This window comes from Takifugu flavidus, chromosome 17 (assembly GCF_003711565.1).
Source record: "Takifugu flavidus isolate HTHZ2018 chromosome 17, ASM371156v2, whole genome shotgun sequence".
In the NCBI taxonomy this organism is placed as follows: Eukaryota; Metazoa; Chordata; class Actinopteri; order Tetraodontiformes; family Tetraodontidae; genus Takifugu; species Takifugu flavidus.
This window is the reverse complement of record NC_079536.1, coordinates 7,593,739-7,649,772: the sequence shown is the minus strand read 5'-3', so window position 1 is coordinate 7,649,772 and position 56,034 is coordinate 7,593,739. Positions and strand designations below refer to the sequence as shown.

At 42.0% G+C, this 56,034-nt stretch overlaps 3 long non-coding RNA genes across 3 annotated transcripts; all 3 read left to right on the top strand.

The window, feature by feature from the left end:
* The first annotated feature begins 476 nt into the window (after positions 1–476).
* Positions 477–26,939, top strand: LOC130514047 (uncharacterized). Its single transcript, XR_008946891.1, has 3 exons — positions 477–685; positions 10,008–10,071; positions 23,832–26,939. It is a non-coding gene; the product is annotated as an uncharacterized LOC130514047 (long non-coding RNA).
* A 4,514-nt stretch (positions 26,940–31,453) lies between these two features.
* Positions 31,454–41,696, top strand: LOC130514113 (uncharacterized). The gene is made up of 2 exons (XR_008946918.1): positions 31,454–38,832; positions 41,214–41,696. It is a non-coding gene; the product is annotated as an uncharacterized LOC130514113 (long non-coding RNA).
* Positions 41,697–51,328: 9,632 nt separating this feature from the next.
* LOC130514051 (uncharacterized) lies at positions 51,329–55,803 on the top strand. The gene is made up of 2 exons (XR_008946892.1): positions 51,329–52,291; positions 52,382–55,803. It is a non-coding gene; the product is annotated as an uncharacterized LOC130514051 (long non-coding RNA).
* The last annotated feature ends 231 nt before the right edge of the window (positions 55,804–56,034 follow it).

Below are 56,034 nucleotides of genomic sequence, written 5' to 3'. Positions count from 1 at the left end.
GTGCACCTGTCAGGGAGGATGGATCCTCGTGTTGAGGTAGCCATGCAGATCACCTCCGGTCTTGCGTAAGATATGACAAGTACGCACAACTTGGGTTGCTGGTTCAATGCTGGTCAAATGCCTCATTGCCCTTTCCAAATAAACCCTGGTAATATCTTCTCTCTTTTTCTCTTGCCTCCTTTCTCTCTCTCTCCCTCCTTCTCTCGCTCTCTTCACACACACACACACACACACACACACACACACACACACACACACACAACACACACACACACACACACACACAGATGCACACACACACATCAGAAGCACTGAAATGCACCCCAGGGCCAAATCGCACAGAACAACCCCTCTGAGCCAGAGAAAAAAGCTGGAATCCGTTTGCCCTGATATTTCACCAGCACCAGCCAGGAGCAAGGGGGAGAGGGAAAGACAGAGAGGGAGAGAGAGAGGGAGAGAGAGAGGGAGAGAGACTGGGGCAGAGAAAAGGGATAGATAGAAAAACGACAGACCAGGGCTCTATTTATTGGGGGTGCGAGTAGTGTGCTGTAGGCTGTGGGATGGTCGGGAGAGTGCAAGGTGTTGCTGTTAGGTGTGGCTGGGTTTACAGAAGGGGAAGAGTATGCATAGATAGCATGGTAGAGGGAGGAAAAAGAGGGAGATGGAAGGATTGGTCATGCGCAAGGTAAGAGAGAGGCTTTGTTTGATTGTATGTGGGGGGGGGGGGGGGGTTGGTTAGGTGGGGATGGTGGGATGGAAGGGAGGGGGCCGAAACTGTCGTCTGTAGGGCTTATTATTATTGCAGGCAATCTTTGTCTGTGTTTGTGTGTATGTGTTGTGGGAAGAGAGACAGTTAGAGAGAGGGAGTGAGAGAGAGAGAGAGCGAGAGGGAGAGAGAGAGTGATGAGGAGATATGAGATTCAGCTGCGGGGTCATTATTTTCTCCTGACGCATGTCACGAGGTTAAAAGTAGGTTTGGAGCCTCAGACTTTCATCATGTGGGCTCATTGTCATATTTAACAAGACTCTGTGATGCAGGTGGGGCCACCTCCCAGCTCTGACTGGGGTGTCTTCCTCCACCACTGCTGATCATTTTGATTTGACTGAGAGGGGGTCTGTCCTCAAGTGCAAGACGCCAGCGCACATGCAAGCACCAGTGAGGCCTCAGTGGTGAAAATCTCTACCTCCACCAATGTGAGAAGACAGGAAGTGCACGGGCACGCTCCTTTTTAAAGGCAATTGAAATGAGGCTGCTTGAATATGTTGGATGGTTTCGGTAGGTTTCGGTGTTTACCCGCGCCGACACGCCATTTAATCCCAGCCACCGCGTGACATGCACAGAGGTGCAAACATGGTTGTTTCCTGTAGCAGATGTTTTACCTATTTTTGCTTCATTTTCATCTAGTCAGTGTTAATAATGAGTTTATTAGAAAATGTGTACCCTGTGAGGTCGAACCCACTTCTGTTGTTGTCAGATTTTGCCTTTGTGCTGAGCAGCGGTCTAACATTTTTTTTTTCTCAGTGTATTGTCACAGCCACACACCCCACTATTTTTCAAGCTATATTCAATATTGAAAGTTCTTTCTTTTATTAAGCCATCAACTGTATGTGTCCAAGAAGTTAATTATATATATATATATATAAAAAAGCAAATAAGATCTTCACGGAGAAATAAATCAGACCGTGGAGAGAAACACAGGAAAATTAGATTCCACTGAAGTCTTTCTAAGAAGTCTTTTATATTTTTTGGATTTTAAATAAATTTAAAACACAGCATTTGGCTCGAGTAAATTTCATCCATAATTCTTTTGTTAACGCGGGAGGGAAGTAATATGGAAAATGGCAGAAACACTGACAAAATAGAGGATTTTAGGTGGGAGCAATGCTATGCTGGCCAGAGTGGGAGAGGGGAGCATTTGTGGCAATTTCACCAAATTTAATAGGAGGACAGTTAATGGGCCTTTTTTATCGGCCACAGGCATCAATCAGAAGGTGTCAGGCGGCTGCTGAATCTGGGTTGTGGTCCTCTTCACAGATGACTGATTAGCAAGCCAAAATCACCAGATCCATCTTCCGACGGTCACTTTTATTACAGTCATTTTTAAAGTGACAGCGAGCTGCTGCGTCTCACAACGCTGGCCACCGCAGATGTGTTTGCATCTTCTCGCGCTCCCTCCATTCCCATCCTCCTCTTATTTTGTCACTCACTCTCTAGTTGTTTCCCCTGTGCCTCCCCTGCACCGTCTCCCCTCTCCTCCCTTTAACTACTTTTGTCTGAGTTTTTTTCTGCCTGTGTTCTCCCTCACTTGGCTGGGCAGGTTGAGGGGAGCAGGGTCATGGAGGTGTGAAGACAGACAGGGAAAAGAGGAGAAAATAAGACCCCCCCCCTCTATTGTCTGCAGGGTGTGTGCAGAATCCCCATATTGTTCGTTCTCCAGTGATGGCGAGAAATTCGGTTGCACTGTCCGTCCTGCTGTCTCACACTGGAGAATCATTCTTCTTCCCCAGTGCGAGATGAATGTAAATGAAAGTTTCAGCTCAGAGCGCGTTGGTCCCATTTGCGTGGGTCTAGTCGTACATTTTCAGAAGGCATCATTAAAGTTGAAGGCCAGATTTATTTTTTATTTTTTTAAAAAAGTGTCTTTAAGGGGTCCAGGATGTAATAATATGTTGCTTGGAAAGGGTTGTCAGGAGAATGACTTGGGGTAGAATTTTGTTTTGGAGCTTGTCAGTCAGATTTTCCATCGCTTCCTGCCTTAGCTTACTCTCGGGGTGTGTTCAAAATAAATCACAGCATCAAATAATCATCACGCGATCATTGAAAATGGCAGCCGAGCTATGTTTACCCAGTGGTTTTGCATACATGTGTTTGTGTTTGCGTGTTTTTTTTTTGGTTTTTTTTAGCAAGTGTGTACGAGGCCATACTCTAAAGAGCACTCCTGTGTCTTGGCAGCATATATGCTAATCACAGCTGACATCAATCTCAAAAACATCAGCCAAAGTAACATGTGTCTAAGATTACATTTACAATGTTCTGAGCAAAGAGGGGCAGCACACACACACACACACACACAACACACACACACACACACACACACACACACACACACACACACACACACACACACACACATATATACACAGAAGGAAAGTGGGTCAGGTGAAACAAGCAAACGTATTTCAGAGACAGCCTGCCATGTGCGATGTCCTCAAAAAACAACTGATTGAACAGCTTGTCGAAACATTAAGGCTCAATTTTTTTTAAAGGTCTGGAGTCCTCTTAAACACAGTAAGAATTGTTCCACCACATAAAAGTGCCCTTTGTTTTTCCTCTAAACACTGAAAGCTTTAAAAGAAGACTAATACTGAATGATCATAAGGCCGTGAGGCTTTGCAGCACTTGTGGAGGGAACGCAGCCTGTTTCCCCAGCCTGTCATGTGCACTGAAGGTAACCGAGGTTACATTTTACTGTGAAACATCTGAGCGTTGGAGTGAATCAGGTGGGTGTAAAATATGAGTTCTACTAAAAACCATTGAATGGGAACTTTAGATTTATTTGTGCGCGTGTGAATGTGTGTTGTGGGCGGGGGGCCAAAAGACATATGGACACAGGAAATCATGCTAATGGTGCTACCAGCTGTGACTTGCAAAGCGAACACGTGCGACTGTAGATGTACTGTGCTGTGACCCAGGCTTTTCACTGCAAACAAATAGCAGCGCTGTTTGAATTTTGGCCTCCTTACATTGCTTTGACCCTTTGACTGAACATTTGTCTGGCTGTGTGTGAGTGTGTATGTGTGTGTGTGTTTCTGTTAGGTACTATTGGGATTTGAACAGAAGCCACTAACTTTTTTGGACTTGTTTCTCAGTTATGATGTGAATAATTTAGGGCTTTTAAACAGTCACAAATTGTGATCAGATTAATCATGGTGCCAAGAACAGCAATGACAGAAGACAGTATCTGCACACTTAGCATGTACTTTATTTAAAGCAGATACAATGTCCAGATTAAAATAGTAATACTCTTGAATCTTGAGATACAATTAACAGAACCTTCCTAAAGCCTTTATGTCCATTATGATATTTTTTTGTGATGACCATAACAGTCAATTAATCAGATGTAGATTTACGGAGGCCCAAATGTTAACTGTCAAATTTTTTGGTGCAAGCTGGACAGGCCACATGTCCCGGAAGAGGACATTAATGTTTGCTTTGTGTTTACCTACTGTGTTGGTGGCTCAGAATTCTGCTGAGGGGGTCTGAATCTTTCTTACAGGGTCCATCTTAGAGCACCAAATCCCATCAATAAGTCAAATTTTGCATGTGCTGCACATGCCTTGGTTGCATTAATATTCTTCATCAAATTTCATCAAATTTATGACTTTCATTAATGTGTTAGTTTGAACAGCCCTAATACAAACATGTAAACATATTTATTTGGGTTTTTGACAACATTTGGGTCATACTGGATAAATAATGCTGAAAGTCAATGTTAAGAGAGCAAAGATAGTTTCTTAAGCATTAGGCATCAACAGTAATTTGTAGACATAAACAGTAATGAATGAGATGAGAAGGCAGTGAATCAAGTTTTTTTTTTCCAGTATTTTTACAGGAGAAATATTTGATGACATGTGCTAACTAGCGTGAAATTCCCTCTAGATTAAATGTCCGTGGAGTTCTGTTCCCGTTCAGAAAATACAATTTTTGAGCAATTGTTAAACCGCAGTTAGAGTCTACCCCTCAGCAAGGGAATGTATAGGAAAGAAACACACACAAGTACACACACAAGTACACGCACACACACACACATACACACACACACACACACACACACACACACATACAAACACACACGCACACATTCACATGTCATTCAGTAAAGTTCTATACAGACCTGATTCTTTGCATGCACACACAAGAAACATTTGTGAATATGTGTCCATATAATCATAAAACAGACTTACTCACATGCTGGAGACACACCAGGGGCTAAATCTAAAGCTGGAGACGCGGAGTGTGTTTGACTGATTATGAACAAATAGCAGGGAGAGAAAGAGCGAGTGTATTCACACTGCCACCTCCATTCTCTCTCTTGCTCTCTCTCTCTTTCTCAGACACACACACACACACACACACGCACACACACACACACACAAACAAGCACACACACACACACACACACCTGCCTCTTGATGGTCAGCGTTTGTGCTGATTATCAGAAGTTAAAAATAACACATTTTCAATATATTGGATGGTGGCAGCATTTGTTACTGATCTTCTGAAAGGGGAAATGATGATGGTGGAAGACTTTTAACACAGTCGATTAGGAAAATCAGGACAAGGATAAAATTCCACTTTAAGCCAGCATGGATTTCTTTGTGAAGTATATTTCTGTGTTTTTTTGAAGCTCAATAAACAGCAAACATGTGGTCCATGTCTAGACAATCGTGTGATGAGCCACCAGGATCGTTTCTGTGCATCCTGTGATGCAGTCGACATTTTCTGATGCTCAAATTCAAGATTCAGGGATGATAAGAAAGAATGAGCCATGATTTCATGCATAAAGTAAATTTTGAAAGCCTTTTTACAGGAGTAACCATTGCCAGTCATCAATTCTCCCTCAAAGAGGCAGATTCCGCTCATTATTGGACCTTGTGAAACACATAAAGTCAAAATAATGTAATTACACATTACATCACACTTTATAGAACTTTAATACCAAAAAGTATATAAAAATTTACATTTACATCAAAAGCAAAGTATTGAACAGATTTAAGCACCATCCAAGTGTACCAAAATTGTACCTTCGTGGTGTCTCCATCTTTCTTACGCAGCAGTTTCCTGCTGTTCTCAGGGGAAAGTTTGGACAGAATTTTAGAGGTCAGACTGAGGTGAGTTGAAACCAAGTTAAACTGGGCAGCTTTACAGGCTTTAGTTAAAGATATTCTAAATTCTGCTCAGCCAAGAGAAAACTTCCATTCAACAGCATGTTGAGAGTACAAGTCTCCCTCACCACAGTTATGCGCTTTCATTACATTAGGAGCACAAAAAGTCCTTTAACATCTTAACTGACTCATTTTAAAAGGTGGTGGTGGGGGGGGGGGGGGGGGGGGGGGGGTCCAGGAGGGAAGGCCATGTAACATGTTACAAGGATGGCGTTACCAGCGTTATCACACCGTGCACTGTTTTTTATTTCCACTTCATATTCTTTAATGAAAGGTTCTGTTGTCTGCTGCCTGACTGACTTTAATGAGAACCATTCCATTGTGGCAAAGGTTGGTTTTTAAAAACTGAACTCTGTGTTCTTCCGACCTGTGGGCGCGTTTGGGTCGGGGGAGTGGGCGTGGTCTCACAAGGCCTGTGCTGAAGACCTTTTGGGGGATCGCGATGGACATGATGTGCACCAAAGCACGCCTGAGTCACCCGCATAAATTCGTGCATGATGCTCTAATCCCTTATGCTCAACACTCCAGAATACCTTATCTGCTGGGAGGAGAGTTCAGAAGGTGTGACTATGAAAGAGGAGGAGGGAAAACAATATTTAGACGAGGAAGAGGAGGGATGAGAGGACGAGATAAAGGATTTTTGTTCTAAGGATGTGACAGCGTTTAACTTGCTCTCACGATTTTTCAACACAGTTTTGTTTTGAGGCGGGAAGTCCATGCCTGTGTGTGTATGTGTGTGAGAGAGATATCGACAAACTCAGCCTTTGATCTGTGAAGAGGAGGTGATGGTATCTTAAGAGATGGTTGTGCACAAATTGTGTAGCTTTAACCACTGGAAACAATTGTGTACTGGGTAATGTGTGTGTGTGTGTGTGTCTGTGTGTGTGTACTGAAAGCATTTCCTCAGAATAGCCGGTGAGTTGGACTACCTGCTGGCATGAGCTAAGCTTTAGATCAATAACGAGTGCGAGCGCATGTGTATACGTGTATATGAAAGTGTTTGTCGTGTGTGTGTGTGTGTGCGTGTGTGTGTGTGTGGGTATGGCTGCGCGTATATGTGTGCTGAGGTATCACAGTTATTAGACCACTTGCTATTTTTGGCTCTCTTAGTGCAACTTCGAGGTATTAAAGCAATCCATCTGAATGGTGGTAAATTTCGATCAACTGACAATTTTGTAAGTGAAACTAACAAGTGTTTGTAATTTTTTGATAAAATTATATCTGGGCTGGAACAAATTAGACATTAGAAATGACATTTAGGTCAATAATACAGTTTAGGAAACAGATCGGATCGAAACCAGGTGCCCAGTCTCACATATACGGCGGAGTTGCCATGGTGCCTGTGTTTCTTTGCATCTTGCTGTCACAGAAGTGGTGTGTGTGGGTGTGTGTGCGTGTGTTTGTGTGTGTGTAAAGCGCTGAAGGGCATGGCTTCCCAGCTTTTCCTTGGGGGTGACATGTCCATTACGCTTTAACAGGAGGGACGGCTGGCGTCTGAGCCTGATTCAGCCTAAAAACAAGCTCCGACAGTCTCGTTTATCTGCATGCTGTCCTGAAACCACTGGATTTTTCAGTTTTATTTGACAAAAATCAGTCCTCAACATGTATGTGAATTTCCACAGCAAACAGTCATTTCATAGGTGTCTTAGTGTGCCGAGGTCCCAGGAAACCTTCAACCTATTGGCCTTTACTTTGCAGCTCGTTGCTGCCAAGCTTAGCCTCGGGCGAATAAAATGCACAATCATGTTATATGGAATATATTATAAAGTGTTCGGGGTTTGATCAGATAGGGCAGCTGGGAGAAAGCTGCGAGCACAGTCAGGCCAATGATGAGGTCTGATCTATTTGTGCTGGTTAGCGGGATCTGATAACGGCTCCAAATAATCCAGGCGAGATTCAGACGGACAGAGTTGGATCAGACTGAGTTATAAATAAATTGCTCTGTAATCTTTAAATTATGCAAGTTGTGGAGCATAGTGTTAATGAGAGCTTTTGGGATGTACTGGCGAGGTCATTGTCTCTTGTACTAACAAGCTACTTATTTGGCTATGTCATATTTTGCTACGTGTAATATTTAAAATTTAAAAAGTATAAATTTTAAAAACAAGAGGCAAATGTCAGAGAGTATAGAGATGCTACCTCAGGATCATAATATGTCTAAAACCTGTTTACTTATTCTGTTGCTAGAAAATAAGGTTTTAAAGGAAACAATAAAAACCCAAAAGATCTATAGAACCATAGCGATGAGTCCAACTACAGTTAGCTTTCGCTCTGACTGAAACAGATGGCAGAACCAAAATAATTATCAATTACACCCCTTCAAAAGTGGTTAAGTGCAATACAAAGACGTTCACGACATCGCTGATGAGACTGTATGAAGAAAAGGTACTTAAATTTGGGCCATATTTGCAATTTTTCCCAGTACATTTAGACTGAAACTGACAACTAAGCAGGCAAAATATGAAATTAGAATCTAGCTCAACAATACTGTAAATAGGCACAATCCTAATCAAAAGTAAAGTTGTTTTTTTTTATTACTAGATAAACATTAAACGTGAGCTGTCCATATAAACAAGCAGAGTTTGGAAGCTTAATTTCTTATGCAGGCAGCAGCTTGGTGTCAGTAATGAGGATGTTGATTTTGGTTGTGATTATAGAATGGCTGGTTGATATTACTCAGCTGTGTCCCTGTGACCCTCCTGCTGGGTAACATGGACGCCAACTGCCAACATGTGAACTGGAATTACTCCCCATCCAATTAGTCACACAGCTCACATTCAGATCAGAGAATGTCCCGCGCAACAAGACATCAAATTCAGACTTCCTGGATTAACACGCCGCAGTTGCTCGTGAGGAAAAAGTGCAATTTGGCAACGGGGGTCAAAGGCACATCTGCTATGTGAATTATTCCTTCAAATTTTTTGATAGATGCAGAAAAAGCAATGTCTTTACAATTAAATTTCACTTTATTCCACAACTAACAAACAGGCTCAGGGTACTCCGACACACGGCAGCCTTTAACTATGCACATTGTATTTGTCTGTCCAAGATCTACAAACTTCTGTGATGCTAACATTCAATCACTGCACTCTTGTAAGCACACTGGATTTCAAGATACACTCAAAAAAATAGGCAGCAGAAACATCCCATACTCCCTCAAACACTTTAGCAAAAATGCTAAAATCTGAGCACTCCCATTATACATAATTTAAGGGAATCTATATTCATAGAAGTGCCGGGCATGTTGTGCTCAATGAGGTAAAACGCCCCTGTGTGGCTAATGGAATGGCCTGAGTTGCGTGATTGAGTGAAATGTGCTGGAAAGATTGGGAGGATTTTTAGTGCAGATAAATAAAGAGAAGATTCTGCTTTTTTTGTTTTTTACTGGGCGTCAGCATTAATGCAGCATCTCCCCAGGTGATCAGCAAATTCAGATCGGGAAAAGATGGAGAGATGAAGTGGCAGGCTAACAAAGAGGGAAGGAGTGGGTGAGAGGGAGGACGCTTTAAGAAATAGCCCGCCTTGATCCTACTCAACGTGCACAAGGGCCACACTATAGCATCTCATATATCATCATAATGTTGCCATTGGAAGGTTCAAAGGAAGGCAAGAAAAAGGGAGTGAAAAAATTGGTCCCTGAAAATTCAAAGTCAAAATAAGAGAGGGACATTTGGAAGCTCCAACAGTAGATGACTTGAGAAGGCCAAGCCTGTCACAAGGCATACACACACACACTTCTTACCTTCCATAATTTTATGTCAAATGCGACCGGGCAGCCTTTTCTTCTCACCTCCTCCACCCCACATCTATTACCTTTGGAAAGATGCAAAGTGAACATTTCAATTGGATTGCAATGGCCAGTTAGCGCTGCTTTGATCCCCACTCTGCTCTTTGAGAGCTCCATTGTTCCTGATTTACTGGCTTGATTTGCCTGCCTGTGGATAATGGCCACAGAGTCACAGTCTGGGCTTCTCCCATCAACCCATTTTCTCCTTCTCACAGGTCTGAAGCTCAAAACATCTACTGTATGATTCACGGTGATATATACCCTTATGTTACAGAGTCCCTGGTCCTCCGTCGAGCAGCGGCCTGAAATACGCAGCCATCAGTGCAGCACTGACTCAGGTATTCAATCCTAGTTTACATCTACCACATGCGTGCAAATTCCCCAGATGCCCCACACTGTTGTCTGAACAGGGGCCAGTAATACTAAGAAGTGGCAGATACAATTTTGTTTTGCCAGACGGTCCTCCGTGTCATCAATCACACCGCGACGTGATAAATCTGCGCGTGGGCCAGTTTCTTCTTCATCTTTAGGTCTATTCGAGTTTGGTGTTAGCATTGGGCAGCTCCTTGCAACAAAAAGTTGGCCTTCACGATTCCTTTGAAATGATACAGAGAAATCAGGAAGCAAATCAATGTTGCTTGGAAATGCTACTGAAAGACATATATTAATTTCAGTAAATATTAAGGCAGTAAGAAACTTCAGCAGGAGAAGAAAACTGTTCTATTTCAAAGCAATAATGTTTGAAAGTCGAGACAGGTATCAGATATATTATTGTAAATTGAATACTCTTAATATTAAACTCAAGTATGTGTAACAGTATCACATTATCAGAAGTAAGAAGATGGAAATTCCTCATATTTCACAATATTGTGTAGTTTTAAAGCCCATATCAGCCTCTATAGTTACTTTTATGAATTTCAGGCAAGTGCTTTCTTCTTGAATGTGCATTTACAACGATGACTTTTAAAGAAAGAATGGGGATTGAATGAGATTCAATCCCCATTCTTTATTGTATTGTTATTCATATATAATTGTACTTGAATTTATAGAAACCAAAGTAAAAAAAAACAAGTAGCAATTGCTGTTATTATGATTAAAATCCAGTCCTATTCAAATTTTGAACAGAGGTTTTAAAAAGACTTCTTGATCACGAGGTCCGATCTCTTCTGAAAATGCCTCTGATCATCGATCAACTCATTTACCCGTCTGTTTGTCTGTCTGAATCTACAAATCAGTGAATTCGGAGGGCCCTGCAAAAACGCCTCGCCACAGAAAACCCGGAGAAAATTTGCTCAAGTGTCTGGTCTCCTCCCAGATACAAATGAACAATTTGTTTTCCATTTCTTTCGAAACCTTCATCTGAGCCGTCTCTGCTTTGAAGTGGGGAATGGGAAGGGGTGGAGAGTGGAGGGCGGAGGGCTGGGGCGGTGGGGTGGGCACAGATTGTATGATACCGTGTTTGTCTTCAAAGAGTTCCGACTTGCTTACAAATGCACGGGCGCGCGCACCTTCAAGGTGAAACAGATAAATCTGCCGGAAACCCTTTTTTATGGCAATAATGAGGAGGATTTTTGAAGAAAGATGCAAAATTGTTAAAGACCACGAGGCAAAAGGCACACAAATTGAAGTTTGTCAACGAGTTGATGATATTTTTAGGTGCAAAGTAACATCCTTGCAGAATATCGGAGAAGTTAAGCTCAATGCAGATATCCAGTCTTCATGTATGTTTGCTCTTTACTCCTCACCACAGTTGGTCATCTTCAATAAATGTCACATATTTCAAAGTGCCACAGATTTATTTTTTATTAGTGGCAGCAAACGCTTGATTGCAGTCCAGACAGAAACGTCTTTTTCAGACTCAACACAAACAAACCACAAGGGGGTGAAAAAAGACAGAAAAACAGAGAAAAAAATGGAAAAAGCTCATCAGTTGTCCATCTGGCCGACGACATCCTTTGTAGCCTCTCTGTCATTTCTTTCTCATCTGTTAAGATGGATAGAATCTCCTCCTGTGTAGCTCTTCCTCCCCAGGATGACTGCTCCACTGAAGTCCCCGGAGACACCTTTTTTCCCTCTGTCTCTCTCAACGTCCTTTCTGTGGCTGCTATTTTCTCCAAACTTTATGAATTAGTTACAAGCCTCTTTTTTCTTCATCCCTTTCCTCACCTCCTCTCTCGCTTTGTCATCTCAGTCCAGGCGCAAATTCAACACCTGCCTCTAGACAAACTTTCCATCTCTCTGTCCATCGCTGGACAAGAAAATAGAAGGTAAAACTATAGGAGAAAAATTAGACAGTATATATAGGGATATATATATATGTGTGTGTGTGTGTGTGTGTGTGTGTGTGTGTGTGTATACATATATCCTATATACTTATATAAAGAAAGTTACAACTATAAAAAGTTGCAGCTCTTGCATCGGTAAATGAATTGCAGCTGTGGATAGAAAGGCCTCATGTCATCCACACCCCCCTCCTCACTTGAACTCTCTCCAAGATTGGATAGACACATGGGGTAGTGTAGTGTGTGCATGTACGACTCTGTCTATGTGCCACATTTATGTGTCCCACTCCTCTGTGACCGCTTTCCTGAACCCGAACCCTTTCGCGCACGCGCACGGGAGGTGGGGATGGTGAGCTGTGGCGAACGATGGGACAGTTTTACAGTTCGCCCGGCTGAATGTTAAACTTATATTTAATGTATGACATTTCACACAAATCATCCGACCACAGACATGACCCTGGGGTATTCCGCAGATTGCTTTTTCAGTGCCTCAGCAACTGTGGAATTATTCGTCCCAGAGAGAGCGAGGGGAGAGAGGGGGGAAAAAGCCTTTGAGTTTGGTGAAATGATCGCCCTCTCACTGCTCTGGCTATCCCAGACTGTTCTCCTCTCCCTCTCTCTCCCTCTCTCTCTCTCTCATATCATGATCGCAGAGCTGTGCCAAATTGAAAACATCTTGGCAGTCTGGAGGCTGTATGAAATAACCATATATTATGTGTAGTATAACACCCGATTGGATAGCAAAACAATTATGCTGTTTTTGCAGTCTCAAAAGATTCCTGTGCCCCCTCCTTAGGGCTCAGTACTTTTCATTTCTATGTTAAAAAAAAAAAAATCAGCGAGTGTGGAAAATTATCTCAGATTTGTAAATTACAGTTGGATTTTTAACCCCACGCCTCCTCCCAGCATCCCGTCCGATATGAGCAAATCTACAACAGTTTACTGGGGCGGATACACCCCGGCATGTCCATCTGTATGTGGATTATGGAAAACGCTGTAAATATCTCATTTAATTCCCGCTATGTGAATTTTTTCCCTTTCTTTTTCAAACATGCTGTGGAAAGAGTTGCAACCACAATCAGAGTTCATGAAGGCAGGGAAGGTCTTAGTCCATATCCCCAAAATGCTGCAGCACTCAAAACAAACACATCCCCCTCTCAGTATTTGCTGTCCTAGCTTTTCAAAATGCAGAAAACTATACTGAGAGGGCTCAACGTTTTCGTTGTCCGCTAAGCTGTGCAAAACAGCGTGTTTACACTGATGGGTTCCGTAGTTGGGTCATCCATTTTATCTGAGGGGACATTTTTCAACATTTGGCTTCAGATATGAGTCACGCCGTTGTCCACTACATCAGCATCAGTCTAGCGTCCCAAGGTCAAACAGAGGGTGGCATGTTTATGAAGCCCGCCACTTGTCACGCAAAATACCCACAAAGATATTCCACATTTTCGTTTGTTCGCCATACAAATAGATTCTACTGTGCATCGATTTTAGTCGTGAAACAGTTTGTAAATAGCAGAGATAAGAGGATTTGAATCTAGGCATCATGGCCAATTAAGAAGAATCAGTTGGTACAGCTACAACACCATCACTAGTGTAAACATCTCAGGACAGAGCGAGACCACGCCCACTGCATCGTCCATTTAAACACTCGCTTGAGCAAGTACCAAATGGAAAAAGCCCAAAAAATGCAGCTTAGAGTTAACGACACGCGTGTGCGTCTTTGCCTTGTTGCTAATAAATAATGGAGATAAAAAGATTTGGAACTCTATTGTGGCTAATTATGAGGGATCATTTAATTCAGCTGACAATGTCTGTGCAGCAAACAAATGAGAGGAAGACACACGAAAACCCCCAAAAACCTCACACAGGGCATCCGTCCCGCTGAAAGCACAAACACACACACACACACACACACACACACACCACACACACACACACACACACACACACACACACACACACACACACACACACACAAATGCAGTCATAACCCTGGCTGAACAGCATAATTATCAGTTTCCCCTCAGGGCTTTAGGAAACCTGTTCCTAATTGGAACCCAGTTGGGACCATGCATGGATTAAAATACATGAGGCTTCTGCAACAGGGGAAACACTCATGCCCACACGTGCACACTGAGGCCTACACACAAATTTAAGAAGACCCCAAAGAGCAGCATCTGAACCCCAAATATATAGTTATGCTAAATCTGGTATGATCTCCATTGTTTCACCACATGTGGGTCAAAAGCGTGACAGCACAATTCTCCGAAGCACAATTACCTCACCATTTCCCCCCCTGTTTTGTGTTCTGTTTTTCTTTATTTTTCTTCCGTTTCCCTGACTTAAGCTGTTGTTTAATGGACAGCAGCGTGACAGAAAGGAGTTTGGTATCAGATTGAAGCCGGTTGCCCTTTTTGCCAATTTGCGAGCAGCCTCCTCTGTACTTGTAAGATGGCCAATTAGCTGACCGTCTGACAGAGGCTCTCTGACCGTAGCTATTAAAACACACGCTTGTAGGCGCGTGCACGCATGCACACACGTGCATACACATACAGTAGAGCGCTGCCTCCGACTGTCCATCTCTATCTTCTGTGTCTGCGTGGAGTGTGCCTAGACCTCACCCCTCACCTTCTACGCACAATTAGGGAGACACACACACACACAGACTTGTGCAAACACACACCTTCATTTTCCTCTCCAAACGATGCTGTGCTTCCTGACCCCTTTCGGTCCACCTCCCACCCCCGCCTGGTTTTCCCCTCCGACCTGAACCTCCACATTTCACCTTCTCCAAAACCTCTCCTCCTCCATCTTCAACCCTCATCCTTCGTAATCCCCACCTCATTTACTCTTTCCTCTCTCCAACCTCCATCTCCTTTCAAACTTTCTTCTCTTGTCCTCGTCCTTTCATCTTCCTCTCATTTAAGCTCATCGTTACTGCACATTAGGACTATAATGTCACACTTTTCTCCTCTTTAGCCACGCTGTTTAGTAATGTTTGTCCTCTTTTTCTCATCTTACTATTTTGGCAAATTTAAATTAATTCAGTTTAATTCTGTTATTGGCACCAGGTTCCAAAATGTGGCAAACTGTTCTGAAATATGCAAAAATACATTTTAATATATAAAAATACATTTTAACATATCAAAACATAGTAAATGTTTTGCACATCCACACATTGTTAATGGAAAGCAGTCACCTAGCAAACGTGTTTTTTCATTCTTTAATGCAAAAGCTGTATTTAAAATCCTATTTGCAAGACAACCCCTTGTATTTTCCCTTTTGTAAACTGGAGGATTGTCAAAAAAAAAGAAATGCATATTTGACTGTGGCAAATTTCTGTGACTTGATAAACTACGTATAAACCCCTACGTATACGAACACACAAACACAGATGCACACGAGGGACCTTTCCCCTTCAATCTCAACCTTTATGCACCTCTCCCATGTCCACAACCCCCCTACCTCAGGCCCAAGCCCACACCCCACCTCCTCTCCCTCCCACCCCCACGTCTTTGTTGTCCATCAGAGTGGTGTGTTTTAAGCCTCAGCTCCATCCTCATCACTCGTCTCCCTCCATGGTCAAGTTCAAGGCTCCTCCAGAAACACAGAGGGATTTTTGGTTTTTTGTTTGCAGCAGGTTGCGGATGAGGTCAATAGTTCCTGAGGACTATAAATGCTCAAGACATGGACACCTGCATGCTTTACACCACACAGCCACATTCACCAATCGCCGCTACATTTGGATACAGTTTTGTAATGTAAAAATACAGAAAAAAATAACTGTGGGGTGCCAAAAATTTCAGAGGCATGCATTTTGATTAAATAATAAGAAAAAATGAATGAATAAAGTGACACCTACACACTCGTCCCGGTGCACCTGCTTCCTCAAGGTCTGTCGGCTGCAGTCAAAATGGTGGACACAATAACACTGGGTTTAGCTTTGATTCCTAATATGGAGGAAACAATTTTTTTTCCACGGGGCCACTGATATTTGGAGACGGAATTCAACCTGTCTGCCTTTCATTCTCTCTCCCCCTCACACACACACACACACACACACACACACACACACACACACACATACACCACACACACATACACACACACCACACACACACACACCACACCCGTCTCACTCCCTCTCTGTGTTTCTCTTTCTTGATATGTCTGGACATTACTGTGTTTGTCAGCTTTAAAAGAAACACGAGTGGAGTAGAAAGAGAGGCACGAATGAAAAATAAAAGATTTTGAAAATAAAATAAAAGAGGTGACCTGGACGTTAAAAACCGAAATAAAACACAGGTTTAAGTTTTTGTCACATGCAGCATCAAATCTGAATAAATAAAAAGGTAATTTAAAAGGTATGCCTTTAAAATATAATCCCAGTATGTGTTTTTCCATAAAATGGCCTCCCTTTTTTGCTATTATTAGAAAATAATACTGGCAGGGGGAAAAAAGTTCTGCTCTGCTAAGATTTATTTGCATTGTAAATGAAATCTGCACTCTATCTGCAATTATTTCTAATTAATTTTCACCTAATTCTTCAGAGACTATTTCAGCCCCATAATTTACACAAAGGAACTTCCTGCCTTGGTTTTCATAGCAATGATAATTATAAAGTTAAGAGGGTTTGCTAATTTAAAAATGCTATCTGCATGACATCAAATATACATCTTTGATCTCTCCCTGTCCCTGATGGGTAAATGTCTTTAATTATATTCAGGAAAAATTAACTTTCTTGGAATAATTAACAGAGACTCTTCTTTTGGTTTGTAAATGATAAGCTTAATTAATTCCAGGGACAAACAAAGTTTCACAGTATACACATATTATTACACAAACAGGAGGAAAATTCATCAATTACATATCAAAACCACCCTCACTTGGGCTTCCCAATACAATTGCTTTTATGCCGTATTTGCAAATGTGTGCAATAGATCTGCTATCCCCCCTCTCTCATACACACACGCACGCACGCACGCACACACACACACAGGACTTGCACTTAGAGCATTTTTTAAAATCTCTGTATACCATAAACCATAATCCTTACACAATGTCAAAATTGCACAAAGCACACATGACCCACATGTGTTCTTCACGATCATGTGGGACCTTCTCCATATCTCATTATATTCCCCTATAGCATATCAGCCTCTCCCTGGGTGAATGTGGACACATACAGAGGGAAAGAAAAAGAGTCAGATGATTCATATTATCTTTATCACCTGGCTACAGGAGCCGGCTCTCCTCCCCTCTTTCCTCCTCCCCATTATGTAAAACTATGGATTACGTTTGGTATGCGCATGAATCCGCACATTCAGTGGGGTGTGTTCGCATGTGTGTGTAGTTTGGGCCACTATAGCGTGCGTTTGAGAGAATGGCAGAACTTGAGGTGCATATACATCCATGCATGCATCCATGCACCCCCCCCCCCCCCCCCCCACACACACACACACACACCTCTCTCTCTCTCTCCCTCCATCTATCATGCATCCATAGGTCCATCAGCTTCGGGAATGAGGTGTGGAGAGAGAGAAAGAGAGAGAGGAAGGGGCAAAGGATACATGGGGAGGAAGAGAAATAAATTTTTCCCCCCCAACACATGCACTTTAAAAATGCACATACATTTCCATACATTGAAAATACACTGAAGTGCACACACCCTTGCTGATCTATCCCCAATATGCTCCCCCGCCTTACCCCACCACACACACACACACACACACACACACACACACACACACACACACACACACACACACACACACACAAACACCACAGCACTAAATGCAGCCAAGATGAATGTGTGTGTCCCACTCAGCAGGTGTAGGTGAAAATCTACCCCTTGCCATATTTATCTTCATAAGAACAGAAGGTGCGTTTGTCTGGATATGTACTGGATGCGTGTCTTGGGTTTCAGCATGTTTGATTTTGAGTTTTTGCTGTCTGTGTGTATGAGTGTGTGTGCATGCGTGCGTGCGTGTGCGTGCATCTATTTACCTCAACTCAGGTGAAGAAGTAACTAACTCCTGGAAAGCAGAAAGAAAAATTAAAATAGTTTCTTTATTCTTATGTACTGTAAAGAGTGTTAGCACCCAAACGAAACGAGGAGCCCCGCGTCCAAAAAAAGAAGCTATTCCATCAGGTTGTTTGACCCTTTTTTCTTTCAATATAAAAATAAATGCATTGACATACTGCTCAGATTCAAATAGTTTACAGTATATTTGCCATCCGTCAGGTTGCAAGGCTTTCCGATGCCAAATACAACCGGCACAACCTTTCAATAAAAGCAGCCCGAACACCCGGCCCTTGTAGATAATAACGGCCTGTCGCAAGAGAGGAGAAAGAAACCCGAGTGTGGTATTATTAAGCAGACTGGTTTGTTCTGGGGAAGTGTTTTTGGCTTTTAAAAAGTTCCATTTTGCACTCCCCGGGCGCTGCATATGAGGTACCCCAGGGAGGCGTATGCGTGCATGTGTGTATAAAATATTCTGACTGAGCTGTCTAACAGCTCATAGAGCAGGAAGATGTGTCCTGTCTCCTGCATTCAAATGTGAGTGGGTTTTTGGGGAGCAAAAGTAAACAGATATGCTTGCTTGAACACACATGCGAGGATGCGTGTGTGTGCACACACCTGCTGTACAGACATATGTGCATGTATGAATATGAACGTATGAACACTCGCATGCAGATATGAGACGTGTGTTTCTATTGTCCTCCCGTATTTACACCAAAATGTCTCCTCGGCTCGACTGTGCAGTCAAATGTGATGACATCACCCGGATATTATTTTTAGCATCAATTTAAAAAATGTGGGTTTTCAAAAAGATGTCATACAAGACACCAGAAAGCACATGGCGGAGAACGGTCCTTTCTCTAGCTGCAAGGCTACTGTTTTATATGGCAGCGTTCACGTCTGCAGGCCTACGTTCTCGATCCCCTCCTTAAGCTTTTTAATGCTTTTCCATATCACACCTGCAGTATATGGTGTGTAATAAGATAGCCCAAGACAATGAACTGTCCAGTTGCCAAGGGTGTTAGCTGACAGCAGGTTATGGAGGAGGAAGAAGAGAGAAAGAGAGAGAGAGAGAGAGAGAGAGAGGTCGCATGAAGGGTAAGATGAGGCCCTTCAAACAAAATATGACCCTTGAAAAGCCTTGCCGAATGTGCGATCCCAATCCTCCCTGCTACCATATTTCCTTCTGCTCTTCCCCCTCCCACTCACACCATTGTCCCTCCTTCCCTCTTGCCTCTCCGGATCCGTTTGCGCACAGATGTGTTGTCTGTCACGACCGCGATGATAAATTAGCGCGGGTGTTGCTGTTGAAATAGGAGCCTGTGTCTGCAGTGTAGAGGCCGATCTGGTGGACAATGCCATGCTTGAACGGCCGACAGCTCAGCTGTGGCCTGGTCTGCGGAATAACTTCGGATGAGCTTGCGTCCACGACTTACTCTGCCTTCAGTATCAATCTGAGAGGCTATTAAAGAGCAAGTCTAAATGTATTCCAGCCAATGAGTTAGTAATAGTTTTTTTGGGGGGGTTGTTTTCTTTGCTTTCCTGAAAACAGCATCGAAAAACAAGATAAAAACAGGTTTCTCAGGTAAAAAACTGAGAACATTAACTTTTAAAACAGCATATATGCAGAAAATAACTGAGATGAGAGAGGGTCGCGTACAACTTTGTAGGCTTCACAGTTTGTAAGGAAGTGAAGGAACATTTCAGATGAGCATGTTTTCATGCTCAACAGTATACGATCACAATCATATAGTTGTCTCCTCACCTGGAGCGCTGCAAAAATTGGTTTTCAAGTATGTGTGTCTGCTGAGGAGGGCTGCATCTATGTGTGTCTGCTTTTTTTCTCATCTTTTTTGAGAGTGATTCCTTTACCTGCAGGCTTTCGTTTTTGTGCGTCTGCTTGTGTGTGTGTGTGTGTGTGTGTAGACATGTGTTTCTCATGAAGGTCCATGCCGAGCAAATTAATTCTCAGAAGTTGCGTGGCGGGGGCTCTCCTTCCCTTTGAAATGGGGCATACTGCTCCCTGTAATCAATAAGTCAAGCCATCTCGGCTGCATGTTGCAACCCCCCTGGCACACAGATGAAGGAGCCCAATTTACTCATCATAAATTCTGATTCCCACAATAAATATGAGAGGAGGTCCCACGGTATTAGAATATCTGGAATCTCAGGGGCGTTTGAAATGCTGGCTGCCCCTCGCCCTTGACGTGGAGTTGCTTTGTTGGTTAGAATATGCGTTTTTGTACTGAATAATAATGATCTCAGGTCAGGAATATTTAGTTGTGATGTAAGATAAAAGTCGGAAAGGCGCTCTATTGATAAAATAAAATGTAAATAAATAATGCAGGCACTTCTTGAGCGTACAACAAAATCAGGAAAAAAACGATTACAATCTTTTTTTATGCTTTTGACAAAATTCTGTCTTTTCCAAACCTTACTTTTTTCTAATGAACTTCGACAGGCACCTCCAGACAAATGGTGACGTGTGCAAGTAAAAGCATGTGACATTGGGAACACGCTAATCTAATGGACAAGGGCTGTCTCTCCTGTTTAAGGCCCCTTTGCTCACTAGGGTCTGCGTGCATGACAAGTGACCTGGGGAGGGTAGAATGTGGCAACAGCACGACACACCTATAGAGGGCAGGGTGGTGTGTGGGGTGGTGGCGAGAGGGCTGCTGAAGCCGTTTCCTCAACGGGAGGAAGGTAAGAATGGAAGATGTAGGAGAAAGTTTGAGAACACACGGAGAGAGAACGGCTTGAGAACAGCTATGTGCGTTCATTCGCACCTGTTTACAAGCACACACACATCTGTATGTGCATGTTATCATTAGCATGCACCAATAGGAACTCAGGCAACTTGTCATCCCTAACAGCAGTGGCGTTCTATCTATCTTCTGTCTGCCAAGGACTTGGAGTTCCATGGATACGTGACATTTACGAGGCTCCCATGAGTCCCGGTACATGTTGCCCCAACGACGGATACAGCTTCAGCGCTGTGACAACAACAAACACTACAGTTACATCCAAATCTGAGCGGCCTGCTATCTATGCACAGAGAGCAACATTTAAACAAAAGATTTCTTCAGCTGATAAAAGAGGATCGCAGGATGAGAAGGAGGAGGAGAACGAGACTGAACAAAAGCCAACCGAAAAGAGAAAGTAGCTTTCTGTGCTGATCAATAAAGCAGTCTTCATTTATAAGGCAGTGTTAAGAGCCCTAATTCCTGGCTTGTTAGCTACATGTGAGTAGAGCTGTGCGGGGTGCTAATCCATAAATCACCGCTTAGTAGTTCATCAACGAGTGCATGGGATCGAATGCCTCCAATTAAGATTCCTAAATGCCTGGCTAATTATGCTCAAAGTGCAGACCTCTGCCTCTCTCACACGATCACACGCGGTTGGAGGCAACACACATACATGGAGAAGGAACATAAAAGCAGCCGCACGTTAATGACGGAACACACAGTCTGATTGGGAAAGCAGTTTAGCAGCAGAGTCACATCTTTAGCACTTACAATCAAATGCATTTCAAGATCTGCGGCCAATAGCACCGATGGAGGGTGTTAATCGGGGAGTATTTCAAGATGAAACATCATGGGAAAACAGTTAGGTGAAAATGTTATCAAAATGTCAAATGCAATTAAATGAACTCACCTTCAGAGGGTTATTCATGAGGCCTTACAACATTATAAGGCCTATTTGTTACATTTTATGAAATAAAACTCTTACACAATTCAGCAAATGTATTTTCTTTTATATAAAACCCTGAAGTGTGCATTTGGAGGAGAAAAGGACTTGTGAAGAATAGGAAGAGATAGCATCTGCTTCTGGGCCCCCTGCCTCGGCCACAGGTCTGAAGAGCAGAGCGAATTGTGTCTGAAAGGGGATGATACCCATCGGAATGTTAATGGCCCTGAATATTTCAGAGGTAGGATCATCATATGGCAGAAGGAGGACGGATGGGTTTCCCGAAAGCGTTTAGCGGTCGGAGCTCCTCTCTGTTATTGTAAACCTGGAGTTGAAGATGATTTCAATGCACGGCTAACAAGGTCCAGTTGCTGTCTGGTTGTCTCCCTCTCTACATCTTCCCTCCTGTCTGACCCTGTAAGCTTTCTGGAATTTTGAGGCGAGTCGAGACGGATCCCTTTGTTTTCCCCAACATTTGAGGCTCATTTCCTTTTATTTAGCTTTGAATCAACGGAGCCACCAAACACAGCTCAGGACAGAAATGTGGTTGTTGCGCTCCTGCGTCTGAATAAATCTCCTCGTGTGCAGCTCCTTGTAACAGGAGCCAACTTTACTGCAAAACCCTCTCAAAAGCAATAAACACAGGTAACTCCTCATGACTCCTTTACAATATTTGTCACGGTGAAATATCAACAGGGATTACACACATGGTAAATCCGGTTACCATGACATCAATGGGTTGTATGGCTTTATTATGCACGCAAGCAAGAAAATAGGAGCGATTGCTGCAACACTTCTCATAAACATCTGGGAACCACTATAGGACCCTAATTTCAGTCAGAAGGACTTTGTGTTAGACCTTGAAAAATGAAAGAGGATGCACTTTTTTTGTTTGAAAGACCCTGATCAGAAGGGAAGGGAGTCTAAAATTAAAAGAATTATTGCATGCTCCCAGATGTGCACAAGGAGGATGACCTGGGAAAGACGGCGGTGTCCCCCATCAATCATTGCCATATGCTTCTAGAGAAATGGATCCTGCAGGACACTTCATATTCCTCTTTCTGATTAGTTCATTTGAGAGATGAAGACGGCGGGGGAAATGAATGGTGGCGCGTTCCGAGATGGACGGCGTAACCCGAGAACAGAGAGGGTTCAATGTCAAAAATTAAGGCCCTCTATTTAAGACTTCATGGAACCCCCTCATACACACACACACACACACACACACACACACACACACACACACACACACACACACACACACACCTTTCCCTCCCTTTTCCCCTTGCACCATCTTTTCTTTTCTGAGGTTGGTGTCAGGGAGCGATAGAGTGAAGGGAGTGCGTTCTTAACTCTGATCAAAGGAGGGAGAGAGGAAAGATTTCCTAATGACTGGCATTCACCCTCCTTTCTTAATCCATCTCTACTCTTACCCTCCGTGGTCTCCCGTCTCTCCCCTCTCCCCTCCACGTTCTCTCTCAGGGCATTGGTAATTATCGGTGAGGTCTTAGTGACTGCAAATGAAATTACCATTTAAGAGAGAGGGAGAAAGAGACATCCCCTTTACCATAGGAGAGGGCTTAAGTGAGCCAGCTTGGATTTCAGCTATTGATTTTTAAACTGCTGCATCAGAGAGTGTAATGCTTTCATAATTTCAAATAAACTGTCTGGTTACCAAGTACTAATGAGAGAAAACCTGAGAGCCCACTGGACGGACTGGGAGACCTGTGGGGGTTAAAGTTATGTGTTGACACCTCTGCTGCGAAATTAATGTTAATGTCCGACAGACATCGTCATTATTGTGCCAGTCGTTTCGCAGCAGCTGCTAATTTTTGAAGGTTTCAAATGGTAATAATGAGAGAAAGATGTAAAAGTGAGGTGTTAAATACTGGAAATATTTTCCATTATCAATATATAATTTTCAGGTTTTTTAGCTAAATATAAACATGTGAGGTCAACAAACCTGCAAAATTAATGACAGATTCCTAAAAGATTCCAAAAAAATCATCAATGGTGCTAGTCGACACACAACAGACGAAAAAGATTTTTTTGAATAAGACTGCATAAACCTAAATTTTCTCTGTTTTTCTCTGTCTCACCACAGAATGTCGACCGCAGGCCATCGGAGGCAGCTTAGAAATCTCTTACATCTGGAAGAGCCATAATTCACAGGATTTGGCCTAACAGCCATGACAGGCATTGGGGCGGCCAGGAACAACTGTGTCCTGTGTTAACTCTGTGTGTGTGTGTGTGTGTGTCTGTGTGTGAGAGAGAGAGAGATACAGAGTGACAATGTGCGTGTAAATACTTGGAACTCTTTATTTATGTTGTCGGGACTCGACTGTTGAAAGTGTCTCATTAGGACCTAAAATCTAAATAACTTGTTCCAAAATTGTAGACATATTAATGAAAGAGCGAGAGATATTTACATCATAATTTCGCAATACTGACAACTGTTCTTACACAATCTAAAGACAAACATTACATACCGGTTGCTATGGCTGCGCTTGGGGTGGACCTTTATTGTTTGTTTGTTTTAATAGAAAACACTGAACTATTAACAGTGACTAAGTAACCTAATCTTTATAGAATCATTCAGTTCAATCGTGTTTTATCTAGCCAACGTGCAATCACAGAAAAACAAAGAAAACTGTCAAAAACAGTGTGAATCACACTGTAGTCCACTACACAAATAAAGTGAGGATTATTCAACAGTCAAACACTCTATAAGGGGCTGTACAGTACAGTGTGTTACGCAACAAAGTTTGGGATCTATACGCTCAACACAGTCCCGCTAAACAGAGAAATGAATTTTCAATGTAATATTTACTGCTTTTCACATGTTTCTGAGCATATGAAGGCAACAAACAGACTTGTAGCACCGTCCATGTGTTCCTGGCGTGCCAGAGGCTCCCTGTGTCTACCCTAAATATTACAGCCAGACAGTAGCTATCACTTCCAAGCCTGAAATCCCACATTCCACATTCCTGATTCCAGCAGCTCGCCTGCTAAGCTGGGCACCACATGAAGAGCCATTGTTAGAGAGAGAGAGAGGTCATGTATCTCTCTGTCTGCCTGTTTCTGTCTTTCTCTCTCAGTCCTCCTGTTTCTTTCCTTCTCTCTCACCCACTGCCTGTTTTCCTTTATCTCTTTTACTTCCTGTGCTGGGCTTTGTTGCCCACTCTCCCACACACTTTTTCTTGCATTTGATTGTATATTTCTCTCTATACCTCGGCCCAATTCCTGTCTCCCACTGATGCTGTTAGTCTGCAGCTCTCCTCCTCTCTTCAAGGCTCTTACTTTGCCTCTTTTCCTTTTGTCTCTCTTCCTCTCTCCCTGCGAGTCTCCAGATATTCATGTAGAGATTTTCTCACATGTTAGATATAGATTTACGACCCCAGCCAGATCCCTGTGGCCACTAAATTTGATACCATTCACTAAGCCACATTGTTTTTCTGTGTGTGTTTGGGCTCGTCTGTTGTGTGTGACTGTGGGTAAGTATGTACGGGGGTGTGTGTTCATGCATTACAAGGTGGAGGTGGGTGACTTTTAAAGGGTTAGCTTGGGTACGGTGGGCGCAGAGGAGGAATTTACAGTTTATTGAAGCAGAGCAGCATGAGTTGTGTGTGTGTGTGTGTGTGTGTGTGTGTGTGTATGTGTGTGTGCGCGCGCAAGTGAGAGTGCCTGTGGGTACCAGGTGACCAGGCTAACCTCTTGCCTGGTGTTTTGGATTTAGCCTTTGGATAGCGTCAAGAAATAAAAATGGAATCCTTTTTCAATTACAAATCAGAAAGTAAGGGAACAAAAGCAGGAGGCCAAGAAAAGATGTGTTTTGTGATTTAATGCTGCCAGGCCTTTTTCCTAACGGGAAAATTCTTCAAATTCATCTTTGAATTTCAATGATGTGCTCTTTTAAAGAGTAGAAAAAGATGAAAAGCTTAATGTCACAATAAGAATTTGGGATATTTAAGGGACTGTAAATACTTCCTTTAATAAAATCATTGTAGACAAACACCAATGAACCACCCAAGAACAGAAATAGGAACACAGGCGAACACCTGTAGAAGAAAGTCATTGTGCTTTTGTGCCTGTTATTAATCCTGACAGGAGTCGGCGTAAAGGTGCATATTTTATTGGCCGATGATTGTAGCTGTGTATTCATATCTCTGAGCTCGAATCCTCCCATCCGTCAACAAATTCCACAAGTTGTCACGGATGGGCCATTTTTAAAATGGCATTGTTGAGCGGAGAGGATTGTAATATTGCTGTTTGCCTGCACGATGCGAGCTGGTATTCTCCTTTTTGATGTTTGGCTAGAAGGAAATGGAGAAAATAAAAGCCTCCCAGGATAAAGGTGCGTTCTTGCACTTTTGAATGTGTGTACGCGTGTTCGCTCAAACTGTTTATCCGTCAGTCAAGCAGAGCGCGTGCAAATTGTTTGCGCTAGTGCACGGGCGCAGGTATTCTTTTGTGTGTGCATGCGCATCGTCATCTAAAAGCCGTATCTGGTTTCAGATCAAATGATGTATGAAGAAGAGAAATGACAGAGAGAGAAAGTGATAGCTCTTTAATGTTGCCTATCTACCCTCAAATCCAAATATAAGACCAAGAACACGTGGAATAGGCAAGAGTGTTTTAGGGGAGAAAGGAGCGACATGAAACGCGTATGTAGAAAAGCTCTGAACATGACGTCGGCTTTGTAGCGGAAGGGGGGGGAAGTGTCACACCAAACAGGAAGTAAGAGGGTAAATTGGATGGAAAGAAAAGAGGAGGCAAGAATGCGAGATGAAACGATGGCGCCCATTTTATTGTTTGTTTCTGCATGCTATGGTACAGTAACCTTTTTTTGCTTTTTAAGTCGTTCAAAGCTTTTTTTTTAATCCAAGTCAAATTTTGCTCCTTTTTCTGCTCCGCGGCTTTGAGATTTAATTCCTGCATCCATCCAATTAGCTGCGTTGTTTTCGCACCCTAACACATCACATTATCATTTTGTGCCCCAACAAAATCTTTAAAATCTTTAAATGCTTCAAAAACTATAGGTATAGATAATATGTGTATCCTAGCTGCCCTGTGCACACTATGTGGTACACCTCTTTTCTTCTGTCACTTGCCTGTTTTTTTATTCACTCTCCTTTTCTGTATCTTCTCACCTCTCAAAATCTAATGAAACAGACAAACTATGTCAATAATAAAGGTTTTTTGATTCTTCCTATCTTGGAGCCCATCCATTCTTTTGTGGTCGCTTAACAAATATCATTAAACACAACACACACACACACCCTTCACATTCCTCTACGGGCTGCAGGCCTCACACCTCCTGTCTTACTTGCTGTTCTTACCAGGAAATTAGCATTGCCAAGACATAATTCCCTCTAATAAAATTATGTGCCCTAATATCCAGAAACAAAGGTGGGAAGTATTCATAGAGGGCTGCATGTGTGAGGATGAAGTGTATATCAAAGATGAAAGCGCTGCTGGGGACCGCAGCACGTAGCATCAGCCGAGCTTCACTTTCCCGCCACAAGCATTATTTTCGTGCGAGCTAGCGTTACAGTGTAACACCTTTACTACAAACCTTCAACTCAGATAAATGAGCATTCTGTCTCGACGATCTCTCGAGAAAAAACAATATTGCTGTAGAAAAGTAAGTGGAATGGACATTCAGTAAGATATAGAGACGTATATGACCGACACATACTTCAGTATTGCCCCTCATTTGTGTGCATAAGCATTCATGTAGCGCCATTAAAGCCTCGCAGTTAAGTGAAATACACACGACATTTTAAATTTCTACAGCGGTAGAAACCACATTAATCCTAACAACTCTTCACAGGCAGTTTTTCAGGGAATTTTTGCCATAGAGAACCAATTCCAGTGTGTGGTCATGTGACCATTAATGCATACACATTTGTGATCTTTGCACGCGTTATAATAGAGCGACAGCGGCTGCAGATGCAGAATGGATGGTTTCAGCTCTGGGTGAGCCACAAACAGTGGCTGAGTGTGGGTGAGGCGGGTGGAAGCACACGGCCGGGTAGCGATCTTCTAAACGCCACCATCGAATGCGTCGCTCTCCGTCTGACCGGCGTCATTTTAGGGCAGTGCCGCGCCCGAGGAAAAGGCACCAATGGCACATTATTCTGCTTTGGAAAATCACCCTCATGTTTTTATTCATGCCTTTGCCACAAACAACAACAGAATTTGATTTCCCTTAAATATTCTGAACCAATGCAGAGATGGAAAGATTTACTGGTGAAAATGTGTTTGTCAGATAGATAGATGGATGGATGGATGGATGGATGGATGGATGGATGGATGGATGGATGGATGGATGGATGGATGGATGGATAGATAGATAGATAGATAGATAGATAGATAGATAGATAGATAGATAGATAGATAGATAGATAGATAGATAGATAGACAGCTATTTTCAGATGAAAAACATTAGTGTAAGTTTGTGTACTGATGTTAGAGAAACAGTCATCATGTGTTTGTGGCTGGTAAATGATCTCTGCTCATTTCCCACAGTAATGGCGTCTTTACGTCCCTGTCCCGCTCTAATCACCATCCCTTCCTGCTGGGCCCATGTCACGTCCCACTGAGCCTGATGATGGTAACTAGGACGAGGTACACGTACCTCCTGCGGACCGCGCTGCTGATGTCTCCACGGCGACAGCGGGCGCCCTCGCCAGACTGCCAGATCTGTGGCTGGATTCTGATGTGAGACTGGCAGATGGAGATCAGTGGTCTGGCATTTAAGCTACATGCAAAGAAAGATTTTAAAGACAGAAACAAAAAGTCTGCTAATTCAGCATTGGGAACACGACAGATCACAGAATTAGCAAGAGTAACGGTGATTTGAGGTTATTCTACATTGCTGTGCAATAAAGATACACACTAAACCCAAAAGGTTACCATGAGATCCACAACAGCTCCTCAAATATTTCACTTGCATCAACTGAATAACTGCAATCGTATTCTTCCTAATTCCACTTTCCAACACGTCTGAAAGGGAGCGCATAGCACATAAAAAAATATTGAAGAAAGCATCCCAGCATGCTGCTCACAAGAAAGAATTTCTTTGACGCCAAAAAGAACCTGCATTTTACAGAAAAAAACAGACTTGATCAGGTTTACAAAAGAGAGGGAGATCTGCACGGATTCAATTACCGATGCATGCACTGATGCCGAAAGAAAAATGTTCTTTAGAGTTAAACTAAAGCAGATTTAGCCTTTGGGGACCTTTATCCAAGTTGCTGTTTCTTTCATTTCCTCAACTGGAGGTCTATGCCTGTAATTCTTTTTTCCCCAATATGCCTCATCTAGATGAGATATATTCAGTTATGTGAATAACTCTTAACCGAATATAACTGAATATAACTCTAAACACCACCGCTGCTACTATATATGATATTGGGAAATAAAATATTGACTTCATAAACACAACAGAAGTAAAAATAAACCTGTGTCAGCCTGTGTTTGCATCTAGCTGCAAGTAACATTTCTTTAAGAAAAGGAAACAAGTAAGCTTCAGTGTGCAAGAAATGTAAAACTCACAGGGGAAGGAAGGAAGGGAGGGAGGGAGAATTCCTGGCATGTTGCAGAATACCAATATCCTTAAGCAGGCGGGGTTTTTGATGTATAGACTCCTGCCAGTGAATTGTACAGATGAGACACTTAAGGCAAGACAATAGTGTTATAGATTGTGGCAAGAGTTAAATCAATAGACCTTCTGAGGAGTAACAAGACACCCGGTAGCAAGTGCGACTGTTACACACACATGCAGGAGGGCCCGCGAAACAAATGAGGACTGGCAGACAGGGGCTAAGACCTGAGTGTCACTGCCTAGCCATTAGATGTTAGCGTGCGTGTAGGTGTGTGTCTTTGTCCTGGACCTAATCGGGATGTGGATTATCGATGTGAGTCTCTAAAGGCAAACGCGTATCCCTGTGTTTTTGTTGTGCTTTTATCTCTGCTTCTTGGCCCAGTGATCTTCCACAGGGTCTTGAAATACAGGCCCATGCTAGCTCCACCACACCCTCAGAGATCCCCCAAGATCCTCGGGTACGAGAGGAGGAGCAGAAACGGAGCCAGATTCTGTAGGAATGTACAGAAGACATAAACAGAGAAGTCGGGGGGGCTTTCACATGGAGATTTGAACTACCACTGAGGCAGGGGTGGTTACCCTCATTCAAGCTCCTGCCTGCAAGCGCCACTTAGGGCAGATTCTGCTAAGCCCTCCAGGAATTACGCTCTCGCTATACAACCCAAGTTTCGTCCACCTCTGATCCAGGATCAGTGAGTCCTGGTGCTCCACTCGGTGTCAAGGTCCATTAAGCCTCGTCGGGTGTTATAATATTCATCAGGAAGATCAGAGATCAGATTTGTCTATGTTTTTGTCAGATTTGAGGCTGCTGGAGGTGTCACAACTGCTGGCTAATATGATGGAGGCCAGTGACAGAGAAAGGCAACACAACAGTAAATCTGCACGGACACACCTGCTCACACACAACGCAGCCAAAAAACATTTTTTTAAGAACCTGTCAGCAGCTGCGTGAACACATTTGATGGGGGCGTCAGAGGTGATTACTTTAAAGATGTATGATGCATTTTTCTCTCTCCATCTGTAGTAAAATGCAATTTCATTCTTTTAAATTTTATTTCGTGCATGACCATAAAAATACAAGTGGGATTTGGGAATGTGATTTTGGTGTCAATTGATAAAATAATGTTTGCACACTATGTGTGCACTTTATAATTCAATCTTGATTTGATAGTTTATTTTTTTTATTTCTATTTTTTGTCCCTGCACTGGATTTTGATCAAATTAGTGATTATTCAGATGACATTAATCTTTTCAAGCTCTGTAAAAAGAGTAATCTACAATTATTATTTAAAGTCAGGAACACAAAAATGACACGATAACAACTGGAGCAGCTGCTTTTGGAATTTATAAATGTTGTTTCTTTGACATTTGGCATTTTCAAATCCCCCCCACTGAATTCCACCAAATGTCAAACATCTTGATAGTGCACGTTCTGAGGGTGGTCGCGTATTTTAATTCAGTCAGCAGTCCCTCCCACCTGACCCCCACATCCCCAACCCCTCACCTTGACCCCTCCAGCTGCTCTGGCTACACTGCGCTCTGCTAATGAATTATTGCTGACTCATCATGGTCAGCGGTCAGTAATCAACCTGACACTCTGGGCTAGGGACACATGGTTGTGGTGCTCAAATGGTCATTTGGTTCTCAGCAGGTGTTTGTTGCTATGATAACAAAAGGTGGAGGGCCTGTGAAATATACAGAGATGTAAGGATTCAATGTATCAGTCTGTACTCATCATTCTGACCAGGTCAAAGGGTCAGATCTGAAAAATACAATTTACCTTTCAGATGAATGAAGGATTTACGTGAAACCTGCTGCATTACAAACAACTACAGAAGCGATTCACTGAATAAATGTGGCCTTTTGGTTCTGACAAAAAGATTATAAAGTTAAAAGGATTTTGGAATTATTCTGCAGAATTGGAGACGTGAAGACTGGGATCAGCCTTTATTTTAATTCGGAGAGAAATCAGACACACATTAATCAGAGCACCCACACACACACGCACCCACACACAGACACACACACACACACACAGACAGACAGACAGACACACACACACACACACACACACACACCACACACACACACACACACACACACACACACACACACACACACAATCCAGCCCTCATCCACATCCTTCTTGGAAAAATCACTGCAGCTCTGAAAAGTCATTTCAGCCACAGTAACAGCAGGCCCTTAAAGATTCATATTACTATTTACTGTCTGCACATACACACACACACACACACACGTGCACACACACACACACACACACACACACGCACATACAACAACTAAATCAGCAGGGTTAGGTTCATGAATAAAGGAAGGCATTAGCACAGACCTGGAGAAGTCAGCTAGACAGATATAGAGGGTAGTAGGAGGAGAAGAGAGGGAGAGATTAAACTGAAAACACAAAAGCAGAAAATGGAGATGTCTATGGGTGAGGAGGAAAAAGGTGAGAAATTTAGAACAAACGGAAAAGTGAGACTGAAGATGAGGAAGATACAGGCACAGTGGACTGATCAGCTGTGCCCCTAATTTAAATTGCTGTTGTCAGTCCAGGGCTGCTGTTCGGATAGCACAAAACGTCCACGTCTGCGCCTGTGAAAAGGGCTGGATGTTTGTGCATGAAACCTAAACCAGGTTTAATCTGCAATACCGCCATGTGATCCTCACTGTAAACACAGACACATGAATATGCCAAAACTATCGACTCAAATAGCACATTTAATACCAATGTAACATGTTTTAAACAAGGAGCCTATAAGTGAAAAACTGCCTTCACCATTCCTGGAATCAGAAATATCATTGCACTGTAAAACATTATTACATTTACAGGCAGATCGGAAACATGAGGGGAGTTTGATCTGTTTTTATTACCAAATAAAAGATACAGAGATGATGACGTATGACAAAATAAGATAAATTAGAGAAGCTGCTCTAATAGGGGCAACAAACCTCTTCAATCACCAGAAGATGCAGCGGAGATTTTTATATGAGCGAAGGCTAGATGTGCTCAGGAGTGTTTATCCGTGTGTATTTGTGCGTGTGTCATACGGGAGGCAGAGCCAAGAGGCCGTTACCCTGCACCCAGATAATAACCTGGTTTTATAATGTTGCATATCTATATTCAGGCCAATTCCCCCTGGGGACAGGGAGGGGGTGGGGGGGTTGGAATAATAATGCTGGCCATTTTACCCCTCCTAGCAGGCGGACATTTTCTGCCCTGATTCTCAGCATGGACCTCACCTCATTCCCAAGGTAGCACGTAATGGATGCCGCGATGAGATGGAGTGACATTGTGGTGACTGAGATGTGAAAAGCCTATTTGCAAACCAGACCAGGGTGGCCAGTGATGGTACAGGGGACGTCGAGGCCCGATCATTTCTCTGGTTCCATATGATGTCGTTTGGGATGATTGCTGTATTTACGACAAATTGGCAAATTTAGAAAATAGGTGCCAAACAGCAGATGGAAACTGATATGCTTGTGTCCAAAACAAGTGTGACGGTATAACTGAAAACCTATAGCCACACTTTGTAATATTCATGAGTGTTGGTAGACTTTGTGCCTTACAGATCATCAAAACAGGTCTGATCACGGAGCACAATATTTGCACGCTTACATTAATCTTCCTACCTACTCACTGTCAGCTGGATGATTGGATAGGGACATTTGTATTCAACCTATGGGTTCTTTAATAAGTAACAACATAGATAATTTCACACCCATGCATAATGCACATGCGCGTGCGTGCACACACACACACACACACACACACACAGCCATGAAATATGGGTTGGTTGGGGAGGGCATGATTAGGGCATCATCTGCTGCAGTGCTTTATTGTGAAAATCAGACAAAAGTCAACAAATGTAGGAATACACACTGTAGAACATACATGGTCAGGTACTCTAGGGAGTTCTAATATTTTTAATGTCTGAATGTACCTCTGTGGAGCCACTGCGTGGCACCTCAGGTCTCCCCAAGCATTGTTATTGGACAGGTTGGGAGTGAGTTGGGCCTCTTATCGTCTGGAGTGCAAGCTTTTATTAAAAAAAATAAATAGCTGGAGCGATGTTATGTAGAGAGTTTGAGAATAGTTTCTCACACATTTTTAAGATTTCATCATCCGCCAAGAGAGAAAACACAGTCTTGAAGTTGAAAAGTGATGGAGGTCCAGAATCAGGAGGGAGTAAGTCCGCTTCCATACGGTCCTGGTGAAATAACCTCCTTCTGACCAGTCAGCTTCAATAATACTACACACAAAAAAGGTTAGTGTGTATAGATTTCCTATCCTGGTCATGCACATAGGGTAGATCTGCGCTGTGAATGCTTCTGAACTCTAAATGCTACTCACTCATACTCTCCATTCTATCCCCTACCTCTTCAATAATTTACAAACGGCGGCTTTCTGGCCTTTCAAACCTTTGAAATGTAACCTACATTCCACAAACACACCATTCTTGTTATTCACCTGATGACATGTGTTTATTCCAGCCTTTTGCTTGTTGCAGGGAGTTGGAAAAGAACTGAAAGGCATTACACTTCAAAGATTATTGATTGATATCGACACACTTACAGTAGACAAGAAAACATCACAGTTCTGATACAAACACTCAAACATGTCTTGATTTGCCACCTTTGTGGGATGTTTTTTTTTTCCTTTTTATTGACGTTTCAGAGTGTTATTCAGAAAAAAACTCTGATATTGTAGAATTGAAAAAGGCCGTACTGTTAACTAGCTGTTGCCACAAAATAGTGTACGAAGAGGAACAAAAAATTAAATAAAAAATATAATAAACTAAGGCATACATGGAATACTCACCTGGGGAAAAAGTTTGGAAACTTACGGGGAGAAAAGACCACATTGTGTCTGTTTTGTTGAGTGTAATAAATCAGTGCACCAGGGCTTGTGAAATGGAGGACAGTTGGAGAGTGCGGTACAGCAGTCAGAGAGAGCAGCTCCGTCCAAGACAATCATATGATGTATCATTCATTCTGTCAGTATGGTGTCTCGCCTCCTCCCTCCTTCTCGCTCCGTCTCGCTCTCATTCTGCCTCTCTCTGGGCTCATACGGTCTCCCGTGGAGGCTATGATGAAGCCCAGCTCTCTCTATCACACACAGCTCAGCGGCTGCTTGGGGATTACACAATTCAATGATGCGTTCTCCCGCAATGTCATTTAAATCTCGCACTAAAAGCTGCGTAAATAGATGTTCTTGCAGAATCGAGGCAAGTTCTTGCCAAACATGTCACATTAATTTCCTGTAATTTCCCTTGAAAGGTCACTTTGTAAAAAAAAATTATCCTTTCAGACCTGGTTTAGTAGAATGTTTCTTAATTTAAAGACTAATCTTTGTTTCTTGGTCCGTGTCAAAAGAAAAAGAAAAACAACAAACGCAAAACAGGCCTCATGTCTGTATCGTTTGACCTCTGCGATTTGCTAATGAATAATGTGAGCAATCACTGCTTCCTAGGAAATGGACAAAAATGATCCCTCATCTATGAATGTAATCACTTACAGCTATTACTGTGTGTGGGTGTGTGTGTGTGTGTGTGTAAGAGAGAGACTGTCTGATTACTATCCCTGAATGAAATAGTTGTTTGGAATGATCTCTTAGAAAGAGGGGGAGGGGTTGTTCTTCAAGGTGAAGAGGCAGGGACAAGGTGGAACACGGCGGTTCTTCTTTCTCCCGGTTGGGGTCTGGAGGAAATTGGAAATAATAGCTACATTAGAAGAAAAAGACCAGTTAAATAAGTGACAATTTTGATCAACTTTCCTGTATGAGAGCTCCATTAACCATCTCAGACTGACAGTAGTCGTGCTTCTTTCCTGCTTTATTCTCTTAGCCTCTTATGGTGTCAGAGCTTTTCGCTCTTCTCCAACACATATCCAAAACCCCCATGTTTACACTTAGCTGGCTGTTTCATCCAGTCTGTCATCTTTGCTTTTCTTGATCTTTTCTGTTGCCACTTTTAATAAACTGTGTTGAGAGTTTGTTTCAAATCTGTGTGTGTGTGTGTGTTGTGTGTGTGTGTGTGTGTGTGTGTGCGTGTCTGTTCCAGTACCTGTGTGTGGACACAGTGAGGAATGTTCCAAAGCGGCCTTTCACAGTCAAAGCAAAGGTCACACTCAGCATTGTGTGATGAACTGAGTCCCTCAGAATCTCATTTGCAGTCTGCAAAATCTGATGGAGGGCGTGCACGCGGGGCCCGGAGGATAAGAACTCGCGCCCAGCGGAAGAGGATGAGAGGGAAGGAGGAAGTGGCGGACAGGGAGATTTGAATGAGAGACCACCATTTTGCTCATCTAATGCTCTTCTCCAACCTTAATAGGCGAGAACAAAGAGAAATCGCTGAATCAAACAGCGCCATTACTTTGGTGGAAAATGAAAGGATGAAATGACCAAAGACACCCCCACCCCCTTCCTTTCTGCCCATATTCCTTCCTTTCTTCTCTCTTTGCTCTTTAATGTCACGACTCCCACCTGATGTTCGATTAGGAGCGGTGCAAAAGGCACCGTCTGTGAGCATGAGAGGTAAATATAGCAGGAAAAAATAATCTTAATTAGGAGAATCCTAACTTTCATACACCTTTGTGGCAGAAATTAAATCGCAACATGAAAGTCAGGAGCACAAACGAGGGGGAGAATGAAAGGAAGAAAAGGTCTGTCAATGCTGTTAGTGTTATCACCGTGACAATATAAGGAAGCTTTTCTATTGCAGACTTTTCTTTTACTTCATCATCAGCACTATGAAGTATAATCCCGGGTTTTGGATCACAGCACACCTCAATGTGTGTTTGTGTGTTATGATTGAAACTTTGCTTCAGGACTCACCGTCTTTTGTCGTCCTGGTGGCTGTGCGTTATTGCTGTATGTGTACATTATGTGTGTCTGGTGGCGAGCATGCGATGAACGCATGTCTGTGTGTGTGTGTGTGTTTGTGTCTGTATCGAGATAGGGTCACCTTGCATCCATCTCTTACCGTTTAGAGGCCCCCTACAAGGATAAAAATCATCTTCTGAACTTAATCCAGGCTTATATCCTCTGCTTCCTCCCCCCAATTCATGGAAAACTCACACACTCTTGGAAAATCACCTTCCTTACACACCAACACACAGGTTTGTACTTCTATCTTTACAAGCACTTTCATACTTATAAAACATTCCACCCCTTTATGCCAACCCTAATCACGATGACTAACCCTAACCCTGACCGAGACCCAGGTCTAACCGTAAACCTTAAAACCAGGTCCTAACCCCAAAACAGCCCTTTGCAGTTGTCAGGACCAGAAGAGAACACAAACACCACAGGTCAGGAGACAACTACAAATTAAGACAAACCTGCTGAAAGGAATTCTTAATGTAGTTCACATGCATGACACAGGAGAAAAGAGATAGAATGCACATACAAGCCGGTCCTGGAATCAAACTGTGCTTTAGCTGTACTGAGTTTGGCTGTGAGAAACAAAAACCAACCGTTGAAGCTTGTTCGCTGTAAATTCATGCAAAGTCCCCATCCTTTGACTGGTGGTAAACCAGTTAATCACCATTGTCCTCACCTCCAAACAGACAAATTGTTCCTCCTCTGAACAAAACATGGGAAAATACATATAACTCTACCATTTACTTCCTGTTTGCCTTGCATGTCCCTCCCATTACAATCAGAACCAGCTACTTCCCATTGTGTCGGATCTAATATTAAAAGACAGCGCTAATCTCCCACCCTATCTAATTGTAAGGAACAAAAAGAGAATCAAAGAATGAACCAGATTCCTCATTGATTTCAAAATATCTCTGTCAGCAGCCTCCCCTACCAACCTTATGATATTGACTCTGCCTCTAACAAATATTCTTATATTCATATGGCCATTCTGGGTGAGGCACTGCACAGGCCCTTTGGATGGATATTGGATAATACACACATGCTTGCTTTCATATTCAATATTAATTTCCCTGCACTTATGCTTCATCTTTGGAGTAAATATTTATGCACTATTTGGCAGGAAGCAAAAATAAAAATCAGAATAATAAAACCTGCAAATAATCTCCCAGACTAAATCACCTAAAAAGAATCAAAGACAAAAAAAACCCCCCTCAAAGCTAAAATGGGGTCTTATGCTCTGTTTTCTGGGTCTCTTGAATATTTCTTTTAGTAGTATTGATTTGTTTTCTGTGACCTGGTGGGGCCCATTCTTTGTAATTAAAATAGAAATTGGGACTCGTGCATGGGGGCTATATCTTAGTCATGAACCTGTCCCAGATTGTGTGTGTGTGTGTTACTGTGCAGCCAATGAACATGAAGCAGTGACAATGCAGAGTGGCTGGAGCTGCACCTTAAGGAAGATTTATATTTTATTAAATATGCTTGTGTGTCTTCTCTTTGTGTAGGTGGGAATGTGTGCAGGACTGTTTCACTTTAATCTATTAAAGCAGCCCTATAATTTATAATTTAGACTCCATGTCCACCAGCCAGAAGTCAAATGGGCCAAAGAAGACAAAGGAGTCACTGTTGCAACATGATGTTTTGTTTAAGAGATTGTGGCATCATAATCCGCAGTGTTATTAGGTATATATACATTCTCATGAGCATCAATTTCAGCTACAGGATCTATGCTACAGTAAATTGAACCCAGGAACTTCTTGCTGTGAGGTAACAGTGTGAACCAGTGCACCACCTGTCCCCACTAGCCATCTGTGGAGGCAACATAATGGCTTCTAAAAGTACAAATGTCACCTTTCTTTTTCAAAACGATCTGTCTGTCTGTCTGTCTGTCTGTCTATATTACGCTTTATATATACACACACTTTGTCCTGTCATTGTATAAGTGATGAACGTCTCCATGTCTACAGACTGCTTCTTCTTTCTGATGCTTGCTTGACAATGCCTGGCAAAGATTGCTGTTAGATTGAGACATTTCTCTGTTAAATCAAATTTGCTGAGGGTGATCTGTACATTGTGCAGATCATTTATCTGACATATATGTGCCTTTATGTGTGTATGTGCCATGTGTGATTAGTTGTGTGTTGTCCAGTTCAACTCAAATGCCTGGATGTGAATGTCACCCAAACACTCCTGCTGTAAAATTTAAACTTCCCTCTGTGTGTTTGCAGGTGCATGTGTGGGTACTTTGTGACTTCACACTTGGTGCTTCCTGTGTCCCTGTGTCCTTTAGGGTCAACTGTCTCTAATATCTCCTGGCCATCCAAGCCTGTTTGAAGTGGCTATTAGCCAGGAATCAAAGCCTGCCATCAAGCCCATTTTAGCCCTGTGCCCTTTTAGAATATTCACCAACGGCCTTTTGTGAGCCCCCGGAATAAAAATAATCAAAATCAGAATGGACCTTCATGTGCAATAATACTCTTACGGCCTCCACAGTCAATGCCATTTATAATTCATGCACCCAGACGGATGGGTCCGGGGTGCGTTCAAGAGGTCTGCTCCTCACTGTTCTACCACTACTCATCAATAGCTGGCAGCCAGGTAGGGGACTTTATTATGGAACAGTGGCCATGCCAGGCCAGCGCAAACACTGTTCTATAATTATAAAGTTCAAAAACTTTACACCCTCTCAGATGCTTTCTAGGTCTCTCTCTCTGTTTGAAATGGCCTGCCCATCCCTCTCTTCTCTCTGTTGTTAATTTAAACACTGGCGGTTTCATCCCTCCCCGTAGGTGTCTGTTTTACAATAAAAGGTCATCCTCATTTGTCGGTAGACACAAAAGGGACCACCGTCGGGGCTGAGGTCAGACAATCAGACAGACAGATAAATAGCCGAACGGACATAGGGATGGCTGGCGCTACAGGCTGGCGCTCTGAATGCAGGGGAGACTAGAAGGAAAGGAGAGATAAGAAAGCAAGATAGACAGAAACAGCAAGGGAGAGAGGGATGGAGAGAGGCAGTTGCTGGAGATGGGGCGGGTGGACGAGTGCGAGGACAGATAACTAATCACGTCATCACCTTTACTCTTCCTCCTCTTCTGTACTCCTTCTTCACCTTCTCCCTGCTCCTCTGCAGGTATGATTGACGAGGGCACGTTGGACTGAGGTTGTCCCAGTCCCCAGATTAGAAAGCCCTCAAACAAATGAAGGCTGGAAATGCCACCCCTGGGAACTGGGAGCTGTGGGTAGAAAGGCAGGACACACATTCTGGCTTAAAGAGACAGGTGGATAAGGGAAAGGAGAACCAGGGGTTGATGGGGAAATGACATGTTTTCTGGGTTTTGAAGATATACTCCATGGGAAGAGAAGGTAAAGATGGTAGAACAGGGCACAGAGATGGTTCCGTGGAAGGTGAGACAGCGAGGAAGACATCCCTTTTATTAGGTGATCTGAACAGAGGCCGAAAGAGATGAAGAAGGAAGAAAATGGAACCTCCTTCATGCCTTTACACACCTGTTCTCATCTTTCTGACTACCAACTACAAATTGCACCCTTATGCTTCCCTAAAGATCCGATATAGTACATTTATCAAAAACAGAGCTTCACCTTGTTCCACTTATCCACACAGGCACCATCGTCACCGCAATCTCTTGAAAAACGATCACCCTCGACCTTGGACCTGTTGTTTGAGATTCAAACATTAGTGGGGGGGACGAAAAAGGCAAAACTGGGAAGGCAGGAAAACAGCTGATATATGACCAGATATTAAGAAAAAAAAGTTTGATTTTATAGATGTCACATGACCCTAGCATGGGCGACCTCCATTTTTCCAAATGGCGCAGGTCCAGGGTTTTAATGGAGTCCCCGTGAGTCATATATCAGCGCAGCTTGTCTCGTAAAGCTCTCCCTGGTCCGACCTCACAAACCACCTCCACCTTTACCGTGACACTCGGGGAGGATTTCACGAGCGGAAAATAGATGTATAAAATAGCAATGATTTTCATATAGTCTGTGCCTGAAAGAGGAAGGTGTTTAAGTTCTACACTATATATCTTGTCCTTCATCCCTCACAGCTTCCTCCCTCTTTCCATCTCTTCTTCCCACGTCCATCTGGTGTCACGGTGCTTCAGCCAGTCAACATGACACTTTTTTTTACTTTCAATTTTCACAATAAGACTGACAGTGCATGAAGGAGATTAGCCTAGCTGCCTGCTAACACACCACCTGGCATATGACCATGTTAAAAACACAGAATGCCACATACACAACAACAAAAGCTGTTTAATTATATTTGTTAAGCAGACAGTTTGGCACAAATACATAACATACTGGCATGCAGAGTTTAGGAATTGAGTTGCTATCTTGCAGGTGATTTTCCAGGTATGCAACATGATATCCATCATATCCTGCCTGCAGCTTAGAAACCATAACTTTTCAGTGATTTCATGTGCTGTAAAAGCATCAAATGTGTTTGGAATCAATAAACATATTGCTGATAAGCTGTAAAGAGATTGAACAGATTCAGTCTAGGAAGTACCAACAGTAGGTATTTGGTGCGTCTGCTCTGTATCAAAGTCCGACTCCAAACACTCCCTGAAGTGTATTTTTTCAGGTTACAGGTTATATAATCGGGATATGTCATTTATTTTTTAACATACCAAAGAATGGAGAAACTATGCATATGATAAATGAACATGAGAGTAACAAATGAGGAAAGAGTACATTGCAGAGCAGGAGCGAGCAATGTGGCATATTGTAACTGAAGTCAATGCTGAAAGACTAGCAAGGCAGTGTTTAAAACACAGTGCCCCCAGTCAGAGCCTGCTCTTCATCAGTCAGAAAGGCAGAAATGAGAAATGCAGCGACGCTTTAAAAGGCAAAGTTCAGTAATTGGGAATGACAGACAAACACAAAGCATCCATCACTCATGACCTTTCCTTTTTTTTCTTCCCCCTCCTGTCTTTTTCTCTTCCTCCTTTCAGGACGAGGACGAGGAAAAAAGGGCAGAACACAAAAACGCCTCTTTTGGTGGTATGTAATCAGACTTTGAAAGCTGCGTTGTGATGCAGTTAACATGGAATCGGCTTGACATGGACATTAAATAAAAGAAATGAAGATTGTGTGCATGAGATACACACAGAGGAAGCAATACCTGTTTGCAGATGGGGGTATAATTGACTGATGATGGACTGATGATTGGAGATGAAGCTGAAGACTGAAATAAATACATAGTGTGCTCTAAATCACAACATGCATGAGTTAACATACATTAGATCTGCTAAAGGTTGGGCACATATATTGTGTATGTTTTTATGTTGAAAGGATTTGTCCATAAAAATCCTGTTTTTTGAATCCAGTATGGGTATAATGTGATATAATATCCAGGCTTTACCTCAATAAATAAAATAAAATGATGTGCATAAAATATTGTATTATGTGGGTAATAAACGTTGCGTAATGCTGCAGATCGTTTTGTAAAAAATGGGCTGTTTGTTTTTCTCCTTACAAATTTTCCTTTACATTTGTCTCTGGTGTATTCTCACATGCTCAGGGAAAGTCGACTTCCTCCAACATGAATTTCCTTTCATTCTCTTTATTTATCATTCTCACCAGTTTTTCCTCTTTTTAATTTTCATTTCTTTTCAAAAATGACCAGGATGTGTAGAAGAAGTGATTTGTCATGCACGCAGACCCACGCAACACAGTCGCTTGCTCTGCACATCTGGACTTGTGTTTAACTTTACGTCAAAGCTCGGACAGGAAGCACCTGTCCAGATGAGATCCTGTGTGCTAGAGAGAGACATTAATGATGAAAAAAGAAAGAAAGAAAGAAAACACACAGCAGAAAGGAAAAAGATTAATCCAGCTGTTGTGGAAATGCACGTCACAGTCGTCACATTAGAAGCAATATCAACAAACAGACTGGAAAGCAAATTGGTTTCGAAAAGGTAAGTCATGTGAAATTAACACAGATTTGGTCCCTTCCAAATGTTCCCTGTGTCTCGTTATGCAGCTGAATGCTGGTCATTCTTTTACCTCTGAATCTCGGGGGGCAGCTCCGCAATTACACGGCCGGTAAAACTTCCAGATGTGGGATTATTCTTCCTTTCCCATTAGCAGATTAAAAGATCACTGTCTGGAGAGTCACACAGCAGTTTCAAAGGAGGCCTCTGTGACACCAGATTATTGGACTGGTGATGCAGGATCTCTTACACACATGTGCAGATAAATAACACAATGTTAATAATGTAAATGCAATATAAAAATAAACACACATTGATAAAAAAAGCCTCTTGTTACATTTTTCATCTAAAGTCAGTATAAAAGGTTTGCTTTTTAATATAAAAAGGGGTTTTTGAAAGGCCTTGTTGATCAGAATGAGTAGTATTAAACAGGGTGGGAGGAAAGCTGACATTTTTAGCCACAGTGAGTAATACCACCCAAAGGTGACATTTTCACAGCAAAAGCATTCCAGGCCCCCCGCATGAGTTCTCCAGTGGAGGCTGCATTATTGTTTTCCATCAGCCACTGTGAAACTGATCTCACATCAGACCGTGGTTAGATGGACACTATTTCACCTCTCGGACCCAACACAACATCGTAACTGGGCGGGGCTAAAATTGGCTAATGCTACATTTGAGTCTAGCTCCCCAATCTACCAGCTACACCCCAAAACACAATATATCTGCCTTATTCAGGTCTGATTTAATGTAAATGTAAAATTATTAAACCACTGTAAAATGTTTGGATATGTTTCTAAATCAGTTAGAAACTTCTAACTAGAGTTCTTTGCTATTTAGTTGATGGATATTTAATGGTCAGGTTGGAAAATATTGGTTTTGGACTGATTTAAAGATCTTGGACACTTTTTAAGACATTCTAGATGTTTTACTGTTAATGTCCTCCCTTTTCTTTGGCTCATCCATGTAATCTGCAGTAGACTTTCTCTTGAAATTCAAGTTGTTGCATCTGTATCAGGAATTTTCCTTCTTGGAGAACACCTCACATCATGACATTTATTTTCAGCTTTTAATCCATAACAGATTTGCCTTTGGGGAAATGTTGTGTTTGACAGGCCGGACCAGTGTTCTCATAACCTCAGGAGTTCCTATTTTCTTCCAGATCACGGTGGAGACAAAACCATCTTGCCCGCTTTGCACTTCTGAACAGTTGATCTTCGGACCTTAACTAGAAATACTCGGAGTCTGGCATGTTCGCACCAATAATGCACGTTCTGAGATCAATGCTGAGCTCCTTTCAGTTTCCCATTATACTGGGTGGCTCTGAGTCAAACAGGTGGATCAAACTGGCTCTATTTAACTGGCCCCACTATGTTCAGCAGCTGGTATCAATCAGAGTCACTCAGAGGTCATGCTGCAGAGCATGTTGGACCAGCTACTTTCCTGCTGCTCTGAATTTGATCTTTTGAAAAGGAAACGCCACCGCAGACTCATTAAAGAAACAAAATTGAATGGTTACTTTTTGTGGCACAGTATTTGTGCCATCTTTTCATCCTAAAGTAACACATTTAGGGGTTTATAAATGGAAGGTTTTCAGTAGAACTCATAAGAATCTTTGATGCTGACCTGGGGTCTTTTTGGGGTCATTTTGTGTGTTTTGCTGTGAATGGGTTTTAAAAAAATGAACTAGCAAAAAAATAATTTAAATCAAAAGACATAATTATTTGATTGTGATGGCAGATACTTTATATTTTACTCAGCTTGATTATTTTATTTTAATGTCCAGTTTTAAATAAATCTCATTCATTTTAAATTCAGTGAACACACATGAGATTTGGGTCACTTTCTTGATGGAATTTATTGGTTTATTTAAATCTTATCAGCACAACCTGAGATATATTTATACTATATTTACATGTGATGTTGAAAACAGAACATGAAAACAACCCCAACCACCTGATTTATCCTTTCTCTTGATTTGTCAACCTGATCTTGAGCTTGATTACTAAAATTGCTCTTTTCCTGGTTAAAACGATGCTCAGTGACGGGGAGAATTACTGACATTTAAAATGAACATATGCAGCAGCAAAGTTCAAATAAAGCCATCCGCTAGGCAATGCTCTGATTCTTATCCTTTGTATCCGAAGCAAAACCTGATGTTTCTGTCAGAATTAATTGATGGGGACAGAACTCAAGACTGTTTCCGGAGGAAATGTCCCATCATGGGTGGGGACACCAGCTGTGGACCACATATAACCTTGTTTCACTTCACTGTGCAAGAGTTGGCTGCAAAGTTAAAGTGTGCCAAAGTGTGTTAGCATCAACACACTCACTCCAGGTGACACTGGGCAGCTGCTACCTTGTGGTGAATGTTATTCGAGGTCAAAAAAGTTTAAGCTGGACGTTACAAAGGACGCAATAGTCAAGCTCATCACCTGTCTGTAAGTGGCCATTGTAGATTAAAAATTCAAATTTATGAACATTTCTGGGTTCTGCTTAAATATATATATGTTAAACATTGCAGTTATTAATGTTACAGGTTAATATGCCACACACACAGTGCCATATATATGGGAGAAGCGGGAGGAGTGACAGAAAGGCAGCGTAGACAATTGTAAGAACAGAGGCAGTAATGACTGCGGCCATTTCCCTCTTTCTGTCATTTCTCCTCTCTTTCCTTCATTCCTCCCATCTCCTTCAAGGTCAGTCGTCAGTCTGCATGTCACTGGTCCTTTGTCTATTCAGATAAAATTGCTGCATTCATCGCATGTCAGATAAACTTCAAAAAGGGACTGGGGAGGTTATGGAGGGAAAGAGAGAGAGAGAGAGAAAGATGGAAAGGAAAAGGGGGGTAAGAAAACAACAACCCTATCACCCCATCCTCAAGCCTGGCATTAGCCTGTATTTTTTTTTCTTTTTTTTATCTGTCTGTGACAAATTCAAGCTCTCGCTGCTCTCCTCTGCCGCCACATTTTCTCCTCACCTTATCTACTGTCTCAGCAGTGCATCACTTGCCATTTTAGAATAATGTCCCCCAATGTCTATAATGACATTGCTTTTGTGCTCCAGATTACCTCAGGATTATATTCCCCCCCACCCCATCACATGCGGAGGCTGGTAGAAAGTCGCAGATAAAACGGAAAATGTGGCCGTGACCCTCAGCAGAGGCTAAAATAAATCGTGTTCTATCATTACCTTGCATGATTTTCTTATTTCCTCTCATTGATTCACTCTTTATTATACCTTTAGACATACCTGGGTTTGTGCTGAAAGCTTGAACATCGTTATTCACATTGTAGGTAATTGAGGAATTCTCATAAAGGTGTAAGTGAATGTGTTTTTTTTTAAAAAGTGCTGCAAAGAAGGCAAATTTGGGTGCAACTTTGGCCCTGTGTATCTATATTTAAGCCTTCTCACTGACCTTCATCTACAGTATTTTCTTTAACTCTATAGGCATTGCTTACCTATATAAGTAGGTAAAATTTAGCATCAGTCTATGTGATTCCTTTATGATGTTTGTCATGTGTTTAATTTGATATTTAGCTCACCAATGTACTGTTGCTTCACTGGTATTTCCAAGGAAATGCTAATTCTTGTCCTTGGTCCAAGAAGTCTCTAGTTCTCTAAAGGCTCTTAGTTTCTGAGTCTTTATAATTACTAAATGTGGGCAGCAAAGTTAGATCCCACATAAAAGTTGGTGCATTTGATGTCTTTTTGACAGTTAACTTCTTTCCCTGCAATTTTCATCTTCCTTCAGATATTATTGGACATAAAGTCACCAGCATGTCTTATTTCTGTTCGCTGATTAGCTTCTTAAACTGTGACAGGTCCATCTTCTCCCTGGCAGGGCATGTCTCCTAATGAGATGGTAATCAACCAGTCATCAGTGATGGGACCATGTGGGACACTTAATGAGAGCATTAGGCTGCGTACTGAAAGGGCACCCTGCTGGGTGCCGGATCAATAGTCCAGTCTAATGAAAGGTGTATGATGTAGTTGATGGTGGAGAAGAAAAAGGAAGCGACATAGTTGTGATGTTCATTGTTCTATACATCAGCTTCTGGAACCCAGCCTATAGAAGCCCCACAGATTAATAATGGATGGTCATTTCCCCCAGAAAGGTATCAATACACTTTTCTACATCTTATTATACTATGCATAATACATTTCTTTCAAGAACGTTTTTTCTAGAAACTCAAAGATGCACTAGCTAAATAATTAATAGTAGTAAAATAAAGTAGATAGAATAAGTACATAGGTAGATATGTAAAAGACCTTTACAAATTACATATAACAAATTACACACAATTAAATTAAAATAAGTAACGGAATTAAGGTTTACTGCAAAAAATAGTGTTTGAAAGCAGTTCTAAAAAGGAGAGTTTTGAGGATTGAATATAACGAAGTCGGTGCTTTCTCTGGTGTGTTTAGGGAGGGTGTTTGGGTGGGGGGTGGGGGTGCTGGGCTGGAGAAGCTTTGGCGCTCCAGGTACGGCGGAAAGGTGAGTCAATTTTGGACAAAATGTCTCATAGCTGTCATTTTAATTCTCCAGCCCAGCAAAGACACCTGAATGTAGAGCAGATTTATTTTCTACCTGCTTCTGGGTCCTGGAGTATTTTGTAACTAAAGAAATTCTGTCTTGAAGTTTAGGTGGAGCTTCAAAAGTGCCTTCCTCTTCAGTGACACTCACTACTTTTGCCTGCATAGAAATACTGCAGAAACAACATGAAGAAACTGATTCTCTGAGAAGATGTTGCTGTTTTCTGAGTACTTTACTGCAGTTGGCTTTTAATCGAAGCCTTGAGCTGATCCAAGTTTCAATCCGACATAGAAACATGCACTTCCTAACAGTCTCATCCGTTATTATTTAGGAGCTCAATGAATTTGAATATTATCAATAGCTTCAGAGATACAATGGATTAAAATCACAATTAATAAAAGCAGGTACAGTTATGTCAGAAGCAGGAATGTTTATGTAAAGGTCAGCTAATTCTTTTCTATGAAAATAAGAAATACGATTTTATCAAACAGCTATTACAAATAAGCTTGTGTTGCCCATTAATGTGTCTCTTAATTTCCATCAAGTCTTTTTTTTTATGGCTTAGAATATTATTCTCATTACTGTTCTTAAATGCACAAAATACAAAAAACTGTAGTTTGGTCCACTGTATCACACAGATTCAAGACATAGACAATTACAACACAGCGTTCAAAAACAGGTATTTAAGGACTCAGCATCGCAAACTACCCCTCTTACTAATGGAATCATAATTTCACAACAACATTCCATTTTCCTATATAGTACAAACTGCAAAAGCAGGAAGCACTTTTTATTTACAGTAAGTGAAAATAAAAGGCCCCAGGCTGATGTGCCATGGTCGCTCAATTGGATTTTTGCTTTTATAAACCACATTTGTGCTGATCGGCATTTAAGTGGCACTGGTTTTGGGGTAAGCTGTGCATCTAATAAGAAATAATATATAATACAATTTCCTGGGAAATGTGGATTTACAGAGATTGTCAACTAGACTCAAGACTCCAACTCCATGAGGTTTTAATCACTCAGAATTCAAAGAAACATAAAAATAAGGCAGTCCATTGGATGGTATGAACCATATGGCTGTTGATTGGGATATTGCCATGGCAATAAAACCTATGAAGTATAAATATTGTAGCTTAACAGCAGATATAAGTTACCCAGTGAGTGGCAAATTCTTTATCTTGATTTCAAAAATAACTGTTTTCTTCCCTTAGCTACCATTACAATCAGTTCATATGGTTCATTTTGTCCTAGTGCCTGATTAGGCATCGCAGGAAGTGCAGACTAAAGGTTATAACATGTGAACCTCGTCATTTTGGTCAAACGTTAACTACCAGCCCCCTCACCAGCCCCCGCTGTGTCAGTTCAGACGTCAAAGGCAAACCCGTCTACCCCAACTTCCCCCTCTCATATAACCCACTGGATCACCCTTTATAGAGTTCACATATGTATATTTTTGCTGTATGTCTAGCCTGCTTCATCTATTATCTATATGAAGCTTGGTTGCTGTTTCACTCCCGCCATAAAACCAAATGGAGTCATGTTAATTATAAGACACAAATGCAAGTCCTTGTCATAAATGCTGTATGACATACCGCTGCTTTCAAGCACAGACAAATCTATCCTTCCCCTCTCTGGTGCCTTCCACAGTGATTTGATCTCAATTTGTCATAAAAAATAAAAGAAAGACCAGCAGAGAAAATGCTGCCAGTGCCGATTTCTCTTTTGCATTTCTTTCTTCACCTTCTTTTCTCGTTGCAGTGGCTGATTTTTAATCTAATAAACATTGCATGAGCCCACTGACCAGAACAAAGTGGAAGGAAAAGACATATTTCTGATCTATCAGATGTCCCTTGTTAAAAAATAAAAAAGGATCCGTGCATGTATATGATGGTGGTGTATGTGTGTGTGTGTGTGTGGCGGGGGGTGGGGGGGCTTCCTTAATAGAAACGAGGCAGAATATAAGGTTTCGTTCCAAGATCGTAAAATTACTCACAAATAAAAACCATTCATTTCACATGACATCACCACCTTGTGAAAATGTGAGTTTCAATGGCTTCAAAAAGAGGACAAAATGTTTCCACCATCAACTTAAGCACTGCTTGTCTGACAAGCTATACAACATGGCAGAGCAGAGCTGGACTCCTACCCCATCTACCCTGCTTTTGAATGTCAAATATCATATTACTAACGCTGCCACGGTTTAAGAGAATTGTTTTCATCTACGATGAGACAGCGGGATACTTTCCTTAGGGCAGATTCGAAAGAATTTCTCATATGTGGGCAATGTAAAAGTTAACTCACACCTCACGATGATGCAAGTGGTGGAATCACAAAGCAGCAGCTTACACAACAGCGTTGACAAATAGCTGACCTTCACGTAACTCGTTACCTTCCCCTTAGTACATTTTCACCTAAACACTTGCACTTAAAGCTGTTCCCTTCTACAGATACTTTTGTAATTCTGCTGCCCACTAATTTACACCAAAGCACTAGCTTCCAGTAGGTTCGCAACACTTACATGTATTCATAAGGCTGTCAGTCATGCCATGGCACCAAGTCAAATCAGTCTTGCATGCGTGACACAAATGATACAGTACTGGAGAATGCTCCAGGGGTACTAATGGCTGGTCTGAGTAGGTCTAAGTCACGATGTCAGAGAAAACACATAATTTCCAACCCGATTTTCAACAAATACCTGCCATATTTCAAGCTAAACATATTGGTTAGTGGAAAATGGCAATGTTTCTGTGGGTGGGATTAGCTTCAATCCTTCCATATGTGGGTCCATGGAGGTGGTAGGTGTTTAGCAACTGTACATGATAGTTTATGCACTACGCAAACTGAGATCTTTACAATTCTGACACTGCATAGAATGTAAAAGCCATTAAATGTAATTACAATAAAGGGTCTTTCATCTATTTGTTGAATTAGTATGTATACATAAAACATATAGGGATGCTACATTCAAAACACAGGCAGACATTTTTAACAAAGTATAAAAAAAATAATTTCATTCTTCTCCCATTCTTGGAGAAGTGTGACACATCATCTGGCACAGTATTGTGTTGCCCGGGGTGAGGGCCCTGCACGGTAGATGGACCGCTGTAATTTCTCATCTATCAAATTATGGTTTATTGTTCAGCCCAGCAACCCCAGGCTACACACAACCCTGTGCACTGACAGTTATGAAACATTATATTTCCACTGTCATGGTCCAGGCTCGAGATGAAGCTTACAAGAGAAAAGGAGAAAGAAAACAGAGAAATAAAAACTCCAATGTAATCACTTGTCATGTCAACATCTATGTTAAACAGAGCTTTGATCAAAGCCGTTCAAGCCACTGTTGCTATTTCTGGGGTTTGATAACAACATTAGGTTACTCAAATTGCCATTAGCCACTATGGTATAAGCTTGTTTATTATTGCCATGGTAATGATTTTTCTAGCAAATGAAATTTGTCGGCAGGAAATTGTGTTTAATGCTGGTCTAATGAGTCTGCTGTAAATTAGCTGGTGTGCCAGCGTGGTTGACTAAAAGGACTTTAAGTAACCTTTGGTCTCTGTTGAGAGTAATTTGATACTGCCACTGATTATTCAGTTAGCAAAGCTAAAAGCTATAGGCTTGCATCTCAAGAAGGACATGTGAAACTACTATCACTCTCAAACTAGAAATGAATGTGAAAATAATCAAATCGTCTCGCAACTAGATGAGTTCAAGATGGAGAACGTGAACTCCTGACTGGAGTCAGACCAATTTATTGTTTCTGTCACCAAGGTCAAAGTTCAGTTACACACACAAATGACAATCTCAGCCTAAAATTACACTATTTGTAGTTTGTGTTTCTATAAGCCATTCTCCTATACAAAACATATAATCCCTATTTATTTGTTTTCTATTCTACACCATTTTATAGTTATTACTTAGTAAGTAAATTGGACACCAAGAGAGTTAGATTTGGGTAAAGTGGAGGTAGACAGCCTGGAGACAAGCTCTCAAATATTAATTTTCCTAAACAGAAACTTTATATCTTCTCTACTATATAATAACTTGTCATTTAGAAAAGACAGTGCATGTAACAGTGTTTACAAAGGAAAAAGAGAACATCCTCCAATGGAAAACATTAACCTGTATACTATAACCTGGACCAAAATGTCATAGTAAAGGATAGAAATCTAAAACTTACAGTAAAGAATATTAACAATGCTGGCTGTATGTGTTCTGTATGTGCTCTTGTGTTCGTGTATAGGTGTAGATCTCTAGGGTTTGGCTTTATTCCTGGTCTGCATATGTAAAACTCAATCAATCAATCAATCAATCAATCAATCAATCAATTAATCAATCAGGTACACAAGGTACACAGGGCATACACAAGTTTTTAGTCTACCTTTTTCCACCATAGGGTTGGTGGATACCCCTTGGTATACTCCAAAGACATCTGACAAGAAATGCATGTCTGTGTGTTTTGTCCATGTGTCTTGTGTTTCAGTGGTGAGAACATTCTCATTAATGCCGGTGGCCCCACAATCCAAGGTTCCTTTTCTTACACACTCATCTGTATTTAGTGCCACCCCCTGTCGCACCCCCTTCTAACCTCTTATTTGCCTGCTCCTCATGCAGAGCTGCGCCCACCCAAGAAGCCCCTCCTCCTGCTGCAACACGTGCCCCCTTTTAGTGCCAACATGCCCTCGTCCCCCTGCCTCCCACCTTTTCGCTCCCCCTTCATTCTTGCATTTTTCCCACGCCGCCTCTTTCTGTCATCACATAGTAGGAGTGGTATCACTGCACGTGCCCCTTTATAGTGCCAACAAGCTCCCCTGTGGCCCTCCTGCCCCTCCACCCTTCTGTCTCCCCACCTTCATGTTTTACCCCCCGCCCAGCTCCCGCCTTTCCTTTCTCACACTGTCTCATCACTATGTAAGTGGGAATACCAGCCTGTTTTGCATACGGCTGTTTAGTCCTTTGTGGCAGGCGGGGCAGCATGCGAATATGCAAAACGGTGATAGGGAGGCATTTTGTAATGTCGTGAGGAAGGAGAGGCGGCGAAACTGTCGTGAGTGCATATGCTTCTGTGTTTTCCAACAGTTTTTGGCTATAAGAGCAATGGTTGATACAGGAGTGTGAGCTACGAGAACCAAAGGTAACGTGACTAAGATGGCGATTGGAATACCACCATTACTCCTACACGGAGGGATACTCTTGTCGTCAGAGGTCTTTATTTTATTCAAGGGGACATTGCAAGAGAATTCTTTTTTTTCATCGCATCTCGTTACTGTAAATCCACTTGAATCCGACTCTGCAAATATCAACGGCAAATTAAGAAGAAAAGGATGGCAACTTGTTTTCACATCCCCCTCCTCTTCTCCCATATCCTTCTCTCTCCTACTTATCTGTGGCAGAGAGCCAATGGTTCATTATAATTGGTCGTTGTCATCATGCAGATGACACAAAGTCAGCGGCATGAATATCATTAGTGCCTTTGCATACCTCCGCTCTTTTTTCATCTTTTCTTCTCATTCCTTCATCCCGATGCTCATTTCGGGATTCGGTATTCCAAGAGGTAATTATCATTCGTGCAGCCTACCAATAGGTGAAGATAGCCACAACTAGGTGTATGCCTGATTTTTATGATGTCTTTCTTGATTTCCAGCAGAGATGCAGAGCAGCCCAGCTTGTGTAAAAGAGACAACTGTAGTTTACTGATTGTATTTGACTAACCGTTGCATTAGAGTCCATTGTATGTCTCTGTGGTAAAGATTGTTCTATGCTCCCTCCCTTTGCACCCCTCCCCGTGTTTGCATATCCTATTCTTCATGGTTAGAATTATAGTGCTTAGTCGTCTCTGCTCTTCTTGCTTCCTGATCCATGACAAAAAGAAAGCCAGCCAGCCAATTTGCATACTCTGCATATTGATGAGGTGTGTGTTGGCGACCCTGTAATTACCAAGAACTGCACTCACTCTCTCTCTCTCTCTCTCTCACACACACACACTCGTCCGGCTTTCACATTTAACCCTTGCTCATCCATTTACTGTTTAATAAAAATATTTTTGCATTCAGGGATAATTCATCTGGAGAGGCATGTACAAAAAAAGAGAAACTAGAAATGAACAAAGGCATGTTTCAGTGACGAGCTGTTTGTTCATTCACCTTCGTTTATCCCCCCCGTCAGTGTTGATTGTCTAATTTGCGGCTCCTCTAGCTCGTGGCCGCTGTCCTTAAGCTATCCTCTTTGTCTTTGCCTGTGAAATTAAAATAAAAAAACTTACAAGAGATCAATACTTAATTGATTATTCACTTTCTCACAGCCTCAAACGACCAGTGAGTTCACATGTGTATTAAATCCTGCGCGTGTCTTTAAGCAGATGTAAGCGAATCTTTGGTAGATCCCAGGGTAGTCCCAGTTTTTTCAAGTCGGCAAGCAGATGAGGTGGAAGGGAGGTCTGAGAGGAAGATTTCTACGGCATCAAAAAAGAATGTGCATCACTTTCTCTGTGGGTTATATGAGACATACCCGTGTCCTGCCAATACTGCCAACATGGAAGTTCCACCGTGTGGGGAAGGCTTACTTTTTGGGGTTTTGCTTAAACTACAACAGTCGTCCAGCTGGAGAGAAATCATTAACAACAACAACCCAACACAGAGCCTGTGGGCATTGGATAGCTTGTTCCGAGTTAAACACCGAAAGGAGTATATCCTTTTTAAGGCTTTTGTGTTTTTTTCCATCGCTGCTGTTCTTCTTTATGTTCAGCTTTGGCTCATAAAGAGAGTGGAACATGATGCCACCTGGACCCATCAGTGAACTGGTGAAGTGGGCGTGGAAATAGGGGCGTGAAGAGGTGGAGGAGGAGGAGAGAGAGGGGTAAGGGATGCTTGGTGCCTGGTGCCTGTCTCTGATATGCCAGAAGAATGGCAAGCACGTAATGATAGCCAATGCAGAGCAGATTGGCTTGGAGGAGGAGGAGGAGAAGAAAAAAGAGTATGGGGGAGAGGAGACAGATGGTATAGTTGGCCCAGTGCCAACAATACCAGCACATGACGGTGCAAGGAAGCCTCCGCTTTCACAATCTGACACTTGTTGCTGCCTGTGTTAACATGTTAGTAACACATGCGCGAACACAAACAGTGGTAGGATATATGCCACTTCAATGTTTTTACATTATTTTGAATAGTGACCATCTCATAGCTTGCAGTGATGATAATTAAATGTTTCCTAGCTTTATGCCGGGTACTTCAGTATGTATGAGAGCCTAAAGCAAAATAAGGGCAAAAAATAGAGGTCGGCCTCCATCTTGACCTCCATTTATGCAACGTGGCAAAGGCCAAATATTGACTCTTTTCGCATATCTTATTTCAGGGCCATCAAAAGTAGATGTTGCAACTCTCTTTCTCTCTCTTTTTTAACATAAAGACATTGATTTATAGGGTGTAAATGAATGTGGTTTGTGTCTCACTATGTTCAGGGGTAAAAACTGCTTGCTTATGTCAGTTTCTGAAAAGAAAAAAAAAAAACGATGGCAGCTAGATAGAGTATTATGATGTTCATATATTGAAATGTGCTGAACAAACATCTTCCTGCACCAGCAAACGTGCCCTGTGTGTCGAAAAGGTGGAAGTGGGACTGGAAAGAATTTGTGTGACGTTTTAGGCTTGGTGATAGTGCATAACACACAATATGGGGGTTCTTAATGGGTTGAATTTTTGCCAATGAAGCAAGAGCTTTACCAACCTACAGAAACCACATGTAATATATGTATATATAAATGCAGCCATTGGAAGACTAGCATATGCTATGTACAGTGGAGGTAAAACCTCAGAAAGAATGTGGTTCCTCTTGGATGATTCAGCTAGTTGTATTTTACTTATTCGTATGCAAAAAGGGTATATCTGCAGATAAAGAGTAATTCCATTATAAACTATTCAAATGTGTAGAGTAGATGGAGTCAGGGGCTACCTAAATCAATTTTAGCTACCTCCCTATCTGCTTTCTAGAAACAAAAACAATCAGTGTGACAAACTGTACCTTGCAGACACAGACGAGAAGACCAAGTGAGGCGATTTGACTTGCGAATCAGCCAACGCATATCTGCATACTAATTATGTGGCAAGGAGGAAAGGAGTGGAAAGCTCCCCCCCATTCACCAGACAAGGAGAGGGTGAGGGAGGAAAGACATAGAACGAGGCACCAGAGAGAAACGAAGACGAGGAGCGACCGAACAACTGAACGAGCAAACGAAGGACTCAAAAGGAGCTATAGACGTGATGGGTAATTAATTCCGCATAAGACCTCGTGTACGACATTTGATTTTCCCTGGAAGTAAAATGACACGCGCAAACGGAAGAAAGGAGCAAAGTGGAGGACGAGCATAGTAAATGGAGCGAGGTTGCAGGGCATCTGAAAATTAAAATTATTGATTGATCTTAGGGTGCTGGGGGGTGGTGTAGTAGAATGGAGGGGATTTTGAGTATGTAATTAGAGCGGACTGGGACCCAGGCTGGAATGATAATAGATGACGTTGGAATTCACCATGGCGATTGGCCATTAATCTCCATTAATGCCGACCAGGATATTAAAAATTCTAATTGGAGGGCCAAAATGATGTGAATGGTGCGTGTATGCATGTTTATAAGGGTGTGGGCAGTGCACATGTTGGTCTTGGCTGTTCGGCGATAATTACCACCATGGGAGACATGTGTCCAGAGGTATAATATATTCACTGTATTAACGGTCTGATTAGATTTAGAGTTATGTTGACGATGCAGCGCTGAGATTAAAGTCCTTTCATTTCTCATAATGATAAACATACTCTAATTTAGAAGGTTTAATGCAGTTTTTGTCAACGTCATAAAGTGTGTGTGTTAAATTGCTTATTGCAGTGAGCTTCTTTCAATCATATATGTATACTGTTAAAGCACTAATAAACAGGTATTTAACATGTAATGGATTTTACAATTATTGTGCGATAATTTGAATTGTGATTTAATTAATTTTCTTGTGGTTCTGATGAAAACCTTAATGCTGTTGAGCCATTTCTAACATTTGTTTAAAAACCCAATAAAAGCTTATACTGAATGTTGTGTGTGTTTATCTTTTGCCACAATTACCCGTTGTTTTTAGTGATTTCCTTTGGCTCATGCAGAAAAGCCCCGCTTCGGGGATTCCTTTGTTTCAATAGCTGCTCTGATGACATCATTTCCTTGGATTTACTGTTTGTATTAACTTACACCAGCCCCGATTGAAGAACATGAGTGACAGGCCAATACCGTGTATCTCAATAGCCCAACCACCTTGCATGACTCTGCT